This window comes from Melospiza melodia, chromosome 1 (assembly GCF_035770615.1).
Source record: "Melospiza melodia melodia isolate bMelMel2 chromosome 1, bMelMel2.pri, whole genome shotgun sequence".
In the NCBI taxonomy this organism is placed as follows: domain Eukaryota; kingdom Metazoa; phylum Chordata; class Aves; order Passeriformes; family Passerellidae; genus Melospiza; species Melospiza melodia.
The window spans coordinates 83,337,111-83,409,199 of record NC_086194.1 but is presented as its reverse complement, the minus strand read 5'-3'; the positions used below and the strand labels follow the sequence as shown (position 1 = coordinate 83,409,199).

The following is a 72,089-nucleotide window of genomic DNA, read 5'->3' as shown; positions in this document are numbered from 1 at the left end:
CACATGCAATGGAAATAGATCAGGTCCTACGATCAGCCTTTTTACCCAGCTTGTAAAGGGTGAGCTGAGACACCCATCAAAGAGCAGTTTCATTTTACCCTCCACAACAGAAAGAAATGTGCTCACGAGTGTCTGATACTGAAAATGTCAAATAACAGAACTGAATTTTACCTCTTATCTGGCTGTCCTATGACTATAGCTATGAACATTCGAAGAGTATCTTGTATGAACAGTCAACCGGCTAGCAGGCTTCAGCTTCTGCACTTCATCCCAAGACCTGGATTTTTGAGCTTTAATCAAAAGATTACTTTGGTCAAAGTACTATTCTGAATAATATCACTGCTATACATGCTCTCTGTGAAGCACAACCTGTTAGTGCTGTGCTGCAGTTCCCCAGACTGATCAGAGCGATGTCACTTTGACAGGCACCTGTCCTCAGCAGAGCCCTGCTGGACTTTTTACTTAAGTAGCCACAGAAATGAAGCAGCTTTCAGGGACCCACTTTTCTAACCATTGCACCCCTTTGTGGGTCAATCACTGGGCACTTTGGAGGCAATTTGTACAGGTCATCTTCTGTTATGAAGGTGGAAAGGAAAATCAAAAATACAAAATATTCGAACAAAATATTCCAAGAGCTTGGATTCTGCATTTTCTTCTTGCATCCCTTCCATCAGAAATACCTGATTCAGAGCTACGGAATATCCTTTCCATCTTGCAACATTCTTGCAACATTCTTCCAAAATATATGAGTTCTACACATTTATAACAGCCATAAATCTTTGCGTAGACTCTTTGGTCTTGTTTGTCAGTGGAATTGGTCTGAATAGGAATCTCACATATTCCCAGTGCAGCTGGGGCTGTGTCTGACCTTTGAAGTGTTTCTAACTTCAGGATCACAGAGTGGTTTGTATGTGAAGATTCTTTTTCTGACTGCTCTTCCCTTGAAGAGATGCCTCTGCAATCCTCCTGCTCCAGGCCTTAAAAGCACTGCTGAGATGGCTCATGCCTGAAGAGCCCACTCAAGGCCACACACCTCCAGGGTGATAGATTCACTTTTGAATCAAAAGTAATTAAGAGAAAAAGGAATGCAGGCTTGCACAGCGGCCTCACTATCAAACACTACCATCAATAAAGCTTTCCAAGTAAATCATCAAAAGCCTTCATAATCCTCTGCAGAGCCAATGCCCTCTTCTTGTGACTCCGTGGGATCTTCTTTCCTCTGCAGATGTTAAAGCAGAGGAAATGAAAGAAGCCTTGTCCCTTTTCCTGAGATCCCAATTTTTTTATATCAGCCACCCTGCTTCTCAGCATCTTCAGGCAATTAAATCTCAAAACCCATTGCTGATGAACAGGAACAACCAGTTCCCTGGAGCCTGCCCGCCCCCTTTAGCAAATCTTTTGCTCCGAGAAACACCACCACTGACCCCCGCAGCAGCTGTGATGGTGAGGTGCTGTGTGAGATTTTAACCATAAGCAGGGGATCTGGCCAAGCTGGATCAACAGGCCAAGGCCAATTTTATGAGGTTCATCAAGGAGAATGCCACATCCTGTACTTTGGCTGTAACAACCAGTCAGGTTCAAATTAAACAGGACCTGGAATAGGAGTGAAAAAAACCCACAAATCATCCTTCATGGTATGAGAGAGCCATCCAGAAAACAAGCCACCTACAGCATAGGTCTGAGGTCCATTAGACACAGGCACACCTCTTTGTTTCCTACTGTATTTAGCATTCGTGTGGCCTCACCTTGAGCACTGTGTGCAGTTCTGAGCCCCACAATGTCAGACAAGTGTGAAGCTCCTTTAATGTGCCCAGAGGAGGCACCACAGCTGGAGAAGGGGCTGAAAGACATATCCTGTGAGGTGTGGCTGAGGACTCTGTGCTTGTCTAGTTTTGAGAGAAGGAGTTTGAGGGGCAACCTCACTGCTCCCTACAGCTTCCAGAGGAGGGGAAGTGTAGATGGAGGTGCTGAGCTCTTCTTCCTGGGAACTAGGGTCAGGACATGTGGGAATGGTGTAAAGCTGCGTCAGGGCAAGTTTGGACTTGACATTATGAGCAGTTATTTACCAAGAGGATGGTCAAACCTGGAACAGCCTTTCTAGAGAGATGGTCGATGCCCTGAGCCTGTCACTGTTTAAGAGGCATTTGGACAGTGTCCCTAGTAGAATATTTTGGCTTTTGCTCAGCCCTGAAGTGGTCAGGCAGTTGGAATCAGTGATCACTGTGTGTCCCTTCCGTCACTACTCTTCCATTCCACTCTACCAACAACACAGCTCAAACAAAGATGGGGCCCAGGCCTGAGCTGAGATGGGGCTCTTGGGCCCATGGGAAGAGGTGTGAGTGGATGCCACAAGTTAGGCTGGTCATGAGCATTAAGGATCATTAGTGCCCTCAAGGCTGGTCATGAGCATTAAGGATCATTAGTGCCCTCAGGGCTCTGGCATCTCTCATGGGACACTGATCTGTCTACCTTTAGGTGACCCAGTGAGGTAGCTGAATCAGACTGACCTCTCAATATCACCCACGGTAGACATTTGGATTTTTACAATATAGCTGGAATTGGATGCTGTGACTGCCCACTGCAGATCTCACCATCTGTCTCTGTCTGGGGAAGTATGATAATAGTTGTGTACTTGTGACTCTCATGCTCTGCTGGATTTTCCTCTAGGTAGACTGCACCCTCTCCTTAGTCCTACAAATTCCAAAGTTTTTCTCAGTCATTCTCAGAGCAAATTACCCTCTGATTCTTGTCTTTAACCTTTTTCCTATGTATTTACACAGCAGCTCAATGAGCCATCTGTAGTGCCAGTCTATCCATGCTCTGTTCTGCTATGTCATGAGGAGGTAAAGAAAACACATTAAAAAGCTGTAGTCAGTGCTGTGTGCCAGCTGCTAGTGTCCCTTGGAAAATATTTGCACTGTTTGTTACTGACATGAAAGTTCTCTTGGTAATTGGAGTGCTGCTTATAGTTCTTCAGGATTCCTTCCCTCTTTGGCTACCCCAGAGAAATGAGCTGTACAGGCCAGTATGAGCATTCAGCTGAGCTGATCCAGTCCAGTACTTTTCTGTATTAGGCAAAAATGTTGTTTTCATTACCAATCTTTAACTCTTAAAAAAAAAAAAAAAAAATTAAAAAAAATCCCTGCAACTGTAACTGTTTCTCATAAAGTCCACATTGCATAAACAGTTGCCCCAGGTCCTGGGAACAACAGCCCGTTCACACATGGACTGCACCACAAAAGCAATAGCTCACAGTGGTCAGGCCAGGGCAGAACAAGGACATGCTCTCTGTAAGGGACAGATGGTATCTATTTAGCTAAACATTCTTCCACTAAGGCTGTTTTAACGCCCAGATAATTTTTATCAGCTTCTTATCACATTTGGGAGCCCAGCATGCTTCTGATAGAGGCTGTGTAAGTGCTTCCCAGAGAGTGCTGTAGTTTCAGGGTTCAAGGCAGCATATCAGCATGAAGAGGAGGTGTGTGGATGTGGAGGGGTGGAATAAAAACAACCCCATGCCATGTTTGCTGATTTTGAAATGTTCTTGGATGATTTTCCAGGTAGAATATAGATGCAAGAACGTGGGAGGCCTCTTTCATCCCTACTCAGTTTTGCTGTACATTCAGGGCCAGACTGTGAGCCTTTAACTCATCTGTGTCTGTGTGCTGTTTTTTACGTTGACATGAAGGAGGTCTGCCAGTGCTCTGAGCAACTCAGAGATGCCTCACTGGCATCTGAAGCATGGTATTAAGCCCAAGCTATCCTGGCTCACATCTGACTGCAAAATTCAGTGTAGACATGCAACTTAGCCTGGCACCCACTCCTAGGAATGCCTCCCTTCCCAGATACTTCTGTTGTGAGGACAAGGTGTTACTCATCCTCACTACGCATATCACAGGGTGCCTTGCTGTCAGAGTGTCAGGCAGAGCTGTCATCTGAGAGCCCCAGTGCAGTGAGGTGCTGCAGCCCTGTGTCAGCCCTCTTGAGCTGTGACAGTGCCGCATGCGACACGAGCAGCGCGACATCTGCACAGTGTAGCAGGCACCGGAGCACCCCGGTGTAAACAGTGGTTGGGTGTTCAGAGAGAGCAGAGAGCAGAAAGTATGGGACACTTATGAAAGGCAAAGAAAACTCTCTCTCCCTCCCTCTCTCCTTTTATTTCTCCACCAGGGAACTGGCTCACACAGTACTACAATAACAAGAACTGGCAGGCTGCCCAGCATCGCTGTACTTTGGTTGTAAGTGAACTATGAGGCTCAAGCAATCTTCTGGGAAAAGTTCACACCAAATGTATTGTATGTTATGTTTTCCCCTCATTGTATTTTTTTCCAAAACAGTCTATTATATTCCTTCCCTGTTGCACTGTGGATTTCTTTAAGATCCCCAGGAGCTGCCCTTTTTAAAACCAAACATTTGGGTAATCGAACAGATCTGTTTTTTGAAGTAACAGAGATAAACTAGTAATCCTCCTCTTAGAGCCAGCCTTCAGAATAGAATCAGAGCACAATTCATTGAATGGTGAGGGTTTCTGTTGTTAGAAATTCATTTGCTTGGGGTTTTTTCTCAGTTAAAGCCAAAAAGTTAAATAAGAGAAAGAAGTGTGCCATTAAAATATTATAGTTCTCTATATGATGTACATCTTCCATTGAGTAGAAGCCAAAGCAGAGGGGGCTTTACAATAGTAGTGCAGTAAAAAAAAAAAATGTTCCAAATGGTATGTTCTCTGTTTCACTTGAAGTTTCCAAAAAAAAGTCTGATGTGGTTTTACATGATAGTCCTGAACACCTCAGAGATGACAGCTGTAACTTCCACTGTAAGATGCCTTCATTTATTTTTTCCTGTTTCTCAATATGGTTTTTGCAGGAGCATAAAAAACCACATTTTTTAAGCTCACAGAAACTGTGACCACATTGAATACAATTTATCTGACAAATCAGACCACGGACAGTCAGTTGGAAACTGGGTAACAAAAGTATGCCAGCCCAAGTACATATTCTCCATTGCCCTGCAAATACAGATGCTGTGAATTTATAATTTACTGTTGTTTTTACTAATTAATTTTACTCTATTATTGCCTAGAGGCATTGGTGAAGCTCTGCATTGCATTGTGTGAGGTGTTGCACCTATGCATGGCAAGTTTCTTCCTCAGAAGATTTAGGAGGTTAGCTTAGGGTCGTTTTGCAGATGTGTTGGCACCGTACACAAAGTAAACTCACAGCAAACGTGAAACAGTTAATTCAGCTTAAATTAACAGTGGTATCAAGTACCTGTAATTCCAGGAAGCCTTGGTAGGAGTTTTGGGTGTTCAGCACTTTTGAAAGCCAAACTGAAGTTCTTTGCCGCGCTTCTGACAAAAAGTCCTTAGAAATTAAAGACAGAAAAGAATTATTAGGTTATCAGTCCAAATTCATCCCAGAAGAAAACCCATTGAAGTCAATGAAATTTCACTGGGGATGGATTTGCCATAGCAAGATTGATCCCTATAGTATATTTAGAAGTGCTTTGTCCTATACAGTTTTAATTAGCTTCACATTAGTCAAGGTACTGTACCATTGTTTTAATCAGCTACCCTAGCAGAGAACTCTCTCCTGCTATCCTTGTCCACATTTGCCCTCCCACCCCCATCCCTTGCTGCCTCCTTCTCACCCCCTCATTATTTTATCTCTAATTTGACTAATGAATTTCTCAGACAGAGCCTTCTTTCATGTTTGAGAAGGACCTTGCCTGTATTGAGGCTAAAGGAAAAAAAACCAAACCACACCAAAGGGAAAAAAAAAGGACCAGAAAGAAAGAGCAAATTCTTCTACTGAGAAAAGCAAAAGTGTCTATGAAGCTTTAATCTGTTCTTTGTCACTCCATCAAGTTATATATAGCTAGGTCACAGTTTTTTGCCCCATATTCTGCATTAAGGTGAGCATGAGTACTTTAGTCTTGACTTCCAGTTTCAACACTGACTCGCTGCATTGTCAGAGCAAGTGGTTCTTGTTTCAAACCTCTGCTTTACCAGAGTTACAACAGCCATGATCATTCACATGTACATGTAAGAATTTCTCATGTTGCTTCACAGAAATCAGGAAAGCCTTTTAAGTTCTCTAGTGGAAAAGTACATGTAATACAAGGCAAAGTACTGTTGACATCAGTAGTACTGTCTTTTTTTTTAATCATTCTAAGGCAAGCATTAATCTTTTCTCTGAGTTTGCCAATTATTTTTTTTACCTTCTTTAATGAAAGTTCTAACAAGATTATAGGGAATTTGTAGTCTCTGTATGCTTTCAGTCATATAATTACAACTAAAACCACTGTGTCGAGAATAACTGCAGAAACTGTGGGTTTTGTGCTGCCTTCTGCCAAAGAAAAAAAATGTCCACAACTAAGGAAAAAACCTCCAAAACCACATTGGACAAGTTACTAAATCCCATCTACGTAAATACGTGTGTGCTCATTTCTGAGTCACTGTATCATTTGACCATGCAAGAAACAAGACAGTTTGCTTGAAGAATGTCAGGAAGACCAGAATATAATTTTCAAAAATGCCATGTTTTCAGTTTTCTTAATGCTCTTCTAAAACAGGCACACACTCTCTTTAAATTTAACCACAGAGCTTAATTAAGCTTCTTCTGATTGTGCTGGGAGGGTTCCATGTTGTCTTCCTGTGGTCATTTCATCAGCCAGGTCTTTTCATGTAAGAATGTGCTGCATCCATGTCACAGCATGGGGTCTCATCACAGACACCTGCTCTCAGCCTGTGAACACAGATTTTAATCCCCTTCCCTGCAAAAATGGTGACAGAAGGACATGTTATTTAATTACTCATGCATGCTCTCCAAGACAGGGTCCACAGCTCCACTCGTTTCATATGGCTTGTGCTATTTTTGGGGGGTGATCAAATAGGATAGTTGTTAAAAAAGGAGAAGGCTTCACAATAGATTTCTCTTTGCTATTTGATGAGAACAATAAATGAAAAGATTGGCAGGATAAGAACAGAGTGGGAACTGAAGAAAATCTAGGGATGGTAAATATGGCCATGAAATTATTTGTGACTTCTTCTGTTCTCACTGTGAAGATATGTAAGGCAAGATGTACTGTGTAACTTCACTCTCCTCCACTACAAGATCATGGGTCCAGCAAAAATTAACTGTGATAACCGTGTCTAACATACTGAAGAATATGAAACCAACTGAAATTTACTGAAGCCTTTATCTAAGTAAGATCTGCAGTAGTAGGTATGTTTCCTTCAGGTGCTAGAAGAGGAAAAAACAGGAGGAGGATTAAAGAAGTATAAATTTTTAGTTGTGCTTAAACAACACATTTGCTTAATCACTTCAGTCAAAATCATTCAGCAATCCCTATAAAATTGTATCCAGCAAGCAATCACTATACTCGCATTCTCATTGCCCTCAGCAGCACCTGCATTCTTTGATCACAGTCCTTTTATGTGCTGCACTGTATACAAAAGACTGAGCCAGCAATTAGCCATTCTAGCACTGGGTCCTGAAATCTCTGCAAGTGCTTCAGCTCTTTAATGAATTTCTAAATAGAAGGAAGTTGCAAACAAAGTTCAACTTGTGTATTTTATGCCAGGTTCCCACAGCACTGTAGGTTTTTAGAGCTTAATTAATGACACTTGCATCCTGTATGCCTTCCAGAGTTTTAGTGGGACTTTTACTGGTCACTTCAAACTTTGACATCTTTTGGACAATTGTCCTCACAATATTGGGCAACCTCCCCAGTCTTTGGAAGGAAAAAACAAGACATTGCTGCCAATCATGACTCATCTGTATTAACTGGATGAACAAAAACTGGAGGGACAAAACGTGCATCATTTCAAGTAAACTACTCATCAGAAATCCTATGCATTGTATAGGAACCAAAACGGGTGATGAAAATTAAAACCACAGCCTAATATACTAGCATTTGGGAACTCTGCCAATGCCCCTAATTAAAATTTTGAACTAATCTCTTCAGGGAATCCAAGAAATTCTTTCAGAAAATGGAACATTCTTCTATGCATATCCAACTACTTATCCTGTAAGAAGGAATATAAAGGAGATTGTATACGATCAGACAGAGGTCAGTCGAGTGGAAAGGACAGTGTGAAAGCTACAGGAAATAAGCCATCTATAAATGAAAATACTGGAATTCCTTTCTGAACTCTGACTCACATAATGTAAGATTTTTCTGGTCCTCATCAAAGGACCATTACATCAATAGAAAGTCTTCATTAATTTTAGTGTGATTTTAATCAGTTCCCAAACAAGAGAATAAAAACATAGGTGTTTGTAACATCAAGGTGTGCTAACGTGTACTTTCTCTTCTTTTCTACCATCATTAGAGAGCTTGACAAGAGTGGTTTGGGATAAATAAGTGTAGAGGCTGGACTGGAGAGGGCCTAAGACAGCCCCTGACATTTTCTTATAGACAATAAACAACAGATCCAGTACTGTTTAAGATGTAATTAGACATGAAAGAATGAAAAGGGTTGGTAATCAGTTGGTAAGTGGAGAGGGAAAGGATGCTGATAAGAATTTCTTGGAAGGGAAAGCCCAAATCTTCTTTATTGTTAATTAAAAAAAAAAAAAAAAAAAAAAAGCCAGAGTAAGATTTTAGGAAGAAAAATATTATTATAGGCAGGTTTGGTGAAGAAGAGGGGAATAAGGTAACTAGAGGAAATGTACAAGGCTGGGTTAGAACCTCACACATGGAAAAAGAGACAAGATAGGAGTTACAAGAAGAAAAGTTACAAGCAGGGAAACTGCATCATACTAAGTAAGTTTTGTCTTTGGAGAAACCACTAGGGTCCTATAAAGAAAAATAAGTGAAGGCAGCAGGAGAGAACTACCAAAGATTAATCTAGGCTGGCTCTGCAATGAGTAAATCTATTTAGGTATGCAACTGAGCCTCATAAATCAAGCAATCCTATCCTGAGCTCAAATTATTCAAATCTATGGCTTTTGTTTGGCAATGTGGAACTAGAGGGTTTAATCATTGTCTTACACTTCCCTTACACTCAGGCAGACTGGCTGACTGTGGTAGCTAGGGAAGAGGCGCTGCGGAAGATTTCGTGATGTCACGGAAAGCCAGGACCCTCGGTTCCCCATAGATAAGACCCTCAGGTACTCATAGATAAGAAATTAACATAGGAATGTGGTCCCACTAACAATAGGAATGTTGCCCCACAGAAGCCAGTAACTTTCCATCCCTTACCCAGTACTTTTCCATTCCCTACTAACCATAGGTAAGAAGGACAAACCCCTTTTTGACGTAGAGACCCCTAAGACTATAAGACCCCATGAGAAGAAGTAATAAACGCCTTTTGACCGTCCACCACATTGGTGTCTGCGTATGTCATTGGCCCGAACGGCCCTAGAGAGAGGGCTGTCGAGCTGTACCTCAGAACCAGGTCGCCTGCCTTGGCATAGAAGGCAACAGCTGACTTTGGGGAAATAGAGGCACAAGCCTCCCTTTGCATGGCTGTAAATGACTACATGCAAAGCAAGGCTGTGAGTACCCAGTTCTCTTGGCAAATTCTCCCAATGGAATCCAAACACAACTTTAGCTCTAATATGTTTGTCATATGCAGAGCTTTGCCTCTTCTCTTGGCTTAGAAACAAGCAAAACTTCATCTCTGCTACCTTTTTCTAAAGGATCTTTCTGTGACTACGCCATTTATGAGTCTATATTACATGTAATTCTCTGATGCCAGATGAAAAAAGAGAGATTATCCACATAAAGGATTTGTGGCATTACAGATTACAGCTTCCTTTTATATGTAGTATGCACTGCCTTGAAGAGGCCTTGAGTGATGCTATAGGATCTCTGTGTTTAGATTACAAGATACTTGCATTCAGCACTGCCTTATTACACGTTTAGAAATATCAGCAACCCAACTAAGTAGCCAGCAGTTCAGATCCTACTGTTCCCTTAACCCATGCAAAGGTAAAGTACTATTGTGGTCAGTGGGATCCTTGCCAGGGTAACAAGACTGAAACCATTTTCCTTGTATTTACTCAACTGCCACTTCAGTGGTAAAGTAGTAATGGTAAAGTTAATAATAATAAAGTGATTGTTTAGCAGACAGAACAAATTATTTGAGGAATTAATCTGTACTTCAATCATAGTTTGCCCAGGCCAGAAAGCTACTTAGTTGCTCTGCCTTTATTATTATTATTGTTATTGTTGTTGTTGTTATTATTCAAATTCCTGTTGACACAACCAGCTGGAATCTTGAAATTGGATTTTACTTATAGTTTAAGGGTCTCCCTAAGGTTTAAAGACTTTTGTGGATCTACCTGAAAAAAGTGCCCTCAGTGGGCATCCCTCAGCAAAAAAAGCTGAATAACAGCTAAACTGCTGCTCTGGAACTCAGTTTCTCCATCAGAATTAATATGGCATTAGTCCTTCCAGGGTAATAATCACTAGGAAGGTCTTCAGTTGTGTTTCCTGCTGTGCAAGATGCTCTTCAGATGAAAGAATGGAATAATTTTGGGAAACATGAGCTATGTTCAGCAACTTCACAATATGACTGCTCTGATCCAAGGCCAACTCTGGTTTCTGAGTCTGGAAAACAATATAGGCAATTTCTGTGGTACTGGATGGTGTGAACTATTGACAATGGTATATCCTGCCTAACACATGTGAGATATCTCTAGGAGGAACATGGCTGATGATATATTTGCATGACATTAACACAAATGTCATTTACAGTGCTCATTTGCCTAATTAATAGTGTATTTATGTTTCTTGAACATTGCAGTGATCATTTTTTAATCTCCTCTCCGGTGAGAGCATTTAGCAGAGTGGGGGAATTTATGTTTGCTCTCCAGTGATGGTACATTAATCTCTGTGGCAAAAAATCTGCCTTTCCTAGTCTCACCTACACTGACATTTTGCCTGCTCCTGAATGGATCAGCAACACTCCACTAACAATAACCATTCTCAGTGTGGAACAGTGATTCACACCTCTTCATTTCTACTGCTCAGAAAGAGAAAGCAAAGTAAGTAGCATAATTCTGCTACATACAAACAGATGAAAATACACCTTTAGCACCTTGTGTCTGCGTGATTTAGGATGTCACAGATCTCAGCTATTTGCTGTCTTTCTGACTCCCCTGGCTCTGTTGAAATCACCACAGTGACAGCCAAGACGAAGTAGCTGACTATGTGAGCATTCCTTGTCCTTTCCAATACACAGCAAAGCTACTTAGCTTAAATCACTGCTGACGGGAACTAACTTCTTAAACAGGTTTGAACTTGATCCTTGTTGAGCACATCTGACTGTGGCCCAGATTGCCTAGTTCAGCTCCACGCCAGCACATGTACCCTATTATCAGCAGCAGCAGCTCGACATCAGTCAGCAGCTGGCAGGCAGGCCCTTGGGGACTTTTCTAGCTGAGGCTGGTGCAGCCCTATGGCTGCTTCAATATATTCCCCGTGCACAAAAGGGGACATATCTCTGTGCAAATGTTGTTATTGCACAATGGGTGTCATTGATAGCGGGAAAGAGACAATGCTTGGGAGCTGGACATGTTGTTCAAACATCATTCCAGTCTTTTTATATACTCTGATTAAGGCCCTTTACTTAGAACTGCCATCAGGCTGTTGCTGGCTGCTTTGAGTGCACAGAGAATATCTGAAATCCCTTTTCACTCTCTTTTAAAGAATCAATTGAACTGCATTTCAGTGCCTGTAGTTCTACAGTTTGTGACTTTTTCTTAATGCAGATTCTGGCTTATCTATGTAAGATACACAAACAGGTACATCCGTAGTACCCATCTTTTCAAGTAGTACAAATATTTCCACTATTAGCCAATTCCTTTTCTCCACTGCATTTCCAGGTCATAACCCCACTGTTGTCAGCATTACTTAGCCCTTGACACCCTAGCAGTATTTCTTCAGTAGTGGCAGACAGGGCTCTTAGGCAACCAGGAAATCTAAAACAAAGAAAAACTGTTAAAAGGAGAATATGGGACAGACAGAGGAGCAAGTGAAACTAACAGAATAAAGGCCCAAGGGAAAGAAATTAGGCTGAGGCTGGGAATAAGGGCAGCAACGTTTCAGAGGATTTGGGCAGGCAGCAACAGCAGCTGCTAATTCTGCCAGGGGCAGTGTCAGTCTGATCAGTCAGGAATTCACCTGGTTTCAAAGTACAGTACCAGCACAGGGTACAGTTATTAGCATCCCATGTTCAAAATGATACAAAGCTAAGCACAGAGACAGAACATATCACTAACTGAAGGCAATAATTTTCTAAGCCTAGACATCTCTTTTCAATTCTAAGTCTCTCCCAAGGGACCTGTGATGCATCTACTATGCCTGTGCCAATGTCTCAGATCATTACATTTAGCCTACGGAATACTAACCACCATGTCCTTTTCAGGCTTGAGAAAATGCATGGGGACCAACTTCAGCCCGCTTGAGATAGAACAGCTCTGATGGCCCAGATGGTACCTGCAGTTCCCTGATGATCTAAAAGCTTACAGAACCCCCTGCTCCCTGCCACGTGTGCTGGATGCAAACTTTTAGCTGAGCACTGTCATTTCCTACAACACAGCTGTAGAATTCAGAAGAAACAGCACAAACAAGATCCAGGCATCCCCCACCACAGCACCCATGAGAAGTGGTGCTTTGCCACAGCACAGCCTTTTCCCCCTGCCCATCCTGCCTGCTCTTACCTGCTCTCTGTCAGTCACTGCCACTCCCCCCTAAAGTCTCAAGTGGCTGTGACAGGAATGTCTAAGGAGACGAGACAGAAGCACCTAGAGCAAATAAATAAATGAATAAAGCACAAAAAGACCAAGCTGGAGAACAAGGGGGACATGAGCTGTAGGAGGCTCAAAGGCCAGCCCATAGAGTCACTCAGTCTAGACTCCAGATGTGAACGCAGAGCCTCAGTGAGTGCAATACGGGACTGCGTAAATATCTCAGCCAGATGTCTCAGGGCCCGAGCTACAAATCCTCACAAATGGTGACAGAGTTGGCTGTTGCTGTTTGTACTGCTCTGCTTCCAAGAGAATCAGTGGTCATTCAGTTAGCAGCAGTTCATTTTTGCTGCCAGATGGGAGGGAAAACCAGGCTCAGAGTTGCAGTTAGTCTCATAGCAAACTCAGCAGTCGGTGGATGGGTCATGGAGCCCTCTGTGGGTACTGAGGTTGGCTCAAAATAGCAATCTGGGGAAAGAGCTGAAAAGATGATAGTAAGCATAAAGGCACATGATACTGCGCCTTTCCCAAACAGGCTAACGTAACAGGCTGCCATGTCAGGCATTTTAATTAAAATTTAGGTCTTCCAGACCCCTCCCATTTGGTCAACTAAGCTTACAGATGCTTACCATTATGGGATGGAATAACCTTATGTTTCAGTTGCTGGAGACATGTGATACTCTGGCTCTAAGGAGCTTGATGCTTGTATCTGCACTTTCAAACTAAGCATTCCTCTGCCCCACATTCATGTTCCCAGAAATTGTCTCCTAGATGGGTGCCTCACAGAAAGCACCTGGAGGAAATCTCACCACTTTCCTGTCTATTTGCAGTTGGATCTGTCCCTGGGGAGACTGAAGATTAGTTTCAACTCCCTCTTCTATCTGACTTGGACCAGAGAATAGAGCCTGTCTCTCCCAGGAAATTCTATCACTAGTCTATATTGTATTTCAAGCCAAAGCTTTTCCAGTCTCTTAGATATCTTTCACACTCCATAAAAAAATTAAGTATTTATTGTAGCAGGGTATAGGACCTGGGGATCTGCAGTTAAAGTCCTTTTATAATCTACCCTGTCACTGACCCAATTTAGGATATATCGATTTATGAGCTAGAATGTCTTCAGCAAGTCACCAAAACTGGAACTGGCTGAATAATTTATGAGAAGATTTGTAAGCAAAATTTCTGAGTTGGGACACTGATTCATGGGGATAATATTATTTATGATTTCTTTTTCAGGCATGAACATGTTTTAGGATGGCAAACATTTGTCGCAAGATTTGAAAGAGGATGGTTTTCATTCTCCTTTTTAGGGTACCAATAGAAAAGTGAATCATACAGTATAAAAGATGAGCTTTTGAATCAGCTCAGAAAAACCTGCCAAAGAGACATATGCCAGTTAAACAAATCAAACAGCCCAGAAAAACTTGACAAAGTTTTTCTAAACCGAGAATGTGCTACCATATGTGCTACCATATCGGTGCCCTGTCTCTCTAGGTCCAGTTACAGCCTAAAATTGCACCTTCTGGAGAAATATTTAAGAAGGCCATTGTCCCTGTCTTCAGAACTAGGCTCACAGAGACAACTTGGAGTCAAAAAAGTTTAGGATATATTGCAGTACTTCAGACTCACGTCAGGCTAAGAGCTCACATATGAGCAGTGGCTGATGCAGGGTGAACTCTTTCACCTTCCATGGCAAATGCTTGGGACTGTGAGCCCCAACTCACAGACACTTTTTTCCCAAGGCCCTAATGGAGGTCATGCCAAAAGATGTTCTTAACAACACCAGGTACCCATAATGGTACCTTTCCCATAAGGGTTGAAAGGGCTTACTCTGTTTTATACCTCTGTCACTTTTGACCCTCAAACGATTGCTGGGATCCACGCACTTCTAAAACAAATGTTTCCTGAGCTGCCACATTCAGCCCTGGGTCTAAATCAGATTTATCTGCACTGACAGGTGTATGCTTTTGAGGCTTAATTAATTTCTCTCCCTGTCCTGAACAACTTTACTCCCAAACACATAGTCAGAGAGACCTGTGGCAGACATGGACATCCTTTTCCTTGTTATTCTCCACTTTCCAAAGAGATAAGGCATTGAGTGTAATAACCTTAACTAAAACCCATGATCTAAAACAAGTACACTGAACAATTTATTCAAGCATATCATGCTGTTCTTCCACCTCCTTGGTAATGAATTCACAGCATCACCATGGCTGAAAGTAAAAGGGGATATTTCTTCTGGCAGTGCCCTCTGCGTCTGTTAGGCTGGCTTATCCAGCAATCGTGTTGGCAGTTTGGAGTTTTTCCCAGGGTCTTCTATGGCCAGGGATGCTACAGGCCACTTCATTAAATGTCACTGGCCATTGCAGATTAATTTTTGCAGGGGGCGGGGGGGAATCAACCTTAGAATGTTTTCCTTCTGTTTCACATCAAAAAATTCATCTCTTTAAAAGTCTTTTCAGAGGGAGTCCTTTCTTTTAGAATGAAAGAGTCATACTTGGTATCCTACTGTGCAGCACTGACTCTTCCATGTCAGGAGATAAAACATTTTTCCTGTCTTGCCCTTGAATCTACAGTTGCAAACCCTCTTCTAGCACAGGCTCAGAACACACCTCACAAATGCCAGTTCCAGTGTATAAACAGCAAGTAGACAAAAACATGAGATAAGTGAAACCTTTCCTCTCACAGCGCAGAGGGAGGTGGAACTCATGTAGACCAGTAAAAAAGTAGGTGTTGAAATACGATGTTGGAGGAGGATGCAGAAATTCCATAATCCTTATCTCTGCCCCTGAAAAAAATCAGTCTCTCCAACCACAAACCACAGCAGGTTCCTATCTGTGGAAAATCAAATCTATTTTTCCATTCATACAAGTGCAGTTGCCATCTGAGAGCCTCAAAGCTGCATTCCTCAATGCCTGTGGCCATATCAAATTTTTGGGAAGCCATGAAGAACCATTATCAGGAAAATGGTGCTTCATTTACTCTTTGACTCTCAAAGAATATTTTGTCTTCCTCTCTGTTTTGTGAAGTGCTGTCAACACTTACAGTGAAGTTTATTGTAAATACACAATAATAACAACTGTGCACATTCATCTCTGATTCAATTCCTATGTAAATTTATGTTAATGTGTATGCAGATTAGGGCTGCCCCCCTTGGTCCTGGAAAGCTGTCAGAATGACACATGGGCTCTGAAGAGGTTGTGTGCTACTGATCTGCACTTTTTGTATAGTGTTCAATAACTGGCAAGCCAGCAACAAAAGACTGTGGATATTTGTCTTCCCTTTTGCTGGATAAATCAATGGAGTCTTCTAGAGTCGGACTGGCCCAACAAGGACTTTTCTAGAGTCTAGCTGGAATTAAAAAGAAGTCTCTAAAACTCACCTCTGAAACCATGACCTGCTATTATTATTTCTATTTCTCAATAGAACAAATACACATTGGATCTTCTGAAAAATTGGGTAGTACAAGGGAGCCTAGTAAGTTTCAACGTATGATATGCCATTTTTGAGACAGAAAAGCTTTTTTTTTTTCTGCCTAATATTTAGAACCACTAAACCAATTCCCGGACTTTATGGGTATTCCTCACTTTTTGCTGACTAAATCAGTACACTCTTTAAGAGAGTTTCAATAGGTAATATTTTTTCTTCTTTCCTTCTTAACCTCCTTTTTCTCTGTTTTAACATGAAAAAACACAGATCTTCCACCTGTTTGTGCAGCCAGAGCCATTCTGAGCACTCAGATCAGACCAGTGAGGAGGCAGTTGGAGTGCTGTAGTTGGCTGTTCTCTGCTTTCCTGACAGGGGTGTTTTGCTATGACACTTTCTAAGGACCCTTTCCAGTAAATAGAAACTAATCTTTAGCTCATCCCATGACTGTGTCCCTACAAGGCTCCCAGGCACTTCTTAAATAATCACAACAGGACTTATTGGGATTACAAGAGATACATGTGCTCATTGCACAGGGAGGAATTTCTGGTAATCCAAAAGGGGTTGGGGAAATTGCTGTCAGAAACAGCAGGCACCAAAATTTTTGGCTAGGAAGACATAGCAGAAAACAAAAGTCCAATTGCCAGAAAATATTTATACTCCTGCAGTTCACAGCTGAGGACTTGGTCCTGACCTTTGATAGACAAATTTATTGTCAGCTGGAGACTTGGTTGTGCTTGGAGGGTAAGATTGCACCCAGAGCTGATAATGGTGGGATTTGAGTCATCATTTCAGAATGTGGCAGCAGTCTCCTGACCATAATCACCTCCAATCCTAAAGATACTTCATGGACCGAGGTGACCAGTGATTTTGGGGGGAAAAAACCAAACAAACCAAGAAATAAGAAAACAACAAATTAGAACAGAACTGTACCTCATAGACTGATGAGTGACTTCAGTCACCATTTATTTCTGGCCTTTCAGCTGATTTAAAGATCGATGCTGAGGAAATCTCTCCTTCAAGTTCTTCTCACTTGAATCTGGTTTAGAGTGTTATTTCACTCTACTTTTTTAATCTCATTTTATTGAAGGCAATGTTAGCCCCAAGAGCAAAACAAACAAAAATAAAAACAATTAGAGCCTGGAAGGAATCTGTATTTTTCCTTTGAAATAGAGCCCCATGTCAGACAGCTTTCCACGTACCTTGTTCAGCGTAGGTTCCATTATAGCATCCCATCAGGCCCATTCAAACCAGGTTGCAAAGTTATTGTGGCTGGGATCCAACGCTGCTTTCCCTGCCCATGATAGCTGTTGGTGCTGATTTCATCTTTATCATTTTCTCTCTTTCCACCTCTCATGCAGCTGCCTTCCTGTCTTGATAGGACCAAAGTGCAGCTCATGGAATCTATATGATAATCACAAAAATAGCTATATCTGTTGAAAAATGGATTTAATTCCCCCTCTAAACCTTTGTGTATTGCCAACTGGGGGTGTGAAACCAGCTGGCAAAAGATGCGTTCAGTTCGATTTCATGACTTTCATATACTGCAGCTTGCTGACTTTAAATGGTTCCTCCCCTGTCTAATGAGAGCATCAAGGCCTTGATTAACAGCCCTCACTTTAAGCAAAGTTTTGGAGTTTCTTTTCATGGAAATTTCTCCGAGGATGTCTGACAGCCTGCTCAATCCTGGGCAGCTGAATGCCTCTTCCCTCACAGCATGAGCATTTGTCAGAGGCACTAGGAGTCAGGCTTGGTGAGGATTTGTATCCCTGAGTAGTCTGCAAGTAACTTGCACAACAGCGTGGGAAGCAAGCTTAAAAGTAGTGCTGGTAAAACTGTGAAAAACTAATTTAATCAATGTTTTCAAAATGTAAAGGCTTGGAATGGTTGATGTTTTACTTTTTTTAACTCTTTTATCCCTATTCTTATAAAAATACATTTTTATTTACTGGAAAGCTTGTCTTCAGCACATTGTTTGCAATTTTCTTTTAGTCTAAACAGGATTTCAGAGAGATGACAAGGCAGTGGGAGAGAAAAGCCTGGTATGTTTTTTCACTGTTGATCACACAGAAGGAAAAGGCTATTTCTTGGGAAAGATTCCTTCAAGACAGGTAGAACCATCCAGATCAGAGCCTCAAATCTGGACTTAGAGGGCATGACTGTGCCCTCTTGGATTTTTGTTTAACATTTAGATGAAGTTTTGTTTTGGCTATGCTTGACAGTCAGAAAGTTACACTTTCAGCCAAAGCATGAAAGGAAATACTGGGGTCTTGGGGGATGGAGGGAAAATGTAGAGAGGGAGTAAATCAACCCTAAGTAAAAAGCTCCCATGAAGTTGGTAGCATAACCAGACAAGCAAAGGAGCAAAAAGAGAGTGAAAAAATTCAGCCACAGAAGTCAAAAGTTGCAACTTTCATTCAGGGAAGGAATACATTGCATCTTGTTTCTGCTCTGCCTACTGATACCATCTACAGAAATCTATCAGCAGTTGAAAGAGGGTTACATTCCTTGTCAACACATTCCACCACATTGGTGTCTTGACTTTCAAGAGTTCATTAAATGCACAGTCATGGAATTTTCTTTGAAACAGAAAGCTCCTTTATTTTGGCCTCATAGAACCATTAATAACTCAATTTCTTTATATATTAATTTCCCTCCATTTCTTGCTTCAGCTATCAGCAGCACAATAAATTTACCTAGAAGCAAATTGTGGCATATCTTTCTATATATATTCCCCCTATCCATGTATATGTATGACCCCCACACAAATACACATATACATAAACATAGAACCTGACAGTGAATAGCAGAATTTACTGGAAGGCAAGAAAAAAACTAGCATATTCAGAAACAGGAGAAAATTAACACTGAATTATAAATTATACAGCTTAGCTATTAGACATATTTTACATTTTGTTCTTCTGTCATTATTCTGTTTCTAAGATTATGACATTTTATTTTTGCATACCTATCTTTTAGGAAGATAGCCCCTTTGGAAGATCCCATTGAACTGGGATGCTCACAGAGCAAGACCTGACTAGATTGTTTAGAGGGAAAGAACAAAACTGGAGTCAAGAGACTGAAAAGAGCGTGCTAAGAATACAGCACAGTCAGTGGAGAGTGGTAACAGCTATGGAGCCTTTGTCTTTGGGCAGAAGCTGAAAAGCACAAATAGATTCAAGTTAACAGTGCCAGAATAGCAGCTCAGTGAAGTCATTGTACATGTTCCCACCAACTACAAAGAGCTTTGGTCCAACACTAGGACATGTTCCTGTGCTGTACTTTCTTCCCATGCAATACCTGCCTCCACAAATATTTATTTCTTGTGGTGATGTGGATGCAAACTTCACTCAAGGGAGACATAGGACTGGGAGAGCAGAGCATGCTTGAAATGTGACTTAACAAGAGTCTACCAGACTTGGTGTCAGCTCTTCTGTCCCTAAGACTTAGAAAAACTAGGTTTCTGATTTTAGAAAACTGTTCTGTCTTTATTACAATTTAGAAATATCTGCAAGAGTTGTAATAATAGAGTCTAATTTTCACCCAGGGAGTTCCAAGCACAATGAATGAAAAATGAAGTCACCTGCAAGTAATTGCTGTACCTCATAAGCAGAGCACAGAATTGGCAGTCTCATTAAAGGTGATAAAAGCAGGACTCTTCATCTGGAGAACCTGTGAAATCACTGCTTGTGAAATATCATTTAGTCCTTATCCTCAGACAAAAATGATGGGAAGCAAAGCTGCTCTGCTCTACCTCTTCACTGAATTCAGAGCTTTCAGCCATTAATACAACACACGACCAGAGCCAGCACTGCACCAATGGACTTTGTTACTGGCAGGAATGGCAGAAAGTCCCTGTCTGGATCAATACAGCCTTGTAGGACACTGTTGGTGGGAATGCTAGAATCTCAAGCTCCAGACCCAAGGCTGTACATACTTAGCACTTCATGAAGTACAAGAGACAGCTGTTATATGAACCAGTAAAGATTTACATATCCCAACCCAGACAACAAGGAAGACATGCAAGTCCACATGTAATTCAGATTTAAACACTACCCAATGTGGCAGACATCCCAGTGTCCTAACTCAATAAATGAGCATTTTCAGAGCTTTCACCAGGAAACAAAAAATAAAAAAAGGAAAATAAATTCTACCTCAACATCTTGAAAAGAGGCAGTTACCTCTCCAGGGTTTCTTCCTCAATTAGGCAGGGCTCCTTGCCTTGGTTGGATAACAAATGCACATTCATAAGTCCATGGGCGCTCAGACTTTTGTAACACAACACCATTTATGCCACAGCTAAAAGACATTGTTACTTTCCCTGACTAGCGAGGCGTCAGCTCAAGCTGGTGTAATTCACCTTTTGTCCATCAGTAGACAATTCTAATATAACAATGCAGGCAAATATAAGTGCATATAACTGGTGGGAAAGAAGGGAATTAAGTTTACATTCATCACTTCTGTAACACTTCAGAGAATCTGAATAAAACAGTGTTTCATTCATGTGTTGGTGGAACTGTCTCCCCAAAAATCAGAGTCTCTTGCACTGAAAAGAAACTTGTTTTGATTGCCATGTCCTAAGTAGAACACCATAAAAGTGATACAACATAGGATCCTTCTCAGAAACATCATTTTGTTCCAGAGAATCTCTGAACCTAAACATTTCCTTTCAGGCACTTTATTCCCAGAGGAGCCTGGCTTTCTGCAAGAGCCCTTTGTAGTCCAGCTGGATGTCATTACATAATTAAGCCTGTGAGCCAGGAGGTAGTCTTGAGTATGGCAATTTTACAATGTAAGATCAAAATGTTATTCTTCTTTCAAAAGACCTGGTGTCATTTGTTGTAGTGCCTTTATGCAAGGGATCAAATATAGTATTGATTATTCATTATTATCTTTAAAGAGGTCAGGAAGCTTCTGGAATTCAGAAGATTTCTGGGGATCTGAAGTGATATAAGGCCTCGGGGCTTGATGACTCTTCTTGACCTGAAGCTTTGAAATATCACCTGCTGTCTCGATTGTTCCTACTTGCTGCCTGGGATTTCAAAGTCTCTCTGTCTCCCTTTTTTCCCCCAATGTCTTTCAGACATTGCCAGATCAAGAGAAGCAAAGAATGCAAAAGAAAGTGAAAGTGAGAGACCAGGAGTTGCAAGCCCAGCTGGCATAGATCTGCTTTGCTAAGCTTGAATTGAAAATAAGTATCATTATTCTTGTTCTGCTGCTGTTCTCCTACTGAGTTTGGTTATTGCATCACACAGAAGAGGCAATGGGCATGTCCCGTGGCCAGCTCCATTGCCTTCAACATGGGTTAACCAAATGTCCAATATCTCAACACAGGGAGTTTTTAAACCTTTCTCTGGTGAGAGGAATGTTTAGAGGAGACTAGGAGTGTTGTTATATGTAGACCCTGACAAAATTTAAGGCACTGTCTTCACCAGCAAAAAAAAAATCAATGTCATAATAATCTAAACACTATATTAAAAGTTTCCATTTTCAACAACAGTGCCTTTATGTTGTAGAATAAACCTCCAAGAGTGCTTTTTTGGCAGATGGTTAAATATTTAAGTAGTTGGCCACAGATTTTTAAAAATTGAGATAATTAGAATACTTGAAGCAGTTAATATTTATTAGTCATGAAGAGTTTGACAGATTAGATGTTTTCCTACCCACACATTCTCTGTCAGAAAAAAAAGAAACCCAACAACCAACAAATCCAAATAAAGCCAGAAAATAAAAAAAATCCAAGCCCCCTTATCTTTCATTCTATGGGCAACAAACTTTGATATGAGGCAGAAGGCATGGACTTCCCAGTTTACTTGGTGTAAGACTCTGAGAGTAGTTGCTGTCACTTAATTCAAGAAAAGGCCAGGAAAAAAAAGTGATGGGAACAACAAGATCTCTGTGGAAATGCAGAAAGTTGACCCTGCAAAGTGCCCAGGATTAAAACCTGAAGACTGAATCTTCTGCACCACTTTAACTTTCACTATAAATTACGGTGTCCCTAGCCAGGTTGCAGGGCTACTCCAGTCACTGGGGATCATGAGACAGAGCATTCCCTATTAACATTTTTCCTTCTGTTGGCCTTCCTTACAGGAGAGGAGATGCGTGGAACAAAGGCAGACCAGTTCTGGGGCACTCCAGAACTGCATCAGAGAAGACACCAAGACACAGTGGAGTCTTGACCTCCTGTCCTCAAAACGGGAGACAGGAGGCCAAGAACTGACAGATTACTGAGGCTGCTCTAGGGGCTGGTTTCACCAAACATGTCCTTTTTAATGTGTCCAGAAATCTGGCTGAAAGTGAGGATTGCTGGCTGTCCCACAGACTGTCAATAGCTGTAAATGTTCGAACAGTGTCTGGGCTCAGACAAAGCCTGCTTTTGCATGGAATGCATATGTTACTAATGTATGATAGAGCAGCCACATGAAACTCCCAGTCACCAGTTCATGCAAAACATGAAAGTACCACCAGTGTTAGACAATGTAGCTGGCTGGCTGGAAAGACACCCACCTCTATTATATCTTACCTCTTCTTTTTAAATAGCACCACTGGGTGGTCACTATGTGCCCCTGTATGCAGTCCCTTGGGCCCCTTTGCACTCACAGGCAATAAGGCAACTCAGTAATGTTAAAAGGAGTGAATGCATAGGATTAACTGTGGCAGACAGGGGGATGAGTGGGAAGGATTTTCATTGCTGTCTACACAGCAAGGTCACAAGGGCAGACAGGAGTAGATCATACACCTGCTCTGACCTGGTACAAACCAGTAGGGCAGGCTGAACACAGGCCAGATCTGGAGTCACCGCAGCACTGCCCACAAGGAAATCAAGAGACAGACTGGAAAGTAACCTTGGATACCACCCTGTGCTGGTGCCAGTTTGCTCTCTTAAGGGGATGGTAGCTGGAGCAGAGCGATCTCTCACCTATACCCTCCATTCCTGCGATCAGCAGCGAAGAACTGCTGAAATCACTGAGGAGATTTTTCTTTGTCTTAGAAAAATCTTTAAGGGCCATCCCTGTCATAGATAAAAGGATAGGGTATTTTTCTCAAGTTTTTTACTTTCATTATTATGATTTTAGAGATATTTTTCCAGTGTATTCCAGCTGTTTCCTTGTCTGACAATAGCAATTCATGCTTTAATTATCTCATTGGCATAGTGAGACTGTAGGAAAACTGGTAGGATTATGAACTACAAGGGAAGAAAAACGTGGTTTAGATGAGCAAACACTCAGAAGTTTCCAGCTCTCATAGGTTTTCTTTGATTGCTAAAAAAGCATATTGGAGAAAGTCTGTTAAAGTTTCAGTATCCTTCCTCTTCAAGGAAAATCCACAGTTCTTAACCCTTAAGAGCACCATCAAGATTCATTGCAAACCAGAAGAAAAGACAAGAATAGAACCCAGCAAAAAAAATGGAAGCCACAACCTTTTAAAAACCAAGTGGGATCCCAGAATCCTATTACTCACCATACAGACAAAAAAAAAAAAAAAAAAAAAAAAACCCCAAAGAAAAAAAAAAAACCAAAAAAAAAAAAAGAACAAACCCAAAAAATCGGAAATAAACCCACATTGTTTCCTCTTGAAGTACCCAGAAGAAAAATCTGCACCTTAAAAAGGTTTGACCTCAATATAGGCCATAATGTAGAAATGTGAGGATCTTGGAAACTTGTGCTTTTCCTGGATTGAGGCCCAGATTTTGTAATATATCTTGCCTGTTACTATTTTTCTTGCTTCTTCCAAAGTAGAAAAGGTTCTTTTGAAGAAATGTGTTTTCTAGACACTTTGATACACCAGAATTGGGGTCTGTTTAAATACTTCAAATTTGACATATATACACATGTAGTTATAACATTTTGTGAATGTGAGCCAGCATTGCCTTCTCTGGACCCAGTCCTTCCTATCAATATGTTGTAAGACACTAGACAGAGCAGTGTCTACCCTAACATGCAGAGTATGCACTAGACCAGACAAATAACAGTAAAACACTCAACTTTCTGTGCCTTCAACTTCTTCACCACAGTTTTAATGAGCAGCACCTGAAAGAATTTATGCCCATGTTGAAATTGGAGTTCCAGGACACAGTGCTGGCACATCACATCTGCTTGGAAAAGGAACCTTTTCTTCCCCTCAACCTTACTTCACACAAGGAAATCTCTCAATATTTTGATCCAGTGACTATCAGCAGTATGAGTATTCCCTCTGAGACTGTTTTCCTACCCTGGCCACAATGTGCTTTTGCATGTTGTCCTGCTATTCAGTTCCTGATGCTTTCCAGGCTGAGATGAAACTGTGGCTACAAGACATTAACCCTACCCTAAGGTACTCATGGCCTGTCACACACATCCCTCTCTTTTGCTGTCTGGAGAGTATGGATGCAAATGCTTTCCTGTGTGTTATCTTATACCAGTTGACTGAGGGCACCAGAGAACTGAGAGATCACGTCTGATCAATACTTTTCCTCCAGATACACCTTGAAATCTGGCTAGAAGGGGGCCAGCCCTACAATAATTCATGATTACTAGCCCCACTAAAATTAATTCCTGCCATATCTTATCAAACAATCAGCCATGAGAGAAAGTTTTCCCTACTGGAACATGCATAAGTCACTCCAACTTTTGTGGCTGTGAACTGAAAGCAATTCTTTCCCCACCTTCCAATGTTTGCTCAGGTGCAGCTTGGTTTCCATGTGGACTGATTGAGGAGAACCTGCCTCAACCAGCGAGCTAACAGGAGCCACCAACCAACTGGCACCGACTGCAAACAAAGTCTTCATCCCTGAAGAGTCTGTTACATAAAAGTGCACAACATAAAACCATCTTTGTGTTTGTGACTTACTGTAAGTCCTTAGGAGGTTTGCCTTTAAGGATGACTACATTTTTAATCAATCAGCAAGGCAGGCAGTATGTAAAGTTCATGCTAGCTTGAGCGGCAGCACACTGTGTTTTTCCCCTGGTGAGCAACCCCCTCTCAGCCCCTGAGCTTTAGCTGGTGAGGTTATGCAGCCTTGCCTATTAGGACTGCTCTCAGCCACATGCCTGACTGCACTCTCAAGTCTCAGGGCCAAGAGTAAACTTTGAAGGAACCCTGCCAATTAAATGTAAGCAGAAAACAAAGTCTTCATTTTTCAGCAAAGCTAATGTGGTCAGAAATGTTCTCATGCTGCTGCTACTGATAATTATTATTCAGTATTCAGTAATGATGGCTGTTAACTCGATTTGAATATTAAATTCTGTCATGAAAATGAATGTATTAAAAATGAAAGTTGATCAGATTGTCATTGGTAAATAGACTAAATACATTTTACTACGGGTGAAAAGTGAGCCCTTCTGTGCCAAATGTTTTACAGTCTTGTTTGGGGACCTTACTGGAAAAAGAACCAAAACTTAGATGGCATGCATTATCTACAACAGGCAAAGACAAAACATTGCAGAAAGGTTAGGCCAGATGAATTCCAGCAAACACTTTATATCATTTCATAGTCCAAGTAGATTACAGCAGGTTGCAGAAAACATATTTGAGGAATGACATGCAGAATTTAATAGAATATACTTGGATTAGTTCTTGTACTTTCTCCATTTAAATATAATTGTTTCAGTCTTCAGTTCAAATACAATAATGTTCCGGTTTCAGTGTTTAACTGTTCTGCTGGATTGTGACGCTGCCTGCAATGAATCTAACAGCACAGACAGTCTCCAAAGAGGTCTTAAAAATGACAGCATTTTCAATTCCTTTATCTTCTTTTCCTTTTCAACATTAGAAGCAAATGGTGTACGTACAACTAGAAAACTCCAGTGCTCTAGGATCTTGATTGTAATCTTGCTACCCTGTGAGGCAGCTAAAAGCTGTGGCAGGGGAGATGGTCATCTGACTGTCAGAGTTGGCCCAGAGCTTCTAGCGCAGTCTGGGCACCAGGAAAAGCAAGGTGGTTATAGAAAATTTCAGAATGTCCCAGACAGATGCTTGGTTGCCTGCTGCACTGCATCAATGGATTTCTTGTGGGAATATATTGGATTCATTTATCTTGGGGCCTCCTAACACCATGAAGGTCTCAGGTAGGTGCCAAACAGAAGGGAGAACAAAGAATTTTGCTTCAAAAAGCCCTTCAAAAAAGATCAGATGCACTGCAGCTTAAAAGAGAAGTAAGAATATGACCATTCCAAAGGGATGCTTGTAATTTCTACCATGATTTCCATAATTCAATACCTTACAATTACGCATTTCAAAGTCATCTGAAAGTACCAATAAAGACAGATTGATTACTTTATTAGTATACATTGCTATGAGACATTATCATTTGATGCTGCCAAAGTCAGTTCTATGCCAGCCCTTGATCTAAAATTAGAGTAAGGACAAGGAAGTGTTCTTTCCTCTACAATGATCACCTAAACCCAAATGAGCCAACAGAGGCTGAGAGACCATAAAGCAGTCAGTGCCAATGAGTGTTTGCTCATGGAAAACCACAGGACCTCCAAACAGGCCCCTTGGATCTTTCTTGAGAACATACACAAATTTCAGCACCCAGCCAGCAAAGTGCTCAAAACATCCACTAGGGACAGGACTTGAAATTTACCCAGAGAAGGTAACTAGGCAGGAGAGACACACTGTGTAGCAACGTGAAGGACTCAGAGTGGTTTTGGTTTCCTGAAAAACATCATCGGCCATAACAGAAGTCAAAGGTATTGTGCATTGACTTCTGCTCCCTGCAGCTGCTCCTCTGAGAATAACAGAGATCTCATGGTGTCCATCCCTGCAGCTCTTCCCTGCCTGGGCAGTGCAGAAAAATCTCAGCCTTGAGCCGGGGCAGTGCCATTTCACAGATACTGAGCAGAGGGTCAAGGATATACCTTTTGGCTCTCACTTCCAAAGGCAGGTTTGGCACTTCTTCACACTCATCTAACTGCTCTTGAATTCAAGCCCTTGGTTAAAGTAGGGAATCTGTTTGTTGCTCTCTGGAAGACAATGCCTTCCATATAACCCTGACCCAAAGTAGATGTAAGGGTCTGAGAGCTCAACCTGCACCACAGCCTCTCCATCCAGGACCACCTGTGAAGAGGGTTTACTCAAAGGAATGTCCTCATCTAACTCCACAAGTGCTCAGCCTGCTTTCACCTTAGGACACGAGATGGGTTTGTACGTGTGTACGTCAAGTTATTTCTGTGCACCCTTCATGTGGGCATTGGCCCAGATCCAGGAGTGTGTGTGCATGCAGATAGATAAGCAGATAATCTGGAACTGTTTCAAAGCAAGGGAAACATTTCTCTTTCTTTCTTTATGTCTTTCTTTCTTTCTAGCCATTTTGCAACAACTTGGCCTTGGGATCTTCCAGGGAGCTGTGTGTATATATGAGTGACACACTTGCCTGTTTTCACAGCTCCTGCCTTATGTCAATTTAAGCATCTTTCCTACACCTGGAGGAGTTCAACAAACATCAGCTCACAGGTGTCACACTCCATTGGCTGAAAGCTGGCTCCAGAGAGTCTAGCCAATATCTGCTTTGGCTATTAACAGCCTTGGAGAGGCCAAGCTCAGTGTGTGTGGGGAAGCAGGGGGAGGAAAAAGTGGAAGGAAAAGGAAGGGGGGGGTAACATGTATGTGCATGTGTATTTGCTGCTGCTTTAACTTTCCATCCATTTAAGAGTTTAAATACTACTCAAGCATTTAAAAAAACATTAGGACACATTCCAGCTTTCTCTGCCAGTCAGAGGGAAAAAATGTTTGAAACCCTGCATCTCAGCACCCCAAGGGCTTTATGATTTGTTAGGTTTAGTAGTTCAGAGGATTAAAAAGACAGAAATATTAGTAGAAAAAGAAGAGGAAAAAGTCAATGTATTCACTGAAGCAAATCTAATGGGTTGCTGGGCCAGAGAAGAAAAGGTTCTACTACCTGACTGAATCTTATTTATATTTCTTGCTCCACAATAAAAAATAATTTTCTAGACATACCCCCCCCCTTTTTTTTTGCAATGCTAGTCACATTTCCTAAATCCTTTATCAACGACTGCTCTGCATATGAATGGGCTGTAATTGAACTGTCACATTCATGAAGGTCAGTAACCTTTCATTAGGAAGAATGTGTCTTTCTTGATAAATTGCAAAGTCCCTGAGGATTTGAAAGCATTTTTTCTATTTCATTCTTTCAAATATACCTTAAAAATCTAACACAGATCTTTCTCTCTTTTCATAGTACTCTGACAAACCCCTCGTCTTTCTCTTTGTCATAGGCAGTTCCATGCAAAATATTCAATCACAAGCTTTCACTGTGACCTTCTTAAAAACAAAATGGGAAGCATAAGCCCCCCACCCTCAACCCCTCACTTTGAATTGCAGATTGCTAATACTTCTGCTTAAAAATCCCCAAAAGTCAAAACCCTGAGATTAGAAGCTTTGCCATGTCCTTGCTTCTTCAGACTGGTTTGAGTTTCTATTGTAATGCAACCTAAGTCACACCCTGCTGGTGCCAGTACAACATCAGTCCATCTTCTTGGTGTGTCCATTCCTCTGCAGAGATGGACAAATACACCAAGTAGTGACAGGCTGCATAAGAAAAACAAACTGGGGGAGAGAATGGGGGAGAAAAACAAATTGGGGGAGAAAAAAAACTTATTTAGTACTACAGACAGTTTTCAATCTCTTGCCATGGGTTAGCTGCATGAAATTCATTCTTCCCTATCTTAGGAAAATAAGCTTTTCAGAGTGTTGGTTTTGCACCTTGATCTGCACCCTGACACAGCAGGGTCCTTAAAAGAAACTGACTGGCTGCCAAGTTCATAACTGCTGCCAGAAGTTCAATTCCTCCTCCAGATTCTGATCAGAAAGCGTGCAGCAGGATGCATGGAAATGTGTTAAGCTTCCCACCCTTACCAGTGCAAAGGTGCCTTCAGAAGTGTTAAAATACTACTGAGGCTGCTGGGGCAGAAGCCATCTGTTCCTGTGCCATTTTCTAGCCAGCTAAGCCTAGTGCCCATCTTCAGCCACCTGACTGGCTGGGGATTGACTGTAAAGGGGTCAGAAAAAAAGACAACTTGGTGGAAAGTCAGATCAAGATAGAAACATCACACCATGAAGAAGGTGAGACTTGATAAATGGAGGCAAGCATCTGGCCTTCTGTGTTAGCTATTCAAATGTTTCAAAAAGTAACATGAATTACAGGTTCTTGAGAGACTGTTCTTTTATTGTCAGCACCCATAAAATTGTGGTGATTTAAGGTTCACCCCATAAGATGGAATATAGAGGAAAGAGGAACAAGGCATAATTGCTAAGCAGTTGAAATACTTTGGTGGTACAGGCCACACTGGAAGCTTTTTAGCTGGAGGGAAAAAAGAAGCAAACATTTATTTTGATTTTTTTCAGGAATGATTGAAGAATTAATACTTTAATTAGGCTTAATTCACTTTTCTGAAGACTTCTCTCAGCTACTGAATTCTGTTGGGTTCATATGCCCAGCTTTGAATGGGAATCATTTACTGCAGTACCACAGAATGGATCTTCTCCCCCCAGTAACAGAAGCCATAGAAAAAAGACTCTCACAAAGCAAAACAATATAGGTTCTGCCTGACTTCCATATTAACATCCTCCTTCAGCAGCAAGAGTTTGTTTGAATTCACATGGAGAAGGTCTTTATTTAAAAGCTAGCTGTCCTCTCATGCTCCAATTCTGCAATAGTTCTCTAGACACAGAGTTCATGGTGAAGGGTAGCCAGGAGTGCCCAGAAGCATAAATGAGCCTAGACAATTCATCATCTGAATTCTCTCTGCCACTGGTGAAGTGAGGTACTTGGCATAACACTGTGAAGAAAAAGACCAGGCTTCATCAGTGGCCAAAGGGATGTGGCAAACACCACCTATGACTTTAAAACAACAGAAAGGCCTTCACAGACCATCACTTTCAGAGCCACCACATTCAGGCTGCTCAGTGTAAGAGTCTATTGTAGAAACTCACACTACAGTGGCATCTAAGGTCAATAAGCAAAGAGTGATTCAGACTTCTAGTGAGCAGGGGCCACTAGATGCATCAAGCAGGCAGGACTGACTTCTCTACATGCCTGACTGGAGCACCAAGATGACTTTTGTTTCTGCTGACTGCACAGGAAGCCAAGGTCTAGCAACTTGGCAAGGTGTGCAGAATTGCTCACCAGTCTCTTGACCTGACACACTGTCCTTGCTCCTGTTTCATACTGGGCAACAGGAATACAGCTCCCAGTTTCTACCTCCCAGTGTCATTGTTGCTCTGTGTGGAATATATAAATACAGTCTTGTGGGACTTTTCAACTGTAGATCAGGAGATGGCTTTGTAGGAACTCCCATTTTGGAGGCAAGATGCTGACTGCTTTACTAGAGAGAGTAAGCAAAGAAGAAAAAAACAAGTTATATTTTAATGTTGGATCACTTAATGTTGTCCAAGTTATGGACCAGTTTTCCCAAGTGTGAATTTGGAGACCACTGATGATTCAATCTCCTGCCATTTATTTGGGTGTGCCAGTGATCTGGAGAATGTTTTCATGCAAGTGCCCAATCATCCAGACACTTCCAGTTGCTAAAAATATTGCCAGAATTAACTGACAGTCAAAGCAATTCAAGTGGAAGACTACAATCTTGGGAAAGAACTTACATCAAAATAAATATTTTCGCAGATATTTTCTAGCATGCCTGCCCTAAAATGCCCTATAGGAAATAATTCCTAAGGTGTACTGTTATTTTTCTTCTCAGATAAAATGTTAATAGCCAAGTGAATATGAGGTTGCTATTTACAAATCTCTACAGAATTGATGTTTTGATTCATGCACTTTGGTCCTCTGTCCAGAGTATACGAATGTTTTCCCTCACTTGGAACTGAAGGTAGTTTCCTACATCGCAGTACTTGGATTTGTACACAGCTAAATGTTTCTATATATCAGGGAATTCAGATTCCAAGATTTCAGTTGATAACTGCTTATGGAAAAGCAGCAGAACAGTATATCACCTCATTGTATATATCCAGACCAAAACAATGAGACCTCTCAAGCACTCCACACTGTGTATAAAATAAAAGTCATTAAAGAATTTGTTTAGAAGTGTGTTAAGCATTTTCCAGGCAGGCGGTGAATAAATCCACTTTACCACTTCATGGCTTTACAAAGAAGCCCATCCATTAACATGGGAACCCTCTTGTTTGCATTTCTTAACAGCTGACATTTGTACCTTTCTAAGGAAAGTGAAGGGCATCTCATTGCCTCATTGTTTAAATCAGTGTGAAAATAATGGGGATGATAGGGAATTGGAGCTAATTTCCTTTGTCTCCTATTCAGCAGATAATGGTGGTATGTGTGGGATGCTAAAGGCCAGGCAGAGGAGGTGACCTGAAGATGACTTCATTCTTATGAGGTTTATCAAAGGCTCCTGTCAGTCAAATGCATGCTGAGAGATTGGGGACTGGCCATCTGGTCCAAAGTTAATCAAAGAGGAAAAAGGAAAGTGAGGAGGTGAAAAATCCCCCTGTCAGCTTTGTGGAAGGTGGAGGGAGAGGCAGACAGAAGAGGGAACTCGGGTGCTCCAGCAGCCCAGTACCCAGACTCGGTGGCTGCAGGGGAGGCACGGAGCAGAGTGGGGTGGAGGAGCAGCAGGGAAAAGGAAAGATATCCTTGTTTTGAAATTTCCCTGGGATGATCCCACACCGGCTTTAAGTGGCAAGCCTGAAGGTCACTGCTGCTGTTAGCCATGCAGAGCAGAGGCAGAATTGTTTCACTTGTCCTCAGATAAAAAGAAAGGGGGAATGACTGACTCACAGTAGGGAACCGGTGTAATATAAAGCACAGGGTTTTCTTGTCACAGAGCCAGACTTCCTTCCTCTGAGTTCTGCTTCTTGCAAGCAGGAACAAGAGGTACAGCCATGCCACCTTCATGTCCTGCAGATTCAACCACACTCAACTCCTCACCTTCTACCCCGCCCTGCACCCACTGGGCTCAAAAACAGATGTCCTGCAAGCACTACCCACAGCCAAGAGGTTGGCATAGTTTGCCCATAATGGCTTTTCTGTCAGTGCTGACCCACATACATTTTTGTGCTGTGTGTAAGCTAAGAGGGGTATATAACAGGGATTTATCAGCAAATGACTTGGTTTTTTCTGGGCATCACACAATGCTTGTACGTGAAAGTGAAGGCACCAATCAGATAACTAAAATACTATTTAAACGTGTGTGCATGTATTATGCAAAAATGCATTTCTTCACCAAAGATGCATTCTGAAGTAAAACACCAGAGTTCGACAGCCTGATTTCCATAACTAGCCCTGTTCAGCTGCTCAAATCAGCTAAATAGAGACATATTTTTAAAACTACAAACGTCCAGATTGTGAATCCCTCCTTCATGCTGGCAAGTAGTCATGCTAATGAGTAGTCTCCTTGACTCCAGGGGAAAAACTCTTGCCAGCAAAGGTTTCACAATCCCAGCCCTAAACATTTCTAAAATGATTAACCAATGTGAACTAACTTAAAACAAAACAAAACAAAAAAAAATTACAGGGAAAAAAAAAAAAAGGGAAACAGGGGAAGGTGGTTTTTTGAGGGCTGCAGATTAAGGCTGAGCCTTAAATGTATTCATGGAATTAGCAGAGCAAAGGATGAATGTGCTTCCTGTAGTACACACACACACATAGAGGTTCCTCCCCCCAGGACAGAAACACCCTAAACCAAAGAGAATGAGAACAAAAGAGTTTGGCAGCCTCATATACCTGGGGGTGGGACTTGCTTCTCCATTAAGTTTCCATTTCGCATCCTCCTCAGGTCGAGGTCCAGTCAGGCCCCCATAGAGAGGAACATATGGAAAACAGTGGCAACGAGCTCTGCTCTACCTGCAGCTTTGCTGAGCTGAGTCTCTTCCAATGCCCTGTTTGGGAGCATCACTTTGCATGGCCAAGTGCTGCAAAACAGAGCTGAGAATAGTGAGAATAGAATCAGACAGGACTTTTAAACCAAACCTTTACAAAGCACCTAACCCAGGGAACCGCTGCTGAACAGAGGATTTCAGTTCAGAATATACAGCTCTGTCTGTACATACAAAATACAAACATAACTATAGACTCACTGCTTGCTGTCCTCTAATTTTTATTGAGTTTTTAAAATAGCAAGCTGCCTGCTGCACACTAGGCAGCCTGAAATGGGCACAGCCAAAAATGAGCAAGGGTGGATAGATATTGGGACATCTAGAATTTTCTTGCTGCTAATGTTTGATGTGATCCTTTTGTATGGCAATAAAAGTCAGTGAACTATCTCAGGTACCAAACATGCACTCTGCTTTTACATATCATAACTTGCATTTACTTTCTGCTGAACTGCTTTACCTGAACTGTGATGACTTCAGAAGGAAGAGAGTTAATAGCACTAAGCGTTCTTTTTTGGTTTTGTTTTTATCTGCACAGCTCTAGATCTCAGAGAAATATGACTAAGAAAATGATCTTTCCCAACCCCTGGAAACAAAATGCAGCCATTTGGATCCCAACATAAAAACAAGCATCAGCATGTCTGAAATTCTCTGCCGGCTATAATTAAAACTTATGAGTGACTACGACACAACTGTTTCTGTCTTTATGACATGAAACATGCAGAGATTTAGAAATGGACTGACAGAAAATTCAGCAAGGAAATTTCACCAGAAACCTTCTATCCCCTGGAAAAATTAGGTATTTTTATCAGGCAGCAAGCCATTATCATAATATTTATGATTCCCTTGCCTAGTTCCTGCTGGATCTCACAGAAGGAAAAAGCTTTAGGCTTACCTGTGTCTGGCATGGATCCCCAGTCTAACACATTGGTTGAATACACAGGCCTGAACATGCTGTCATCAGCATATCCTCCTCCTTCTTGTGAGCCTGAAATAATTCAATATGCTAAATTAGACAATGCCTTAAATCAATCAGTCAGCTCCATTTCCAAAAGCAGGTAGGAGATTTAGCTACCTAACCCTAACCTCATGGACAATAAGAGATCACATCCCCTTGAAGACATTGAGAACATTGAACTGTGCTCTTTTCCCCACACTTCCCACAGCTGCCTTATTTCTAGTTAGAAATCACATAATTGCAAATTTCACATTGTTAAGTAATTTCTGAAGGACTTTTTCAACTTCTCTGTTATACTTCATGGTCAACAGCACACATGCTGAACACATTCTTTAATGATAGCCACAGTAGTAATTCACACAGAAACAGTTTTCTTTCAAACACTTCAGAATAGTAAGGAGTTGGGGGAGGGAAGTTATCAGCACTTATACAATTTATTAGACAAACCCTATGTGGATGCCATGGCAGGTCTGCTATCAAAGGCAAAAACCTTCAGGCTTTTTACATCCCATAATCCCAATGAAAGCCTGCTTTTGCAGATACCCTGCAGTTCATGAATCACTGGCTGTAGCATACAAAATCCCCTATTTAAGTAATTACTGTACAATAGACAAATCTGCACAGTGGCTGATGTTATATAAAATATTCCAAGGCAGTCTCAAAACCACAATATATTAGAAAAAAATCTCAACTGGAAACAAGTGTCTTTCAGTTAGTATATATTGTGAAATAGGGGATGCTGTGATCTAATCATACTAGGTCTGTCCTGAGGACTGGCAATGGTCTGGCAATAGAGAAACCCAAGCCAGTCACAGACACTGAATGGCTCCTATCTCTAGACATTCTTTTCTATTTGTTTCACTTGGGCTTCAATACACCCTCAAGCTCCTGATTTTTACATAATTGGATGGTTCTGTTGTTGCCAACTTAGTTTTCAAACATCAAAGAACACAGAATCATCTCAAATCCATGCATTGCCTGAATAACGGGCCTGGCTTCCTAGGTTCCATTTATTCAGCAGAATGAATAAAAAGCCCTATATTTTTAGGAAAACACCAAACCTAAACCCTGATCTTGTCCATGCATTGCCTTGGTAATGGAGCTGACTTCCACATCTTCATCAGAATGAAACAAAAGCCTGGTATGTTAGAAAGACAACAAAATTTCACCAGAATCTTGTCTCTGTACTTGGCTCTGATTTATCCCCACACCTGAAAAGTTCAGCTTCTACATTCAGCAACAAGGAAGATAGGTTTTCTTTCATGAGAAGCCCTTATTTGCCTAACTTTGGTTTCATCTGTGGACAAATTACTTCACCAAAGCTTGTACTCTTCAGCTAGTCTGTAAATCAGACTTGAGTGACAAGCGAGTGGCATTTTGCCAAGTCACTTCCAGGGCAGACCAGCAACGCTCAGTCATACCCACATAATCAGAAAACAAATAAAAAATGATAAAGAAGGGCAGAACTGTGTTACAATTTACAGAGCATGATGAATATGTTCAATTTGGATTAATTATAAAATATGTTCTATTCATCTACTTGCAATTTAAGATCTGACGAATGGCACAGCAGAAAAAAAATCTGAACTGGAAAATTAGCACCACTTTAATTGCAAAACTACTGACTTTCCTCTTTCTTTCAAAGGAAGCACACAGAACTTCTTCAGTGGGTGCCATGGCTTTAGAAATGCTATCTGAATCAGACTTAGCATTTTCAGAAATCTCCTGTACCTCCCACAATGTCCAAGGTTTATTGCACACTTTATTTCTTGTTCTTGGTGCAAGAAATCTGCGGGACAGTTGGAACTTGGTTTGCAAAAAGAAAAATTATAGTGCGCCACAAACCAGAAGGTCAATCAACATTTTGTAAGTGTTTTATGAACTGGAAATCTTTCTCCAAAGTATTTCACTACAGCCCAATAAAACATTACATGCTGGTGGAATTTTGTCCTTTTAAAGTTGGCAGTGCTTTCTTTGCCAAAGAGTAAGTTTTGTTCAGAGTTAATTTGCTTTTAGTGCTCCTCCCAAAATCAATATAATCACTCCAGTGCAGGTTCCTGAGATAGTGTAAATTAAGTTACCCACTGCAACCAAGGCACAAACACCAACTACACAGCGAAAACATGGAGGGACAGCAATTACCATTAAAAAAGCAAAATCTGGCAAAGGCTCTCTGTGTTAGTTTTGTGTGGAGCTCCCAGGCAGGCTGCTAAAACATAAGTTTTTGTTTGAAGGAAGGCAGAGCTAAGATTCAGAAGACTTTTCTGGGTTAGGTCTGCCTTTTTGCTACAAGCATCAGTCACAAAGAGTGCAAGTGGTTTAAGACACAATGAAGAGTTTGGCAGAAATTTGGACTGCTCTGTATGTGGGATATTGTGATTCCTCCAGCTGCAATTCCCTAGGATGCATTTCACCTAGCCAACACCTGACAGGAAATATTTAGGAGGTTATAAGTCTTCTTTAGAAGAAAGTTACAGCAGGAAGGGGTCCAATATAACAACTAAAACATGAAAAAAAAAGCTTTCTCACAGTTTGTGTTCTAGGTGGCTGGCTGAAATCCTGGCTCCATAAAAAGTCTTTTACTGTGCACTTCCAGGATGCCAGGTTTGTCAACATCTAGCTAACTTTCATATATGTTTGACCTGCTGTGTTGCCTGGCATCATAGTCAAAGAATAGCAGAGTCAATCTCTGTGTGAAGAAGAAACACAGCACACCATGAGATGGTCTGCCCAGCCCTACCTCAGGAAGCAGCCATTTCATGCACAAAGAAGGTGTCCCCATCCTTGTCATTTATTTGATCTATTTGACAGAGGCAGGGAGGGAGAACTTGGAGAGCATTTTTTGACACAGTTGATGTGTTGATGATGATCTTATTTTTTCTCTAAAGAGTTTTATTGACTCAATAGATTACCAAGATTTTAGATTCAGGGATCACATTGCTGCAGCATGACAACTGATTTGTCTGCTATGACAGAGACACAGTTGTACCACAACTGTTCCACAGTATCTGATCAACCTTTTTCATACACATATAGGTTACTTGGATACTTTAATTTAAAGAACAGAACAAAATATCCAGCCTTATGAAAAAGGGGAGTTGTGGCTGTCGTACAGATGTTTTGCTGAAAAAAGCCTTAACTCACAAAGAAAATCAGAGAGGTGGGAAAGAATGGGTGCAGCCTATTCACTCCTACCATTTCTTTTGAGTTTAACAAACCCATTGCTGTCAAATTGCAGCAATATCAAAAGACAAGATAGTCAGTGTCATCTTCTCATCTTCTCATCATCTAAGCCTGAGAAACAGAAACAAAAGTTTTAAAAGCTGGCTTGCTTTTTTTTTTTGTGTTCTGAGGCATGTCCAATGACTAATATCAGCCATTTTACCTGTTTTCCTGATCAAACCACCAATGAGAACAAGCACTGGAGTGTGTGTCCATCCTGGCAGGGTATATGAACTCACAGAACCATGACTGAGATTAGAACACAGCATCCAGGAAAAAAAAAGGTATTAATCTGTGCTTTTTCTCTTTTACTTCCTGTTAGCCCACACCCTTCCAAAATACAGAAAATGAAAAGGCCATCAGAAGAAAGTATCATAAAATGAAAGAAAAAATCCCCATGGTTCTGATAATCATTTGGAATATTCTATATGGCCACCAAATTCAAGCAGGGATCTTTGATCTGTTGTGCTGCATTATGTGACTTCAAGAAAATGAGATGGGAAGGTAAATATACAAAGTAGGATTTAGAAAGATGCTGGGTGAAGAGGGACAAAACCCCTTTTTATGGTTGTCAGGAAAAAGGAGGGTGACATTCTTACAGAGTTAGAAGGAGGTCAATAAATCATCATCCTTATCTTGCAAACAGTGCCTGTGACTTCAAAAATTAGCTCATTTATTCTGCACAATTAAATTTATTGAAGTGTGACAGAAAAAGTTTAGCAGCCACTGATGCAGAAAGGCAGCAACAACGGAGGCAGGCAACTGACTGAATGACACAATTAGTTGATTTTCATTTTATTTATCAATATAATTATTGAATTGTATTCATCTTATTTCACAGATTTTTACCATTATTAGAGCCCAGGCCTCAAGGGAAAGAATTAGTTCAAATTTTCAGTCTAACTTAATGTGATTATCGAGCTAGTAATAAAAGAAAAGTTCTATAAAATGCTACACAATCTTGTATTCAATGTCACCCCACCATCCAGCTCTGAAATCCAGAAACCTTTCATGTAAAAGCAGTAAATTGAATGCGAGTTGTGAACATCCTACATTCCCTAGGTGGCAACCAAACCTGTGTTTGCAGGATCCTACCGTGATGTGACCTTAAAGGAGCCAAGATTCTACCTGAATTTTAAACTCAGGTATATGTTTCTTTCTAAAAAATACTCCAAACAAACAAACCCCCAACTAAATGAAAACCAACCAACCAGAAAAAAAATCCTCTAAAAAACCTCATTGCATCATCTTTGACCCTACCCCTATGACAAGGTTCAGTAAACTTATCTGTAAATGCTGTGAAAACAACAGTGCAGGAATATTAGAGAAAGACTGCCATGCCAGAGGAACAGTGGATGAGTATGGTTCCTATGCAATTACCACACTGGCTATTTTGATACACACTGAAAAAATATAATTCCAAAACTTTTGACAAGTTTTTTTTAAACAAAATACAATAAATACTATTTACAAATTAGAGAGGTTAGCAAAAGTTATTTTTCTTCTCGTCCAGTCCAGTTGAGAAGCATCTAGACTACTCTAAGTTGCTCTGGCTCACTTCTTGGCATGCCTTCCTGTCAATCACATTGTCTGCTTTGGTTTTAACCTTGTAAGAGACAGAATGAGAAAGGCTGGACCTGACTCACACACGTATTCCACTCTTGCTTTCTACATACATAAGTAATCAGGCACATGTTCAGCAGCAAGCTATATAATAATTCATGTCCTTTCTCACAGGTTCAGGAAATTAGACCACATGCTATTGCAAGTGTCTAACTTTTCCAATGTTTTGAAAGATTATTTCCATTGCAACTAGCTTATTCAGTTCTACCCTCCACTTACTATTCCATAAAACCTAATTTATTTGCTCTGAGAAAAAGACATACGGGCCTTTCTTTTTCTAAATGTTGGTCAAAGTGTCATGGAGCATTGCCTAAAGCATTAAAAAATGGAAAGAGTCCAATATAATTCTATAGCCATAATTAATAATAATGAATATTATTACTTATGATCAATGAGTGATTTTGGGTGTGAAAAGACTTCCAGAATTCCCACTGACTTAAACAATATGTTCCAGTTACTAGGATCTTGATGTCTGTGTAGGTTTAGACTATATTTTGGGAATTTAGTGTACTGACTTCAGAAGTGAGCAGGAAGAGAAGTTTATGTCTGTAAAACATATAAATTATTAGCGCTAATAAAGTGGATCCCACTGGGACTATTCGACTTAAATTTGGTGTGCATTATCTAAAGAAAAAGGGATCAAAAGGAAGAGAACTGTATATTGCACATTTTCCTTTGTGTGTTTCTTGGGGGCAAAGACTGAAAGGTTGCCTTTCCATTTATGAAGAATTATACACCCCACTGGGACCTGAGTTGATGGAAACCATTCCATAGCAGCACCATGCAGTGAGCTGCCCACCTCCAGAGAATCAGGAGCAGCAAATGAGCCTTCTCTTCAGCACTAGAAAAGATTTAACAAAAGGACAGGTGGGTACAAATAGGGATCAAAGGACAGAAGATAATTTTAATGGTTTAATTGACTGAAGATATTTCCACTGCAGTCAAGACAAGCAGAATCTTCACTACTTTTGCTTGTACTTGGCTTAAATAGAGGAGAAGAGATTACCTTCAAGGATTAACTTCCTATAATCTCTGCAAAATTCAGCAAGGCTCTCATCAGCTGGGAGGAACAGCATATGAACACAGGAAACAGGATTCTAGACCTGAGGGAGTATTCAGCAGTTCAATAACTACTATGTCAGACTTCTTGGTAGTTTTCTTTCCAATAACCTCAAATCATCTTGCAATGAAAGAGCTTTCTTGTGTTATGAGATCCCAGTTCAGCAGGTAAACCTCCCTTATTCAGACCCCCTCAAAAGAAAGGCCTTTGAACAAAAAACAACTGGATTTTACTAGAATATAAATGAGAATTCTTAATTTCTCACAGAATTATCAGGGCTGGAAGAGACTTTGAATGTCATTTAGTCCAACCATCAACCCAGCACTGCCACAGTTACCCCGAAACCTGATCCCCACCTGCCACAAGTCTCTCCAACATTTCCAGAGATGTGACTCCACCATGTCCCTGGGCAGCTTTATTCAAGGCTTAGTCGCTCTTTCAATAATTTTTTTTTTATTTCTAATATCTGATTGGAACCTCCCTTGGTGCAAATTAAGGCTGTCTCCTCTTGTCCTTTCGCTTGGTACATGGCAGAAGAGATGATCCCCACCCCACCACAACCACCTTTCAGGCAGTGGTAGAGAGCAATGAGGTCCCCCCTGAGCCTCCTTTTCTCCAGGCTCTCTCATCCAGTCCTCAAAAGACAGATTTTCTAGACCTTTCACCAGCTTCATTGCCCTGCTCTGTACATGCTCCAGACCGTCAATGGCCTTTTTGAAGTGACGTGCCCAGAACTGAGCACAGATTTTGAGACATCACCAGTGCTGAGTACAGGGGGAAAATCTCTGCCCAGGTGCTGCTGGCCACACTATTGCTGCTACATGATGCCATTGGCCTTCTTGGCCGCCCGGGCACAGCCTGGTTCATTTTCAGTGGCTGTCAGCCAGCACCCCCATGTCCCTTTCTACTCTCTCAGAGTCACAGCTCTCAAGCCACTCTGCCTGTAGTGCTGACTTGGGTTCTTGTGAGTCAGGTGCAGGACCTGGCACTTTGCTTTACTGAAGGTTACACAAGTGGCCCCAGCCCACTGATCCAGTCCATGGAGACCTCTCTGTATAGCCTTGCTGCCCTTCAGCAAACCAACAGTCCCACCCAACTTGATGTGTCTGCGAACTAATGGGGGATGCACTCAGCCCCCTTGTCCAAATCGTCAACAAAGATGCTAAACTGGACCAGAAGACGAGCCCTGTGGAAAACCACTGGTGACCTGCTGCCAAATGGATTTAGTTCCACTCTCAGGGCCAGACCAGCCAGCCAGTTTTCCCACAAATTGGACTGACTAGGTCAAACATAACCAGCATAAAATGGATGACATAAATCCATTTTCTCCTGCCCACTGCATCCTTGAAGGGTTGCCTGCTATCCTGATTTCATTCAACTCAGTCAATATTTGGACCAGAGCAGGCCATGCATAACCAGCCCTGGTCCTCTTCCCATCCAAAGACACTTCATTATGAATCTACTTGCTTTTATCCATTATGTCTCAGCCTGCCCACTGGAAGCCTCTTGTAGTAAACGGTTGCTCCTTCCTGTCTGCCGTACCCTTCCTCCTCCTCTATGAAGTCACTTTTTCCTTGACACTTCATGGATAAAAATGGTAGAAGGAACCATCTTCCTCTCACAAGGGCTGCAATTGAGTCAACTGTATGTTATTACAATGAAATCTAAACTCTGAACTGAGGATAAGTAAAACAGACACTGTCAGTTGAACCTTGGTGTTATCCTATTTTTTCAGTTGGGAAACAGGAGCCAGGAAAAGGAAACATCTAAGATAATAAAGATTAGTGTGGGGCCACTGACTTCCTAGGTGCCTTGCCCAACTCTCCAACTTGGCTGACTTATATGGCATGCCATAAAAATTTAGATGAGTCCATTTGAAAGTCTTCCACGTCCTGGAAATCCTCAGAGAACGTACCCACTCACCACTCACAAGAATGTTGCTCTTGTGCATATATAGAGCATTGGGCTTAATTAATCTGATGTACAACATTGCATCTTAAAAATGTCAAAAGCCTGAAGGATGCTTTTCTCCACCCATAGCAATCAACAGTGCTTTGTTTTTCTCTCCAGTTTTCAAAATAAAAACTTCACCAGGCCAGTTTTGTTCAAGGATTAATTTGATTTTTGCCTGATTTCACAGCCTTCCCAGATTAACCCCGTGGACTGCTGTATAACCATCAGGCCTCTGAGCTGACTTTTCATTCCAAATCAGTGTTTTCTAAATAATTATTTACCCATGAACAGGTCATAGAGGCCCTATGGCAATGTTTTCCTCTGCCTTCCATATGCAGAATCATTACTCAAAAGGGCAATGTGCCTCAGGTTTCCAGACTGCTCACCAATTCATCTTTTCTTTAAGCCACATTATGCATAAGCATTAATGTGCAGCACCAAATCTGGAGAAAGCCAGTCCAATTCTTCAGAGGAAACAAATTAATTGAATGCCATCAGTTAGAACAAAGTGCAGAGGCACCCTGGGTGTGTGAAGTTCCTGAACCCCTCCTAAGCTTTTCAACTAACAGGGTCTCAGGCAACAGTAAACAGCAGTTCTGAAAAGCACATGGGGCAGTGCCATGAAATTTCATTTTTCTATATACCTATATACAAGTTTTCTTATCCAAAAAGTGAAGATTTACCAGCTAGCCCAAAACATTCAGCATTCTGGTGTAAAGGAGGCTGCAAACAGGAATTGTTCCAGAGCTGAAACTGGGCAAGCAGGAGGAAAGAGAGAGGATCACAGAGGTGAGTCCATGGCATGAAGAAGTGTAGTCAAAGTGTCACAGTGGCACAGTGTTTTAGGGTGAAGGAACCCACTCTTCCACATGGTTTCCGCTGGATTGAGTAACACCTCCACTCGGACCTGCCCTGAATCAAACACAAAACAAAATTCCCTTACAAGGAAGTTCAAGTGCTACAAAAGATGGCTCAGTTCTGTCAACTCCATCTTCCCCACCAGTGTTCTGCCCACCAAGTTCTTTGTAGCGTCTCTCAAATTATAAATAGATCAGCATGACAGATCTGACCTTCACCTAGGCTGACTTTAGTAGGTATAGGGGCAGGTTCAAAGCTGGTAACCTGGACATGGCAGTGTGCTGCATGTGTAAGGGACAGTAATTGGAGCCGACGCATGTTAGAGTGAACAGGTAGCAGAGCCAAGAGCTGAGTTCATGACTCTTTTCCTTGGCTCTGATGAGATTGCAGAGTAGGACGTGCTCAGGGCTTGTGCCACCACTTACATAAAGTTTCACAACGAATAAGACGGATGGTGAACGCTAAAAGCCAGATCCTGAAGGAAATGGGGAAAATGGAACACTAAAATTCTCTGGGGGAAGTGGTGTTTTGTCCTATGCCTAACTGCAAACAACATAAATCAACAGAGATCAAAGAAAATGTTCCTTCTCCCTGGCTCTCAAAGCCTTTGAACAGTAGGAGACTCAGCAGTTAAAGGCTAAACAAAAAAATGAAAGGAGTGATTAGAGTGAGGGAGTAGATCGGTACACAAACTTTGGCAGAGAAAATGCTGCATTTAACAGCCATTACTTGCCTTTATACCATGTAAGATGTCAGAACATTGGGACTTCCTCCTTTTGTCTCTGTCAGCAAAAGTGGGGGGTCAGCAGAGCACCCTGTTGCTGAGCAAAGAGGTCACCAAAAAGACAAGAGTCAAGCTCTCCACAGCAGTGTGTGGTGGGAAGGCAAGGCGTAAGTGGAAAGCAGTTCAGACTGATTATAAGGATATTTATTTTTCCCCTGGGGACAACCAGAGCTGCTCAGAGATTGTGCAGCCTCCTTGGAGGTTTTCAAGGCCCCCTTAGATAAAGCTTTGAGCAGCATGGCCTCATCTTATGGCAATCCTGTCTAGTGCAGGGTGTTGGACTGGAGACCTCCTGAGATATTTTCCACCCTAATTATCATGTGATCATACTTTCTCTGATAGTGTTTGCAGATTAACTGATCCTGTATCAGAAAAGAAAGCAGCTCTATAATTGGTAGCAAGGACTCAGTGCTAGAATATTTGGGTTCTTCTGCCTTTTGTAATGGCTAATTAAATACCACTACAATTACATTACAATTGAGACTACACCTAGATGTCTAACACCTCTATTTTTATATCCAGTTTTGACTTTAGTGTGTTCAACAAGCCAGTACTTTTCAGCACAGAAAATTTGCATGCTGTACGTACTACATATAGTATGGTGTTTTGATATACTGACCCATAATAGGAAAAAATACACACTCACAGGAAATTAATCTTCATCTCCTGGAACTGTTCAAATGTCCAAGGTTCCATCAGACTCTTCCAGCTTAGCGCCATCTTCCTTTGCATTTCTAGGGGATGAGAACATAAGGAAATGCCATTCCTTTTACAGCTAAATCGTGCTATTACTCCAACTACTTCTGAGAGATTGGTACTGTTTGTTCTCCTAGCAGCAACTTTGAGATACTCAAATAGTCACATATTGCTCAGAGAAAATATAGAAGAAAAACAAGCTGAAACTTTGGTGGAGACCTTAATTATGAGCACATAAGGATAAGCGCATTTTTCTTCATTAAGTCCAGAATGTCCAGCCTGTACAACACAGCATGAATTTTTAACCCTTCTCAAGTGATGTCATTGATGCCAGATATTTAGTGCAATGATTTCAGCAGTGAATGTCAAATATCTCTCAAATATTTGCATGCTTCTTAGCTCCTAAACTGACAAGCTTTAATTTAAGCAGATATAAGTGAAATCTGCCACGGCACATGTTGGCTAAGATATTTAAATTATACAGTCCACAACGGGAAAGATACAGAGCAAATGCAATCCTCATTAGAATCAGTGTGGCAGGGGCTCTTCTCATTACAGTTATTTAAACAATAAATTAATTAAAAACTCCTCAAAAAGTCCAAGCACAAAACTATTCAAGATGTGTGGGAAAAATGCCACAGTCTTGCAATCTGCTCTTTCTGGAAAAAAATGGCAGTCCTCTCTTTTCATCTTTATTTCTCTTTTTCCTACAGATCTCATATGGAGTATATAACACATAACCAAGCAAATGGGGCAACATAAAGCATGAGGACATTAATTCCTGCATCACACCTTTGTGCAAGCTCAACAGACCCCAGCAGTGTAGGTAGGGGCAAACTGGACTGGGGGGCTCCTCAAGTTGCAAAAAGAATTACCTGCCCTTTCCAACATGAGTCCTTAATATGAATATGCCATACCTCCCTCAGTCCATAGCCCATCCCTTAGGCATACAGGGAGTTTCATAGGACAGACACTACATCCTTTTAATTTTACTTTACTCAGGAAAGCACTACATGCTGGCCTGTATCTATCCATCTGTCTGTCTATCTATCTATCTATCTATCTATCTATCTATCTATCTATCTATCTATCTATCTATCTATCTATCTATCTATTTTCTCTCCCCTACCTTAGCCTTTTGAGCCTGTTAGCACTTATCAAGCCAGCTACTAGAGGACTAGAAGGTAAGAGATGAAATCCTACAAATCATGTGAAAGTAAGAAGGGAGAAAAATAATTGTAGCTTGTTAAACAAAAGAGACCTCTAAGAGCTCTTTCACCATATTTTTAGTCACCAGGGAATCCCCAGAGGAAAGAACTTCGAGGAGTTTCCCAGCTGCAGGCAAACCTTGGAATAGAGCACCTACCTTCTTAGACACAGGTTAATCCAGTCACAAGATCCAAAGCTTCTCATGGGCCACTCATTAATTCTAGCAATCAGAGCCTAAATTTAGGTCCGCTTTTAGATAGAACAAATTGTTATCTCTACCTGTCTGTTCAAGTCCATGGAGGACAAAGGAGTGGATCTAAACCTGCAGCTAGGTGCTCACAGTGCCACTTGGATAGGTGGAGAGACCTGATAGCAAGGGATCTTCTGTCCCTTCTCTAAACACTCTGTTCTCCTCCAGAGCAGTTACTCAGGCACCTTTAATTCATCAGCTGAGCTTGTCCAGATATAGAAATGTTTTGGCTACATTGAGGCAAACATCTTGGAGCCATCCTACCCAAGAAAGCATTTGGGACTTATGAACTAGGTCCTCTAGTGCTGACATTCACTCAGCACATGGCTGTGGAGAGGAGAAAGTCCTATTGAATGTGTTGTGTTAGACAGCCAGCAGCAGCTCATTGAGCAAGAGTGCACAGTGTGGGAGCTCTCCTTTTGGGATCTGGTCACTTTCTGCCCCAGGTGCCTCCCTCCCAGGTAGGGTTCAGAATTACTTTCTCAGTCTGAAGCCAAGGGAACTGGGAATAACAGATGATGATGATGATGACTAACTACAGGCATTCTGTTAATGCCCTGCTGAGAAGATCAGCCAATAAATTTCCATGCAAAGATAAGTGCCTAAGAAAATGGAACATGCCAATATCTCTCCACTGATGGAAGAGGCAACCGAAACCATTAAACTTTTCTCTCTTACAGAGGTACCTTTACAATCTGTCCTTCAGACTCCAAAATATACAATTCAATCCTTTAAACTTGTGACAATTTTATTTTTAATAAAAAGTCCAGAAAAAAAAATGTTAGATTCAGTCGGGGTACATTTCAGACTCTATAAATAATGTTCACATATTTACATTATAAATTTAGCACAGAATTTCAAGTCTTACTTTTTAGATGCCAAATGATTTTAGTAGAAAGCTTTTTAGATAATAGGATCTTTCTTGTATTATGCATTCATAAATTTCCTTCAGTGACAGGGGTGAGTTGAAAGATCAGTTCAACACTGCTGATTAGTTTCTTAATTAAGTTATTGTGTTCAAAGAGGAATAAATAAATACTGGTCACAATTTAAAGGGAAGCAAAAATGGGTCACAGAACTTGAAAAGGCTGCCCAGTGAAATAAAAACAACAAAATGTTGCATTTTTCACTCTTGAGAAGTGCTTTTGCAAGTGGCTGGTGCTGATTTTCTCCCTCTCAAGAAGTGGACAGGAAATGCTGCACTGAGCTATCATGAAAAAGGGGTCAATCAGGGGTGTTTTGTAAGGTGGGGGACGAGATTTACAGCAACATAATCAGTTGGCCAGTTCATCGTTACAGACTACACGTGTCCTAAATTAGGAGAGTATGAAGCGGGTGGATACGTTATGCCGTTTCACGGGAAGCAATTTGAGCGAGTTGTTCTTGTTCCAGTTCTTTGAGACTCAACAACACATCTCCCAGGAATCTGTAAATCATCAGCAGGTGATATTGTTGGCTGTCATAGCACAGACAGGCAGAGCCAGTTACAGCTTTTACCAGGCTTTTTTTCTGTTCTTGTTCTTAAAATTCTCCTTTCCAGGAAGCTGCAAAACAAACCACAAAGCAATCAGTAAAGCAGGACAGCACAAAACAAAATTCCAGAGATAAGAGACATGCTGATAATATAGTCTTTGACATCTGTTTGGGGGCATTGCTGAGTTAAATATCAGTCCTTTACCAGATTAATATATGTATGCCTGATCTCTCTCTCTCTCTCTCTCTCTCTCTCTCTGTTCACCTATGTAGCCTTTGTCAGTGCAGTATCTGAATGCCCTGGGAAACACCAATGAATGTACCCTCACAGCACTCTTTTGGGGTATCAAAGTACAGAAAGTAACAGATTCTCTGAGGGCAGATGTAAAATATATGCCAGAGAAAGGCCCCCAGAGTTCTGGTTCTACATTACAGCAGAAGCATCTATGTTACAGGGTCCCCCATCTATCTGGTACATAAAAGGTTGTTACTGATTGCTTCTGAGGCCACTGAGGAGAGAACAAGATTTACATCAAAGACAGCTGTGTTGGACATGAGGGGATCTTCTAACTGAGGAAAAATGAGATACTGGGACAGGATATACACAGCAACACTGGTGAGTTGTCCTTCAAACAGGTTTTTGAAAAAGGGCTGATAAATAATCCTCAGGAATGGGTCTTTTGAAAGATGGAATTGCCCTGCTGTGTTCTATGCTGTGACAGGACAGCCTAGGGTATTACCTAGTTTGTTTTGCTTTGCAGTGCATATCAAGACTTGAGTGGCAGACAAGTAGAGGTGACATTTATTATCACCCTGCTAAAAGAGAAATGGGTTTAAGTCTACTGTGTCACAAGATATACAACATTATATAGCTCATGAAGTTATTAGAATAAACCAAGAAGCCACAAAGGGCTAAGGACAGGGTGTCTCAACAATGCTGAAGCACAGTCAGTGGGGTAAGGGGGAACATCTCCATATAAAGAGACTAGGGCTCTGACATGAACTATGGGGAGAATGTAAGGTGTGTTGAAAAATAAAGTAACCTTTAGGAATTCTCTCAGCAGTTGGTCAGTCAAGAATCTATGAGATGGAAAAGCAAAAGAAACAGCCACATCTGCATGGAAGATGAGATCTTATGGCTCCAACCCCTTTTTCAATTCAACAGAGCACTTCCATCTGACTTCAGGAGCTTGGACTTGGCTTCACCGTTACGAAAAGTGACCCAAACTTCGTATTTTATAAGGGGCTGAATTCCTAGGGAATGCCAAGAAATTTAGCACCCTCCAATGGAGTCTCTTGTTACAGCATACTTGTGTGGGATTTCTGAACATCTGGAAGCCCATCCTGACCCACCGTCACGGACAAATAGTGACTGCACAGATGCACTCAGAGGGCTCTCAACTTTCTTTATGTGCACTCAGCAACTCACAGTGCCCAAGCATTAAAATACAGGTATCACATTTCTGAGCTGGGCTTTCCAGTCAAAAATATATCAGTGCATGACCCCAGCCATCATTTTACTGTGCATCTTCCTCCCTGCGCTTGTCTGAATGGAGTTTGCCTCTGCCCTCTTTATAGAGATAAAATAATTGAAACAGTTGACATAAAGCATATGTTCTGAATTATTTATGTGTTTTCTAGGAGATTAAAAAAAAAGAAAAAAAAAAAAAAACCAAAATACCAAGCATACCTGCCTATCTATGCAGCAGAAGTGGAGAGGATCTAGGAACAAATACAGCCCAGTTCAAAACCATGGTTTGCATGCTGTGAGGAAATTACCTGTTACATCATGTAGAGGTATGTGAGTTTTCTATGGATTAAGCAAACATCACCATATGCTGCAGGTCAAAAAAACCGATAAAACCCTGTGTATGTGTAGAGATACAGATATCTGTCTCCTTCTGCCATTTCTAACAGCATGCAGAGCTGGAGTTCATAGCAGGATCTGGCACTAAGGAACCAACATGTGCATCTGAATGTGGCCCTGCAGAGATAGATACATTTGTTTGTATGCTTATACTGCATCAGGGGTGGAATATGCAGCTCATTTCTTCTCTTATGTGTAAGCTGGAGAAGGCTCAAGTCATGAAACCCTGGCAGCATACCACCCATCAGGGCATTCCCAACATAAACCTCAAAATCCTCTGAGTAGCCAAGCTGTAGGTATATACCTGGGAGATTCCACAGCCCAGCTCACCATGTTACAGGATCACAGCTGTGATAACTTGATCTTCACTACACTCTAGGGAAAAATCTAAGTCAAAAGCTTTTCAGAGCTATAGGCGTCACTTTTCTGTTCATGAAGAAAACCATTTTTATGTAGCCATGGTATGTTGTGTTTATGTGAAGATTATGTTCAGCTGTTGCCTTTGCAAACCTTTTGATACAGTGCCTGTAGATGTTCACTAGCCTGTCAAGGATAAAATGAATACAGGGGAATCTTGGAAAGACATCAAGCAGAGAGGAACCTAGATCACAAAAACATGATATTAAGTGTAGATAACAATCCAAGCTTATCTAGGGCCTGGGGTTTAGCTGGCCCCTTTCTGTCCACAACATCGATGCTTACAAAAAACCCTCTAAAATTTTGCACATGCAACTTCTGTGACATTGGCCATTGAGGAAATCATGCTGTTTTTGGTAAGTGCTGGGAAAACTGGCCTGTTTGGCATAGAACTATTACTTTGCCTCTGGGAAGCAAAGAAAGTAAAAATAGATCAATAACTACAGCTCAAGAGACAGATTTACATGGACCATGTAAATAAAAAACTTGGCCAAGCTTCTTTTATTTCCAATTGTTTCATCTTTATAATATCTTTTCAGCTTTACATTAAAGATGGTTCTTATCACAGAAATCAGCCTCAAATCCAAGGCTGTATGGGGAATATCCTTTACCTAGACCAGCCCTTTTTAACCCCACATCTGCCCTTTACAGGGATTAAGCTCTGGTTCGGAACCAGACACAATTTCCAAGCTGCCCTCTTTTAACAAAAATTTAATCTTTTTCTAAGTTTGCTGGCCATAAAGCATTTCTCAGTTTCAAAATAGCCTGGCTTCCCACATGTGTCCTAGGGTCACTTCTAGAGAACCTACCCTAAGCTGGTATACACTGTTCGGGAAACAAAGGCAAATATTAGTTGTCTAGTAGAACATAACCTTATAAGCCTCTTGCAAGTCCACCTCCTTGCCCTTCTCCCTCTAAGGCCAGAAACCTGTTGCTAGAGATTTTTGATACTCCAGGCTGGAATCAGGCATCAGATTGATGAGGGGAACATGCAACAACACAAGTGCTCTCCGCTTACATGGTGAGTGCTACAGGGGAGTCTGCCAGGCATCCCTGTCCCTGTCTTGACAAACAATGCTGCCTGGTTATTGAAACCACTTGCAGATCTCCCCTCTACTCACATGATGAGCAAATCCAGACCACTGACTCAAAATTTCTATGCCCTAGAATCCCCATCCTTCCCGTTTTAACAAGGATATTTTCAAAATCTGGTAGCTCAAAAACTCCCAGCATTCATCACAAATTGTTTTAAATCCCAGTGGAAAACAGATTCTTCTGTTTCAATAACATAGAGTTTGCTTAGAGAGCTGGCAATTCAGAGGAGACTGAACCACAGCTCCTGCCAAGACTTGGCTGCACACCACAGCAGGCAGGGCAATGAGTATTTATTTATTCCCACAGTTGTGGAATTGAGATATCACTCATGGAAATATGTTTCCCCATGTTTTAAATGATGGCTGCTTAAGGATGCCTCCCACACTTCAAGAAGCTGAGTGCTTCTTGAAGACATCTTTGTCTAGTCACCTGCTCTGGAATACTTGGATTAGGTCATGGACTTCCAACAAGGTCTTAGATTGGATACCCCTGCTGGCCTTTAAAACACAAAACATTCTCCTAAGGTGATGGAAAGGAGAACCTCAGTAAAACATCATAGATGTCAGAACATTTATTCTCCTTCAATTAACATCTGGCATCCTCCTCATTGGTTTCAGTCGTCCTCACATATAAGCCCACACTTACAACCATCCATCCCTGTCTCAAAGATCTTCTCCACAGCCTTCTGGGGGTATATGTTAAATACTGATCTGGTCTCAGTCCTATCCAACCAGCAATACTTTTGACACTTTGCTGACTAGCAAAATGCAGGAGAAATGGGATTATTCTTTGTCACCTTCAGCCCACTAAGCATCATCCTTCTGAGTCACTCAGGTCCAATACCATACAATATCTCAAATCCTCCTTACAGGCAGTGCTTGCTGCTGTAGCCCTAGAGGAACAAATGTATTTTCTTTCTTCTCGGGGGAAAATGCCAGCACCATGATGAGTCTGCCTCCCCAAAATACTCAGGAGTCAGCACAGTAATCAGCAAGAGCCAGAAGTTTTCTACAGAGCCCCAGATCCAGGACTGCCACTAGGATTTAACAGTGTCCAACACAGGCAAATGTGGCCAAAGAAATCCAGCTGCTTCCAAATTGGTTGCAGTTGCAACTGCATCTGAAGCTGGCCAGCACTCTGAGGTGGCCTTCTCACACCTTTTCCTTAATGTGAGCAGCCCAAGCATGCCAAGGGGTGAGGATCTGCACAGATGTGAGTTCAGGCAACTGCAAACAAAGAGAACACAAAACTTGGAACAGAAAAACCCCAACAGTCCTCACCACTCCTTCCCCACCTCATCTTCCCATCTGTTAGGTATTCACATGCTAAGGAGCTCCCAAACATTCCCTAAGTGCAGCAGTTTTCAGTGTGCAGCTCCAAGTCCTGGACCATTCCAGCTGGCTCCCAGGAGATGCTCTATGAGGGCCAAGTGGGGATGTCATGGCCCAGTGCCATGCTTGGGAGTTTCCCAAGAGCTCTGCTCCAGTTTTGGGGGTATGTGTCAGGTAGAATAGGATGTCCCACCCTGCCCTCTGTAAAAGCTCTCCTTCCCTCCCAAAACCCTCCTGAGAAGGGGTAGTTTTCCCCTGTCTTTAGAACTGAAGCAGGCAGAATAAAACACCTTGCTGTTCCCCCATAGCTTCCCTAACAAAACAGAACATGCACTAGCAGAAAAACAAAATAGCTACCTCCTTTTACAGCAAATTACACAGCTTTGTCAGGCATATTTTTCTATTCTAAAATCATCCCAAGAGTGAAAGCAGTCAGTGGGCACTTTCAGAGGTCTGGGAACAAGTATCAGAACAAGTTCCACCATACAGCTTTATGTAGCCACAGATACACATGCAATGATGAGGACACGGAAAAGCTCATGAGGGAATCAACCATTTTCTCATCAGAGAAGGACTTGAATGTTGTCCCATCAATAAGGGTAGGGGCCACACAGTGAGCAGTAAGGAGAAAACTAAATATTGAGTTGCTGCTCAGTAATTAAGCACAGCCCGTTCTGTGCACGAAATAAGGCAGAGATGAAAGGGAGGAAAAGAGCAGAAGCGTGTGTAATTAAATTCTATGACAGAAAAACATTCCCACAGGGACTAACAGAAGATACCAGGAGTATCTGGAGTTTTGGCACTTGCTGACTTGGAATTGTCAAACATGTGCATGTATGAGGGTGCCTGTACGTGTGTATTCAGGCCGTGCACATGGGATTGTTCCATGCACAGGTGACCTACATAAAATCGGTAGTCCAGTCCCTTGAGAGAATGCTGGAGGGATGGGAACTGAGGTTAGAAGGACAAGTGTCAGAGGTCTATCAACAAAAAGCTGTGCAGAAGAACAGAGTGATTCCTTATACTGTTCATATAGATACATAAATCCCCCTACTGAGAAATTTGTGTGAGTAGCAGGACAATTAGAGTCAATTTGCAGGTTACCTACTAGAAAACAACAGCCTTGCCTTTGCAACTCTGAGGGTATCCTTCAATTAGTTTCTTTTTTAATGTGCATGCATTCAGTTTCAGCATGAGCAATGGCTGGAGTAGGAGAACTTTATGATACCTCTCTTCTAGTAAAGGAAGTAAGAAGCTAGGCACCTACCCACCATGTAGACCTCTCTCCAGAGTGCTGTTTGCCTGCAGATCATTGATCAAATGATAGGTTTTGATTGTAGATCAAAAAGCCATTGTTCCAATTCTGGGACAGGCTAGAGAGCGAGGCAAGGCCTGGGTGGAGCTGGAAAAAATGACAGCAGGCAGCAGATGGGAAGAGGTGGCCCGGGGAGGAGAGAAGAGGCAGTGGAAAACTGTCTTAGTAGGTAGCAGCTGGAATGAGAGGGGAAGTGGTCAGTTTAAGGGAAGAAGAAAAGAGCTGTAATGCTGTTACACACTCAGGTCAGTCCTGCAAATTACGAGAAGGAGCATGGAAAAGGAAAATCAGAAGGCAGCCTTTAACTTCTCTGGTTTCTGGTAACCTGGGAAGCCTTGTTCTGATCATTAAAATAACGACCAATCTACAGTACAGCAAGAGAGGAGGGTGCCAGCCACCTCTCTTCCAAAAGTGACCAAATCTGTCAGAAATTTTCCCACTGGTTTGGGCCTAAGGGTGCCAGTAAGCTGATTGCTAATCTCTAACACATGCCTGGTCTCAGCAGTCACAGTGGGGTGAGGCACAAGGGTTTTAATTTCTGCTTTACACCCTTCCCGCTAACGCCCAGCATGCCTCTCCCTTCACCACATGGCTTTGCGACCTCTGCTTCTACTATTTTCCACCTTCTTTTTCCAAAAGTCAGCCTCAGGGCCAGGGAAGGTGCTGAAGTACTGTGCAGGAGCAAAACCCAAACATGGCTACTTAAAGCAAATATTATTTTTCAACTGAAAGACTTTTAAATTTTTCCCCCCCAGTTTATTTTTAGAACAATGGTAAAACATACAAATCCTGGAGGCCTCAAGCACTTTCCTGCTGTGCTATTGACTTAATTTATTTCTTTAATTTGTTAAAACTTCACCAAAAAAAATGTTATTCTTTGGAGACTTTGCTAGCCCAAGTTTTACATATATTATTTGCTGCAAAAGATTAATGAGGTAGCAGAGGCATTTTAAATGGATTCCCTTGGTTTTCTCTCACTCTCCATCACTTTTTTTCTTTTTTTTTACTTCACACAGCAGCCCAGGTCCACGAGTCTGCTGAGAGCTCTCCATAGACAGGATCCAGGGTATGGGAAGAAAGTAATGAAATGAAAAAGCCTCTTTCACAACTCCTGCCCTTCTCTCTCCCCACTCAGAGATACTGTGCTAGCCAGAGCTCTGCACCAGCAGATCCAAGGCCTCCAGAGCCCCGTGCTTTGCGAGGCTCTGAGGGAGTGGACGAGGCTGAACACCCTGAGTTGGATCCAGGGCCTCCAGAGCTCCAGAGCCCCATGCTTTGTGAGGCTCTGATGCTGAACAGCCCTGGTTGTATCCAAGGCCTCCAGAGCCCCGTGCTTTGCAAGGCTCCGAGGGAGTGGAGGGAGCTGAACACCCTGAGTTGGATCCAAGGCCTCCAGAGCCCCGTGCTTTGCGAGGCTCTGAGGGAGTGGACAGAGCTGAACACCCTGAGTTGGATCCAAGGCCTGCAGAGCTCCAGAGCCCCGTGCTTTGTGAGGCTCCGAGGGAGCGGAGGGAGCTGAACACCCCGAGTTGGATCCAAGGCCTGCAGAGCTCCAGAGCCCCGTGCTTTGTGAGGCTCTGAGGGAGTGGAGGGAGCTGAACACCCAGGGTTGGATTCAAGGCCTCCAGAGCCCCGTGCTTTGCGAGGCTCCGAGGGAGTGGAGGGAGCTGAACACCCAGGGTTGGATCCAAGGCCTGCAGAGCTCCAGAGCCCCGTGCTTTGTGAGGCTCTGAGGGAGTGGAGGGAGCTGAACACCCAGGGTTGGATCCAAGGCCTCCAGAGCCCGATGCTTTGCGAGGCTCTGATGGGGTGGACAGGGCTGAACACCCGGGGTTGGATCCAAGGCCTCCAGAGCGAGGCTCCGAGGGAGCGGATGGGGCTGAACACCCTGGCTTTACAGGAAGGCTGCGCGTGTGACAACAGCTAATCCTACGCATAGTTCAGAGGTGCCGTCAGCCAGCCCGGCCAGGCACAGAGGCCCTTCTCTTGGCTCACTGAGGAATCTGCTGACACTCCCAGAGACTCTTAGGGAGTGCTTTGGACGCTGGCCCCAGAAACCTTCCCATCGACCTGCTCCTCTTACGGGAACTGAGCAATGCCTGAAGTGTGGCAGCAGCACGGACTTCCGTGGTGGTGGCTAAGAATCAGATCTGTTTCTCTTTCTTCATCCAGAATAACCAGGCTATTTGTCAAGTAGACACACTATGCTTAGAGGTGTCTAAATACTTTCTCTCCTCTCAGCCCACGCTCAGCCTCTATTCCACAGAGCACAGATTTTGCCTAACAGGAGGTGAAACGGAGTGAGAGAAGAGGAAAACGAGAAGTGAGGGAGCACGGGGAGAGTGGGTTAAGATACTGGGGTCAGGGCAGAGAGATAGAACCAGTTCTTAGTGATAGCTTTAAAGACAGGGTAGGTCAGTGATGAGGCAAGGGTATGTAAAAGGGCAAAGAAGTCACAACACCCTGCTGCAGAAGTGAGGAGAAGAAAGGTGAAAGCCTCTTGAAAAGCAGCCAACAGAGACCTCCTCTCTTTCTTCACATGCAAAGCTGATTTTTAGCCTGAATGGATCAAAAAGAAATGGCAAGCAGCCACTCTTCTAGCTTGCCTCCCTGCCTTTTGGGAAGTCTGCCCATTGCTTTAGGGCTGGAGGCTCCTATATGCTGAAGAACTGAAAACAAATGCACTTCAGCATGACTGCAGCCAGCCCACTCAGCACATCACTGCACTCAAACCACTTAGAACAGTTTGGAGCTCTGTCCAACTTGACCCCTCAGAGAGAATTCACAACAGGAACTGAGTCGGGGATACTAACCATGGTATGACTTCATTTAGGGGGATCAGCTAGTGGTCTAAGGACCATGTACACTCTATGGGGCAAATCCATACAGCTCAGTCTCTTTTTTTGCTGTAGTCTTAACTCTAACACTGTCAGGACCATTGCCAAACATTTCTGAGTGTGCCACTGGTGCAGCACTGAACCTAATAATCTGCACTTTTGCCTGAATCAGAGTGTGTAAGACATGACCAGCCAGATTTCTACTAGCTCTGTTATGCACACAAAACTGCCCTGCTTCGGGTGCTGGTGCCACATGGGCACAAATGTTCTGTGGGAAATCCAGCTCCTGTAGTGTGCCATTCAGGCAAACACCACCAGCACATTTTTCTCACCCTGTCTTCTTTTTCCACACAGAAAGAGCAAGGCAGAACAACACTGCAGGAATAAGGAAATGACACAAAGGCACCTGTCTGGAACAGCCAACTCAAAGACAGTGACACACAATAAATAAGCCTAAATACTGAAAAATGGGGCTGCCATTCTCTGTCATGCCAGAAATTACATAATACACAAAAGAGACATGCCAATCCTTTGAGGCACCCCCAGAAGAATTTTTATGGCACTGTATTTCATAAATTCTTTTGCTACCTAGAGGGCCCAATTTCCTAATCTGTGTCTGCCTCTGCCTCCCCAGTTCAGTCTCCACTGCTGCAGGTGCATTTAAGTCACTGACTACCCACCCCCAGAGGCACCTAGGGCTCTCCAGTGCACATAAAACACAGCTTCATGCAACATGCTTAATGCTGACATCCAAGGGAAGGACTGCTGAAGGAAGAAAACCAAAACAATAGCTCAGCTATGATTCAGACTAAGGAATAAGATCAGCTGAGAGGAAGCATTTCTTGTGTATTTATCAAGTTTCAGAGGCAAGACTTCTGTCCACATTGAACTCAGTGCTACTGGACAAAGTAGCTTAGAGCTAGATGAGTTGCAAGCACAGCCCTACACCCTCTTAGGTAACTCTGAAAAAATATGGTGCCTTAGTGGTGGTTTAGTTCAACCAACAGAATTTTAAGTGTGCAGATGTAGTCCTAACATTTTTGAATATCACTGACTGGATTGCTTAATAGATCATGTTGATCAAAAACTTGACAGGATTCCTCTTCTGGATCTTCTTTGACTTGGTTTGGTTTTTTGGTAGTGGTTTGGGTTTTGTTTTTTTTTAAATGGTATGACACATGGTAAACAATACCACACAGGTATGGTAATGGCACTTAAATAGTCCCATACATAGCAGAGATTCTTGCATACATTCATTTGAAGTAGGCCTGAGGCAAGCCAAATATACAAACAATTAGAGATCTGTAGGCATGCCAAGAAATATTCACGCAGCATATAGGCCCAAGAGAAAATATAGTGAAGATTAAGAATATTATTAAGACATATCCGGAGATAACAGTATTTGATAAATTTCTCTCTGAGTATCTCTGTGATCCTGGCAATTCCCATAAAAAGGACTGGACTGACATTTTCCATGTTTACCTACAACAGCCCAATCTATAGCTCTGCAGCAGGGCTTAGTATCTGCAATTTAAATGGCTGCTAAGAACCTTCCTTTGTAATTAGATCTACCTCCTTCATTCAGCTTCTGACCAGCGTTTCTGTTTCACTCACATCCCAAGACAACTTCTGTTGCCCTTTTCTTTAATTTCTTTCCACAGAAAACCTTTTTTTCCCCATCCCAAAACTTGCAAGCTTTTTGTTCCCATTACAATCTTTGGCACACCAAGCAGGTGGTATCAGAAAGTGCAAATGCTTCCATATTCTTTGAATTACTACAAACTGCTGTATGGTTTTGCTCATCTTAAGTACCCAGTCTTTTGATATCTCAGCCAGTCCATTCCACGCTCACAAGTTAATAAGACTAGAGGCAGGGAGAGACATGAGAAAGGCCACCCAATTAAAGTGAGAAAATGAAGATCAAAGCAGGCTACTGTGCTGTCATATGGTCAGGTACTGAACTGTGCCTGGTGCAGTCACTGATAACAGGCTAGATATTGCTGCACGTGTCACTTTGCTGTGACCTTCACTTGTCACCTGGCTCGGGCCTTATGAGAGCTGACTAACTTTTAAGTTAAAAAGGCTCAAATTAAAATTACTAGTAACCCTGGGAATCCTCAAATAGCTTCACTGAAACAAGAGGCATGACTTTGAAACTACAAGCCCTGTGGAAAGGACTCTACATAATTTGATAATGGACACAGATCACTTTCTGCTCCTTGAAACCAGCAGGAACTGAGCACTGAAAATCCATGGCTACTGGAGGGATAGGGGACTAACCCATGTGGCATGTAAGCACGAGGTTACCCAGTGTCTAGGTCAATCCTTGCATCTGCTCAGGTACAAGCTGCTCCATACAGCATGTACTGCTCTCCTGATCATGCATCCAGAAACCACAGCATAAACATTGCTCTAGGCATCAATGCTATGGAGTAAGTCTTCCCAAACTCAGTGCTCCGGTTCCTGAATGCACTGAGAAGGAAGTGAGGGGCAGAAAACTCATTGTTAAGCAGAGACACAAGCCTTCATTTAAACACCATTATGAATATTGTCTACATTTCAGAGAACTCTTACACCTGCAAATTGCTAGGAAAAATAGGGTACATCTAATTTTCAAAATAATAATAAAAACCACTTCAATGGATTCTAGGAGTATTTAAATAAGGGTTGCCTATTCCTGCAAATGGAGGGAGTTGAGAAGGGCTCACCACACTTTGTAGCAAATAAAACTCTTACTGGAAACAGAACTCATGCCACAGGAATTATTTGCTGGTGTGTTCTACTTCTTTTGACCAAAACTCTTGTGAGTTCAGCTGCCATCAGAGTATTCAGTGAAAAAGAAGAAGGAGTCTAAAAGACTAAAAGTCTGTCAGTGCTACAGGACATCCCAGCTTGCAAAGAAGGCTGACAAGTTTACCTCCTGGTGAACTTGGTATTTTACACAATGACCTGTAAGGAGACCACCTTAAATAAAATAACTAGGAAAACCCAAATAACTGGAAGGAGAGTACAGGTATGATTTTGTTACCTAAGACATCAAACAGTTTCACAACTGGTCTCTCAAAAACAAAGGAAAAAAAACCCCATCAAAATGCTGAATTTGGCTTCCACAGTGCAAAGAACAGCTGGAGCATTTCTGCATGACTTAGTTTAATGCAGCAAGATTGGAATTTTTAAGTTCCCAAGGAAAAAAAAAAGCAGCACAGTTGCTTTTCACTTTCTGCTATCTGTACCAGTTACCACCTGGATCCAAGTATTTGCCACTTAGGATCCAACTATTCAAAAATCCAGAAAATTAATTGGTATCAAAGCAAAGGTCTGTGAAACATCTGTATTCAAGGAGTGACCTTTGGACGAGAGAAGACCATTCCTTTACTCCCCAAGTCCTACAGTTCAAACTTGCTGCTTGAAAAACTGTTTTTCAGCTCCAAGTCCCAAGTCCAGCAGTGAAGTGCAGGTGAGTTATAAACAAACACAGGAGAAAGGATGAGATTTCTGAGGCATTATTGTAGGCTCAGCAGGTTTCATTAATTTGCCTGCTCTGTGGAAATTCGGACCCCTTTTCCATTTCTTTTCTGATACTTTCCTGAAACCTACACAACATAGCAAGCAGCGCATTAGGCAGCAGAACTTTTGTGCCACCAGAGTCTCAAGGGTGGGCACAGATCTCAAACCAGCAAGGAACCCACACAGCCATAAGGCAAGAACTGGGCAATGACTTGGGAGCTATGCACCACATCTGCTGGAGGTCTCTATGGAGTCAGAAGAGCAAGGGAACTAGAGACCTACTTGCCCCAGATTTGCCCCCAGATTCCATGTATCTTCCCATGGATTCCTCTGACACACCCAGTCATGGGTATGAGCACAATGCATGTTCCTGGATGCTATTCTCTCAGACACAAAATCATACTGCTGCTCATGCCAGGCACTGGCACTTGTTCTTAATCTTACAGGGCTGTTTCACCTAATGGCTCCAAACCTGGCTTCCTGAAAGCAGCAGGGGACAGCTGCTGAAACACCATCAATCCAGACAAAGTCAACATGACCTGTGGACGTGGTCCAGCTCTGCCAGGAAGGGCCCAACAGTGAGGGTGGCTGAGGAAATATTATTGCAGCCTGGAGGCTTTCTCATGCAGAATTCTATTTTGGTGCACCATTTTTTGTTGCTTGAGCATTCCCCAGACATTTTGGAAACTCCAGACGCAATAATACTGAGTTCTAGGTCACAATGTTTTTATTGATAAAGGTTTCACCATCCTGATGTGGGTGTGGATGCTTGTGAATGCTGCAGGATTACACAGGGAATAATCACCAATCATAGCCTACAACATGTACTATGCCCACCAAAAAGCACAGTAAATTAAATAACAGTGTTTCCTGCCAGTCCAAACAAATGTTTTTCCCTTCCTAGCAGAGCAAAAGAGTAGTAATCCACAGAACTGCAGTGTTTGGGAACTTCATGTAATAGTAGCAAGAAAAAAGTCACACTCTATGAAGTGACACAGAAACATCCGTAACACATTTTTGTCATCAACACAGCAACAGTGGTTACACACAAGGAAATGTTTATTTGATCCATTTGCTAACATATAAATCAACTTGTTCTAAAACTATTTCATAGTATGCGTTCTCAAGCAATGACCCAGTTTGATGTGAGCTATTTGAGGCGAGCTGTTTGAGGTGATCACTGCATGTTTTGGGGCAAGACAGCCATCTGAGTAACAACTATACCTTCTTTGTCCACAGACTGCAGAGTCTGCAGCAGGAAGAGACCTGCAATGAAAATAAATTAACTCATTTTACTTGAGTCATGTTAATTATTTTCACTTGGAAAAAAACAAGAATGAAACTGTGACTTAGTCAATGGGAAATCCTTAAGGACTTGGATAAAGTTGTCATGTGTATCCACATGCCCTAACCTTTGGCCTTTTGTCTAAGTACAAGGGGCATATCAGTTAAATATATGATGTCTTCTCCCTGGGAAACTCGGAGAGTTAATAAGTAATTTTAAACTATTATAATTTTGATGCATGGAAAAAAAACAGCTTGGCTTTCCTCAGACAGTACAGCTGGGTAAGTACAGAATTTCCCGGCACTGTTTAAGGCTGGGTGGGGTGGGAAAAAGAAGAAGGAAAAAGAGAAACAAATGAAGTTGCTAAAGAAGGGGAAAAAATGTGCAGAAATCCTGCCAGAAGTTCAGGAAATCTTTTCTTCCTTGTTTTGCTTATGGAGATCAAAAAATCCAAATTAAATATGAATCCCCTGTAAAATGCTGATGACTTTGCTCAAACTAGGGCAGCTAAGATGCTGAGAAGCCATGAAGCTCAGCTGTAGTCCTTCAGATAATTCATATAAGCAAGTAGCTTAAGTGATAGGTCTCCTGTCTGCAGGATCAGCACAACAGCTCTAATCCTTAAGGAGGAACTGACTCCCGGGTATGCCCACAGCCCAAACCAGTTCTGTTCCAGTCCTCCAGGCACCTCCACAGTACAAGCAGAAAACAGCAACTGCAGAGAAGAGCATATGACCACAGCAAAGCCACTGCCATGTTTCAGGGAGATCTCAGCCCACAACGGAGGAACACGCAAGGAATTGCAGGTATCTTTTCCAACCTGTTGCACAGCAGAGGGAAATGCCACTAGCCAGCATGTAAATGGGATTTTTCCCAGTGCCAGTGGATGGGACTGTGCTCACAGCTATGCCAAGCCTTCAGGTGGGAGGACAGATTCCAGTCTCAAGAAAGGGCCTTCTTTTTGCCTGTTAACTTGGTCTTTTGTCAGCCTGTAGCAATACTCTCAAATTAAATCTGCAATTTCATTGCACCAAATCACTTCTTTTTCACCTAAATACCTCAAAAACAAGCCTTGAAAAGTCTACACATCACACTATATGTCCCCACTTGAAAAAGACAAGCATTGCACAAGATAATTGATCAACAGAGGGTGGGTGTATAGGGGAAATTAAACCCACCTTATGAATCCCATTCATGAAATGGTCAGTCTTCTCTCCTCTCACTTTCCCCATGGCTTTCCTAAGCAACAAGATTTCTCTCTCTAGCTTTTTTAAAAGACAAAATATCCTTTAATATGTGCAGGAACAAATCCAGGACCATGCATACACAAAATAGATGTTTATAAATATTTGATCTACGTATTGATCTTACCAATGTTAGTGACTCCCCTGACTGGTTTCCTGTGGCCAAACAAGAGCAAATAAATTTTTAAGAGAAATCTGAAGCTAGGAAATACAACTTGCGGATGTATGTGAGCCATTACTCCCTCTCACCCCCAAGTCTGGCAGACAGATCTTTCAGAACCAGCTTGCAGGAGGTGGCCCTGCAAGCAGGAAGGCTTTTTGAAGCAGTGCACAGGTACAGGGATGATTTTCATGTCAATAAAATAATGTTAAGTCCATTAAAAAAACCTGCTTTCTGCAGCGATTCAGGGACCTGTGAAGTTGGGAGAGACCATTGGAATCCCACCCAATGCAAAACACAGCCCAGGGGATTTCATCCATTCATTTCTGCAGTTGTCTTGCACTTCCCACTTCATTAAGCCCCTAACTTTTGACTACGCTCAAACCTGTATTCCAAAATTAAAATTAACTTAAAAGTCACTGTCTTCAGGGCTGTGTCAACACGGCCTTGTGGAACACAGACCTGGGGGCAGGCCACTAAAATATGACTGTGCAACTGTATTGTTGAGAACCTGCTGTTCAACGTCCTCCATATCCCATGGAGCATCCGTGTCATGCAGTAGGAACCTTTCCAGGAAAGAACTTGGCCCACCCACCTGTCAGGGAGCATTTCCTCATGTTTCACAGGACAGGCACTAGCAGACTCAAGTCAGCATGGGTGTATCTCGAGAAATGCCTTATCCTGAACCCAGCCCATCCACAGTGCAAGGAGTGTTCAGTTTGGATGCAAGATAAACCGGAGAGTGACCCCAGACTTGGAAATGTGCTCAAAGGCAGCCCAGCCATAGCCTACATGCCAGAAAACCCATGATCACTCCTTTGATCATGCTCCCATCATCTGAAGCACTCTCATCAAAAAGCAAATGCATGAAATCTCTCCTCACACAGAGCATAATTCTGCAGGTTCAAGAAGTGGTCAGTATTATGCTGTTTGGGAGGAAAGCGTACAGTTATGCAGTGCAGCACTATTAAAATCAGCCATATAAACTGGCTGCTCATCTAATCCATTGCATTGTTTGGCCCACTTGCTCTTTTGAGTTTCTATCTTGTACTCCAGCTGCAGCTGCCCTGCAACTCCCACTCCTTCTTCTTTACTATCTTCATGTAAATCAAAAATCCATCAAAACTCACTTCTTCAGTAATAAATCAATTCTTTGGATTACTCAGCTATAAAACCATGACTTTGTAGCTGCAAAGGCAGACTGTTTGAGCACCTGGATGACATCAAGCAACAGAGAAAAAGAAGTATTTTAATAATGCTTAGGGCTCACAGAGGATGTTTGCTTCTTGGCACATCTAAGCTTGGCAGAAAGGTTGTACCATACTAAAAGAAATTCTCATTTCTCACTTGATAGTCACACCCCCGACCCAAAAGATAAAAAAAAAAAAAACAAAAAAGAAAAAAAAGACAAATGTTCCTATCCTTTTCTGTGCTATTTCCTCAGTTTGAATGCTATATTCATGGCTTTCTTTCCTGAATATGGGCGAGTACAAATGTCAGATGCAGACTAGAAATGCTGGGGCACACACAATGCATTCTTGGTTTCTTCTAAACACAAGACATATCACCAATTAAAAAACAAAAGAAAAAAAAAGAGCACTCAGCTTCCATTTGCCTGCTTTCAAGCAAAGGTAAGGAAATATCTCAAACTTTCCACAAAGCCTGATATTATCTTCCATCAAAGCCAGGAGAATCCATCCTATTGTCTCCCTTGCTAGCGCTGCATTGATGCATTCCTACAGAGCTGCTGAATTTGTTCAGAGCTTGTTGATGTTGTTGTTGTTATTGTAAAAGCTGAGTGTTACACAAGACAGAGAGCTTGACAGCTTTCCCACAATCCTCAGCATGTGGGAATAGCGAGTAACAAAGTGTTAACACCTGCCAACTGGTGGTTAGGTGTACATGTCTCTGTTAACAACAAACACTGCTGCTAGCAGTCATCAGAGCAAAGCAGCAAATCTGTTCCCTTCTCCAGCGCGGAAAACACCAAACAATGACAAAAAAAGGCACCTAATTGCTTGATTAAGATGTATCAGTGTTGGAAACTGCTGATCTAGAACATTGAATCTCTGACATTTACTTCACTCTTGATTAAACAGAAATGTTTAAAACCAGTTATTGTGCAGGCAGAAGCTCAGAGCACTGTGTACCATCCAGGGAATTGTGGCAGCGAAACTTTTTACAAAGAAACACAATCAGAACCACCTCCTCTCTGCTGTTTTATAAAGGCATCAGATGCTGAGACTCTCTGGCTCTTAGGAAAAAGAGATAGAAGAGTGCTTTTTAATGAAGGACTAGGAGTCAGGTAACTCCTTGGAATTTCGAGGAGAACCATGTGGAAAAGTCCAGCTCCTGCTCTGAAAAATGTTGCTAGACACGGAAGTCAGGACTGTTTCTTTATGTTGAGGGGGATGAGCTGTCTAGTTTTAAAAATCATGTTTTCATTTGGTGATTTCCTAGGCAGCTTTGTGAGCCAGGTGGCACTGATTTATCATCACCCATTTGCATGTGACTAATGTCCTAGACCTGGGGCTAAAAGCCTGCTTGCTCTAGATTTGCCCTCAGTAGCCAGCTTGCTTGTTTTATTGCTCTTTCCCTATAACAAAAAAGTGTAAGAGAGAAGTGAGTCAACTCACTCATCTCAAGTAAACTAGAGATTGCAAAGTCAAAGGGAAGGAAACTTCATTAATGTAACAGTACTCACAAAAGCTCACTGCTATCCAAATCTCCCTAACTGTGCACACAGAAACTCCAGCTCAGCTGGGGAGAGACATTAATCCTGATTTTCATCAGAATGTATTTCTTCAGTAATTGCTATAAGGAAAAGAAATTATCCCATTCTTTAGCAGTGGGGCAGGGGGTAGGGGGTGGAATTTCACATTTATGTCTTTCTCCTAAACATATTATCTGAAATAATTCAAACAACTATGATTGTACCTGATTAATTAGATGATGGCCAGGACAACAGATAATTTTAACCTACATCAGTTCCTGAATCTAAGTCTCATGGGAGGACAAGGGTGAGTGCAAGGTGTGAGTAACTTCTTTTGATGCTTCTACCGATTTCTGCCAGCACTAATGTTGCATGAAATAAAGTAGTAGTCAGCACCTTGAAACAGAGGGTACACATTCTTCTTATTTCATGACACATCAAGTATTTGAAAATCCTATAAGTAGTAGACAGTTAATATGTTGTCTTACAAAGGCTGGCAGAACACTGTTCTGATTCTAAGCAACATCATTTACCAAATTGCTATGGTGAAGGCTCAAACAACCTTCCATATAAAGCTCCCTGCAGAAGGTTCTATGGATAAAAATGGACAAATTTTTAGTTGGCCAAAAGTGGCTTTCTCCACCAGGAATGGAGGAATAAGGTAATATACTTGCCTGCCAACATGAATATTGACTAATTTACTGAGATAGATATTTCCAAATAACAGTTGGAAAGCTTTTTTGGTATAGGCAGTTTAGGATCACCTGCACCAGAATAGTATTAGAGGAAAATTTCTAAGCTTTGTGTGAATATTCAAGCCCCTTAACAGATGAATTTAGAATCTCAGTCACATGGTTTCTGTGACTCAGCCATTTGTTAGTCATCTTCTGCCCATTATATCTCAGGAAAGTTACAGATACCCATAATTAGAAAGGCAATCCCCCTCCTTCTGTCTTTTCTGCCTGTTCTCTAGATATCATGTCCTCTCACTCCCTTACTTACCAGAGGTCCTGTGTTATTTATTCTCATTCCTCTCCCAGCTAGATTTATTTCCTTACAGTCTCACCCATTTTATGCCCTCCCCACAGTCTCCTGATCCTACCTCATGTTTGGAATGGTCCAAATCAGCAGCTGCCCTTGCAGCTCTCTTCAATCCTCCCTTTTCTGAACCCAGCAGCTCTGCCTGGGTCCTCATCTCTCTCTCACACAGGTTTTTATCAACAGTTGCCTTCTGTGCTCCCATGGGCCTTATTCAATCCAGTGCCATTCTCTGGGAGCATAATGCAAGAAAACTGGGTTGCTTCTGTTTAAACCTCTCCTGGGCTAGTTTTTTAATTTGTCTGAGTTGTTGATCTGTGGAGCTGGCACTTCTGTTCTTCCTCCAAGTAACAATGCTACATGATGTATTATTTCTACTCTTGGATGCTGCTCCCTCCATGCATCATTCCACCAGTTGTCCCTCATTTGCTGCATCAAACAGCTTTCTTGGGTTTGCCTTGCAACCCACTCTCTTCTCTTCTTGCTGTTCAATCAGCTCCCACCATCCCTCTGCCAGGGGTGACTGCACTGATCAGAAGCAAGTCTAGTTTTCCCAGTACTCCATGAAAAGGTTTTTTTTTTTTTTTTTTCCTATTTTCTATTTGGTAAAGAGCAGAGATCTCTGAACTACCAAAGCCAGAGGGCCAACAGTCATTCAGCCTGAGACAGTGTAGCTCCTGTTCACGAGGACAAACATACAGAAAATGCTGTAGTGAATTATCAATGTCTGATCTGTAGTAGGCAAAGGGGCATGCATCACTTAAATCTCAGATTCCTGTCCCAGGTACTGGAAAGCAAGAGAGGACTGGGAAGAACAGGTACATACACGCCCTTATTACACTGAGCACTCTCTGAATGTGAGGATGAGTCTTTCTCACATAAAACTCTGTCCATTTAAAAATACTGTGTAATGTTCCCATCAGAAAAAACACCTTGGTGGAAAATTTCAGACCAGTACTAAACTCTCACACCCTCAATGCCCTAAACATCTCACACTGCCTCTGCTAATTTACACATTCTTCCTGAGTTACTCTTTTTTTGGTGACAGAAGACATTAGGTTTATTATCATTATCCCTCGCTAGTCCCAAACACACGGCACGTCTATCTCACCTGAGGATAATCCTGCCTTCTTCAGGACAAGACACCCCATGGTAATCCCTTTTCCAGCAGCACTCCTTCCCCTCAGGGTGTTTTCTGGGCACTGCCAGGCTGCCAGGCAGACAGGTGCACACCAGAGCAGCAAGGCTCACTTAGACCCTATTGGTCTGAACTTTACCCATTGTGTTTCTTTCTGAAGCAACCATTCTCAAGGCAGGTTGGTTCTTTGTTCAGACACCTTGTAACACCTGAGACTACTATACTAGAACACTCCAGCAGCAGAAGAACTAAATCTAAATGCAGAAAAACCCAGCACAGTCTGGTATTTAATGCACAGAGCAGATGATCTTGATTGGGCACACAAAATCTGACTTCATCCATGACTCTACCAGGTGGTGAGGGCTCTGGCAAGCTCTGATTTAGCATAGTGAGGTCACATGCTTTCCCTACTGACACATGCACATTCCTGCCTTTAGTTTTAGCTTGAACAGGTTAAAGCATCTTCCTCCTCTACCACATTCAGATGATGACTGAAAGCTGCATCTTCATAGTGTTTTCCCATTAGGTCAATATCAGTCCACAAAGGAGCATTTGCTTCTTGTTCTTTAGCTGAATAGGAGAAAACAGTTGGTACAATATTAGCCCAAAGAGGGAGGAATATAGAGCACCTGAAATGCACTGCCAACAAAGCAATTAGCAGGAGCATTGCGGGTGGCCACTGACTGCCTGCCCTGCTCATCCACCTCACTGAGGGACTCCATTCCTGGGTATCCAATAGAACTCATCAGAGCTAACATGCAAAGTTTTGCATACAACTATCTTGGAAATGAAGTACTCTTCCTGTGTTGCAGGAAACAGGTCTGTTTCTTGGTAGTCTTTGAACAAAGGAATGAGCTGTCCATTCTGTTCCACCCTAATCTTAATAGTTTACATTACAGACTGCTCTATATTGCTTACAACTGGTGTGTTTGAAGAGCTCTGGGAAGGAAATAGTTCTGGTGGTGGTGGTGTGGATGACTCAAAAGTTCAAACAATGTAAGGACAAAACAGGCAGATGATAAACACTTCAACACCTACCTCCTGGTGAATTCCAGGGTGTTGATCAGTTTAGATCGGGGTTTTTTTTGAGAGTTAATGTCTCAGTGCCAGGCAAGTCTTGTTTCTGTTCCTGTAGATCAAGGCTCCAGCATTGCACTTTTGATATCCAATAATGCAGGGTTCCAAGAGTCCAAGGTTCCATCCAGGGTTCCAACAGTCCAGTTTGTCTTTCATCCCTCACCAATGATGTGCAGCCTTTTCACCGCTGAAAATCAGACAACCAGATAAGCAGAGACTTAATAAAAAGGAATATTTTGGTGTGATTCTAAAAATCCTTCAAATGAAAGACACACAGGCTTACTCTCTGGACTAAATGCAAGATCTCTCCAGCACAGAGCAACCGAAGTAATCTTGCTAGTGCTTGTCAGGGCCTGAGCATTGGAGTTGTCCTGATCATAAGCACTATGATCCTGTCAAGAGGCAAATACATAATCATGCATCACCAGTCCTTTGGTCTGTACAGTTAGCTAAAGACCCTGCATCTGTGTGATCAGATACTTCAGAAGGAAAGGACAGCATGAAAACAGTAACCTCTTATTTCCAGTTCCTGTTTTGGTTTCTACTCTTCAGCAAACAAAAGATGCCTGTCTTACCCAAGGCTGCCTCAGCATTAGACAGACTGTGTTTCCAGGTCGCTTTCTGTCCTTTTGTCCCATGTTTTAGTTTTTTGCCTGTAAGAACAAAGCCAAGGGTCTTGGGGCTATTTGCATCTTTGGGGGATTTGGATGCACTGCAGGGCGAGGCTGGGCCTCATTTTAAGAGAAGGCTCCAGCCCACGCCAGTGCCAAGAGGCTGACTAATGCAATTATTTCCTTGCAGAGCAGCATTTTTCAAAGTGCTGATTCTTATTAAGAAAAAGGAACGGATTTGGAGCTCATATTTTGATCTGGTGCCCAGGATTATTTGGAAATTCTTTTTCCTGGAATGAGACTTTTTATTCCAAATTTCTCCATGGTGGGGAGAGAGGGTTTCCTGGGCAGAATTAGGATAATGATTACAGCCTGTATACAATCAGTTCTAACCGCTGTGGAACTCCAAAAATGAATGTTATTGCTCAGTGGCTTCATTGAAAACAGAAGTATTATTTAACCAGAAGGATGGCAACACATGGAAATAGCTCATTATCATATTTTCTCCCTATTTGAAATGTCACATTGAGTATGTATCTTTCATGTCCACTACACTTTAATTAATTTGGACTGTGTTTAAATATATTACACAGCATGCTTTATTACAAAATTTTGACACATTCCCATTGATGAAGCAGGGCTTTCCTTCAAACACATGTAAAAGGCAACAGGAGCTACGCTGCTAAATATTGTTTTAAATACAATAAGAATACCACATCATCTCTGTGTCTGCCTGTGTTTTTCTGTGGCATGGAACATACAGAGCAAAAACAACATTACATCCAAAACTTGCTTGCTGTTTATTGAAGGGACAATGATGTTAACATTATTATTCTAGATCTAAATCTTAACCACTTACCTTATTTACATAATTGCAAGACAAACATATATTTTACTCAATGGCTGGAAAAGATTCCAGCAGTGTGATTGCCTAGAAATTAAAAAGTAGAATTGCAGGGTGTATGTGTGAGATGAAAATGGCTTGTTTTAACACAGCTGGTGTATCTCATCTTCTGTGCACTTTCAAACACAGCACTTACCAGAATGATTGTCCTCCTCCACCCAGGTCTCCAACAAAGCAGAGGATTTATTTCGTTTGCTAACCTTCCTCTGTAATGCAATCACTCCAAAAGTTATTCCTGATTTATACTTGTTTAAGCAACGGGGAGAATCAAACCAGATTTTAAAATAATGTAAAAATGAGAGTTCATTCAGATTTTAGCTTTCCTTGGATTGAAATCTTCTATTACTTAGAATTCTATGCTGAATGGGATCAGGCATTTTGTAGAAGGTGTGATTAATATCTGACTGATAGATGTCATCTCTGCACTACTGCTTCTGTTGAGGCACTGATGTATCAGCTACTGAACTACTGTAAAACCATTTTAGTTTGAACCATCTTGGGTGCAACAAACAGCTGAGGACTTGCCTCCTCAGGGGAGTTCTATTGCACCCTATTATCCCACCCACTAGATGCCACCAAGAGCTGATTGTGCTTGTATCAGGAAGGAATCTCTTTCCTCGCTGCCCACACCCCGTTAAGGAACCATTTGGAGCCAAGGCTGGTGAAGGAGACCTGATTCCTTTCCTGGGAGCCAACTGAGTGGTGTACCTCACACTACAAGCCTCTGCATGACATTACAGTCAATCCCAACAGCTTGTTCTAAAACATGTTCCAGGGACAGCTCCTTGGACCGTTGCTTCCTCATCCATCCTCCTAAGAGAGCAGTAATCAAAGTTTTATTATCTGAATCATGGATTCATATTTTTTATTATTATTTTCCCTAGCAGATGGCCTTTTTCCAAAATAATTTCACAAGCAGAGATTCTTATCATGAGGAAGGTAATACTGTTCTGAAACAAACTCCCAGATGGGACCACGTGGAATAAATGTGTTGTTCCTTAGATAAAGGGAAGGCATTAGACTGCTGATGACTGTGTGGATGCTGCCACAGAGGAACAGCAAGGCCCTGCTCTGTGCTATTAAATACTCTACTACTTATTCTTCTGCCCTGAGTGTTCTCTCCTCACCCCACATAACCCTTTCCTCAGAAAACAGTTACCCTAAGAAGAAAAATGTTTTTCAGTATTTGAAAGAGAACAAAAAAGTTGTGTTTAACTACAACACGTGTCTGTCTTTAAAAATCTGGATTGGTTTTATATTTAATGCATTGACTGAATTGTAATAAATGAATAAACCTAATTTGGAGGATAATAAAAAATATGAACTGTGTTGCTGATGCCAAAAGCAATAACTGCAACTTGGTTTTTCCCAATTCTTTGCTCCTTCGGACCCAAGCATTACTGTTGTAATTTTTTCCCTGTATTTTAAGTGTTTTGTTTATTTGATTTCTGCATTAAAGGAGCACTCCAGTGTAATATAAAAGGATACTATAATCACGATGTCTAATTACAAAGAAAAGCAAAGCGTCTAATATAAAAACATGCAATAAAAAAGAATTACTACCAGATCAAAAGCCACCGACACAGCAATGGGATGAAGCAGGCTAGGAAGCACCACTCAGCTCTCCCCCTTACAGGGTATGGGGAACCAGAAAAATTTGCTGTGTGAGAAGATTGAACAGAGTACTGGATAATGTCATCTAGGCTCCCTCTTCCATGAAAGCCTGGACAAAAGGACCTTCTAAGACCCCTTCTGTGATTCCATAAAATTGGAAGATCTCAATGACGTATGGTTCTCACATTAACTGCAGCTTTTCCTCCTTGGTTTATTTCTAATTTCAAGAACTTGTTCTTACTTTTTTTGTTGGGTCTGGGATTTGTTTGTTTGTTTGGGGTTTTTTGGTTTGTTTGTTTTTCCTCTGATTCCCAAGAGTAACAAATGTGAAATGGTATCCTTTTGGCTGCTAGTGGGCAGGATCTTGTGTTCTTCACACATTTAGATTTTCCATCAAAATCATCAGGAATGTATTAAAACAAGCAGGCTAGTTTCCATCTCTTGGCATGAGTCAATGAAGCATTTAGATGTACATGAAACACAAGACTGACTATGCAACTGGCAGCTTCTAAAAAGGAGTAGATGATTTAAATATGTTCCTGAAGCAGCAATGTTTCTTTACCTGGCCACAACCAGCCCTACTAAAAGAAACAGTAAAATTGCAGACAGCCTTGCTATCCACAGCTCCCCTCGAATTAACAAGCAATTTAGGTTTGTTTTGTAAACCTTAAATAAAAAGAAGACCACCTTGTATTAAAGGCAGCTCATTACTCTTGCCCATATGCAAGTGGACAGGAGTCTAATGTGCCAAATTCCAAGCCTGAAGGACTGCTTAACCATAAATCTCCTCACAAAACAGAAGCATGAGTGACTTATGGATTTGAAGATAGAAGGGACAAATGTCAAAGTAGAGCCATCAGAAGGATTTTTCAGATTCTCAA

The 72,089-nt window shown here is 41.9% G+C and overlaps 1 long non-coding RNA gene across 1 annotated transcript; it reads right to left on the bottom strand.

Annotated features, from left to right (window-relative positions):
* Nucleotides 1-46,410: 46,410 nt before the first annotated feature.
* Nucleotides 46,411-68,569, bottom strand: LOC134420125 (uncharacterized). Its single transcript, XR_010028250.1, has 3 exons — nt 68,363-68,569; nt 68,041-68,266; nt 46,411-47,126 (listed from the first exon to the last, which is right to left on the bottom strand). It is a non-coding gene; the product is annotated as an uncharacterized LOC134420125 (long non-coding RNA).
* Nucleotides 68,570-72,089: the final 3,520 nt, after the last annotated feature.